A 72,089-nucleotide genomic window follows, 5' to 3' on the forward strand; every position below is an offset into this window, starting at 1 on the left:
GCAGAATGCCAGAATAAGAGGGGGATAGCTAATCCTTTCGAAGACTACGCTTCTGGCAGCCTCTGTCTTGCATCATGTAGAAGAGAGTAGACTGAAGTCCTCCAAGCCGCATCGCATAGCATAATCCTAACCGATGATCCTCCCCTCGTCGCCCTGTGAGAGAGCGACCACCGGTTGTATCTGGCACTTGGAAGGGTGTGTTTTATTAAGTATCCGGTTCTAGTTGTCATAAGGTCAAGATACAACTCCAAGTCGTCCTGTTACCGAAGATCACGGCTATTCGAATAGATTAACTTCCCTGCAGGGGTGCACCACATACCCCAACACGCTTGATCCCATTTGGCCGGACACACTTTCCTGTGTTATGCCCGGCCTCGGAAGATCAACACGTCGCAGCCCCACCTAGACCAACAGAGAGGTCAGCACGCCGGTCTAAACCTAAGCGCCCAGGGGTCTGGGCCCATCGCCCTTAGCACACCTGCATGTTGCGTACGCGGCCGGAAGCAGAACTAGCCCCCTTAATACAAGAGCAGGCTTACGTTCCAATCCGGCGCGCGCCACTCAGTCGCTGACGTCACGAAGGCTTCGGCTGATACCACGACGCCGGGATACCCATAACTACTCCCGCGTAGATGGTTAGTGCGTATAGACCAAATGGCCAAACTCAGATCAAATACCCAGATCTCGTTAAGCGTGTTAAGTATCCGCAAACGCCGACCAGGGCCAGGCCCACCTCTCTCCTAGGTGGTCGGAACCTGCCCTGTTGCTCCGCCTCAAAGATCCACTCGCGGGTGCTCCTCAAGCCGACCCGTCTTTAGTCACCACATGTATCATGTATAAAGTATATAGTATATACCCGTGATCAACTCCCGAGTGATCACGGCCCGATAGTATAGCATGGCAGACGGACAAGGATGTAGGGCCACCGATGATAAACTAGCATCCTATACTAAGCATTAGGATTGCAGGTAAAGGTAACAACAGTAGTAGCAAGGACAGGCTATGCATCAGTATAGGATTAACGGGAAGCAGTAACATGCTACACTACTCTAATTCAAGCAGTATAGTGAAGAGTAGGCGATATCTGGTGATCAAAAGGGGGGGCTTGCCTGGTTGCTCTGGCAAGAGAGAGGGGTCGTCAACTCCGTAGTCGTACTGGGTAGCAGCGGCGTCGGTCTCGGTGTCTAGCGAGAGAAGAGGGGGAAGAAACAATAAATATAATGCAAGCATATGCATAGTGATGCATGACATGACAAGTAACGGCGTTAGAGGTGCCCTAACGCGGTAGTAGGTGATACCGGTGAAGGGGGATGACATCCGGGAAAGTATCCCCGGTGTTTCGTGTTTTCGGACAGATGAAACGGAGGGGGAAAGTTGCGTGTTCGCTATGCTACGGATGCGTGGCGGATGAACGGGCTGCGTATTCGAATTCGTCTCGTCGTTCTGAGCAACTTTCATGTACAAAGTATTTTCATCCGAGTTACGGATTAAAAGATATGATTTTCTAAAGATTTTATTAATTTCTGAAATTTAATTAATTATTTAATTAATTCAAAAATAGATTTATGACATCAGCATGATGTCATGCTGACATCAGCAGTCAACAGGGGTTGACTGGGTCCAACTGACGCGTGGGTCCAGTGGGACCCACCTGTCATACTCTGTTAGGTTAAGTAGGGTTTAGTTAAACTAATTAATGTTTAATTAAGCTAACAGGTTAATTAGTTTAATTAATTAAGGTTAATTAACTTAATTAATTTAGTTAATTAATTAATTAATTAATTTTGTTTTTATTTAATTATTGTTTTATTTATTTTTATATATTATTTTTAATTCTTTTTTTTAACAAAACGTTTTGGGGCTGGGGCCCCCATGTCAGTGGCCCCAGGGGGCCTTAACGGGCGCCGGGTTTGCGGGCGTCCGACCCAGGAGAGGGTCCAGTGGCACAGACGGGCGCCGGCGCCGGGCGACGACCGGGACCGCGGCGAGGGTGGCCGGAATGGGGCGGCGCCGACGATGCTGGGCAGCGGGGGGGTGCGGCAGAGGTAGCAGCTGCCGCAGCAGTGGCGGGCGATGCGAAGGCAGGCGGGCACGACGGCCGCTGCGGTCGTGCGCGCACGGGGAGGAGGAAAGTGGGGGCGCGTGTGGGCTTGAGGGCACGCCGGCGCGGCAACGCAGCGGGGGGGAGAGGCGGGAGGCGGGGCACGGTGTGCTGCGGTGGTCGAAGCTGACGGGCACGGCGGAGCGTGCGTGCAAAGGCCGCAGCCAGGGGGTGCGCCCCGGCGCGGGCGAGCGAGAGGGGAGGCACGGGGCTGTGCGGGGGCGCGTGCGGGAGCAGAGCTCCAGGCGGGGGGGGGGGGGGCGGAGCCATGGGGCTCGTCCGACCTGAGACGAGGCGGGCGCGAGCGTGCGGTGGAGAGGGGAGAGGAGGCCGAGGGCCTCACCGGGGTGCTTAGGGTCTGGGGAGCGGGGGTTGAGGAGGAAGACGGCGACGACGCCGTAGAGGAGCAGTCCGGTGATGGGGGGGGTCCGGCGACGGGGAGGTCGAGGCGGAGGCGCGGTCCAGGCGGCGACGGGTGCGCGAGGGAGAAGGGCGAGGGGATCGGGCTCCTCCCGATCCAGATCCAGCGCGAGGGGGGGGTGGGGGAGAGCGAGTGGGGAGTGGGGGTGAGTGGGGCGACGGGGTGGGGTTAGGGTTTCGGGGGTGTGGGTTATGGGGGGGGTGGCCGGCTGGGCCTTTGCCCAGTTGGGCCGGTGGTGGCCTGGCCGGCTGGGCCGTCTGGCCCAGTGGGGGGGGTCCTTTTATATATTTTTTTTGTTTGTTTTCTGTTTTTTTGTATTATCTTTTCTTTATTTTTTTTTCTGTTTTGATTCATTTTAAGTATTTAGGTCTTTTATAAAGGCATGGATCCCACACCATAAATTCCTAGGCATTTATTTGCACACCCCGAACATTTTTGTTTTAAATTTTGAAAAGTTTTTATCCCCTGGTTGATTTTGAATTTGAATTTGAATCAGTTTCGAACTAACACGAGATTAGGAACAGTAACCGAGGTGACGTGGCATCATTAGCAGAGGTTCACTGTAGCTTAATTATCCGGGCGTTACAAATCTCCTCCACTACAAGAAATCTCGTCCCGAGATTTTAGGAGATAGAAGGAAACAGTGCGGGGTATTCGTCACGCAGGCGGTCCTCGCGTTCCCAAGTGGCTTCGTCTTCAGAGTGATTCGACCACTGGACTTTGAGGAATTTGATCGCCTTCTGACGTGTGCGGTGTTCAGCTTGGTCAAGAATGCGGACCGGATGCTCTTTATAAGAGAGGTCCTGTTGCAATTCGAGCACTTCATGATCCACTGCTCGGATTGGATCCTTGAAGCAACGGCGGAGTTGTGACACATGGAACACATCGTGAACCTGAGAAAGGTTCGGCGGGAGCTCCAGTTGATATGCCACCTTTCCACGCCTTTCGAGAATACTGAAGGGACCGATATAGCGAGGAGCTAGCTTGCCTTTGATCCCGAAGCGGTGAGCACCCTTCATTGGTGTAACTCGAAGATAAGCCTTTTCGCCAGGTTGATAGACCATGTCTTGGTGATGACGGTCATACTGACTTTTCTGACGTGACTGAGCAGTCTTGAGATTCTCGCGAATAATGCGAACTTGTTCTTCGGCCTGTTGGATAATATCCGGATCGAAGAGTGGACGTTCCCCAGTTTCTGACCAGTTCAGAGGGGTTCGACACTTTCGTCCATATAGCACTTCGAAGGGGGACATCTTCAGACTAGCTTGATAGCTATTATTATAAGAGAACTCGGCATATGGAAGAGATTCCTCCCATTTCTTGCCGAATGAGATTACACAAGCTCGAAGCATGTCTTCGAGAACTTGGTTGACACGTTCAACTTGCCCTTGTGACTGCGGATGAAACGCAGTACTGAACGACAGATGAGTTCCCATAGCTTCTTGGAAACTTGCCCAAAACCTTGAAGTGAATAAGCTGCCACGGTCTGAACTGATAACCAGTGGGATACCGTGAAGTGAAACAATTCTGGCCATGTAGAGAGTAGCAAGCTGACTAGCCGTGATTGTCTCTTTGACTGCCAGAAAGTGGGCAACTTTGGAAAGCCGGTCAATGACGACAAGAATAGCATCATTACCTTTCTGCGATTTGGGAAATCCAGTGACGAAGTCCATTTCAACATGGTCCCATTTCCATTCAGGAATAGAGATAGGTTGCAGAGTTCCAGCAGGCCTTTGATGCTCTGCTTTGATTCAGCGACAAACATCACACTCAGCAACATAACGAGCAATGTCCTGTTTCATATTAGACCACCAGAATCTTTGACGAATATCCTGGTACATCTTTGTACTACCAGGATGGATGGACAGAGGCGTATCATGAGCTTCTTGCATAACCCTCTTAGTCTTATCCAGGTTTTTCTTCGAACATGGTACCACTAGGCGGCCTTTGAAATACAAGGCGCCATCGTCGGCGATCGTGAAGAATGAGGGCTTTCTTTTTTTTAGGTCGCGCTTAATCTTGAGGACTTCATCGTCACATTTCTGTATCCATTTAATGGTGTCCACGAGATCTGGTTTCGCAACCAGGGTATTGAGAGAACCCTTGGAAACAACATGGAGGTTCTGTTTGGGGAAACCTTCGGGAGGGGGAGCGAGTGATCCCGGGGGAACAATATGGAGGTTCAGCCTTCTAAATTCTTCGGTAAGCGAGGGCTGAACTTTGTGGACCTGGAGGTGGTTGCAGTAAGACTTGCGGCTCAGGGCATCAGCCATTACATTAGCCTTGCCGGGGATATATGATATATCCACGTCAAAGTCTGCAACAGTCTCCATCCATCTTTGCTGACGTAGATTCAAATCTGGCTGAGTAAACAGATACTTCAGACTTTGATGGTCGGTGAAGATCTCGCAACGATTACCGAGAAGGTAATGTCGCCACTGCTTCGGTGCATGAATGACAGCAGCAAGCTCGAGGTCGTGAACCGGGTAGTTTTCTTCGTGAGGGCGCAGTTGACGAGAGGCATAAGCAATCACTCTGCGCTCTTGCATTAGGACACAGCCTAATCCTTGACGGGAAGCGTCGCAGTAAATGACGAAGTCCTTCTTGGTATCAGGTGGAGCAAGTACGGGGGCAGAAGTCAACTTGTCTTTGAGCGCCTGGAAACTTTCCTGACACTTGTCTGTCCAGTCAAACTTGACACCCTTATGCAACAAATTAGTCAGAGGCCTGGCAATCTTGGAGAAGTTCTCGACGAATCGACGGCAATAGCTGGCGAGACCGAGAAAACTTCAGACTTGCTTCACATTCTTCGGAGGAGTCCAATCGAGAATAGCCTGAACTCGTTCAGGGTTGACGGCAATACAATCTTTGGAGATGACATGCCCAAGATAGGTTACTTCGGGAAGCCAGAATTCACACTTGGAATACTTAGCATACAGCTGATGTTCTCGAAGCTTCTCTAGCACAAGACGCAGATGTCCAGCATGTTCTTCCTCGTTCTTGGAAAATACAAGGATATCGTCCAGATAAACCACGACGAACTTGTCGAGGTAATCCATGAATATATAATTCATCAGACGAGAGAAGGTGGCTGGAGCATTCGTTAAGCCGAATGACATGACGGTGTACTCGTATGATCCATACCGAGTCACGAAGGCAGTTTTTGGGATGTCCTCTTCACGAACACGGATCTGGTGGTAACCCAACCTCAAGTCGAGTTTGGAGAACACTGATGAACCAGCCAGTTGATCATAAAGATCATTGATCCGAGGAAGAGGGTATTTATTCTGAATGGTAGCTTGGTTTATAGGACGGTAGTCTTGGACCAATCGGTTTGTCCCATCCTTCTTCCTAACAAAGAGAGAAGGTGCTCCCCAAGGAGAGCAACTTGGGCGAATGAAACCTTTGGCAAGAGATTTGTCGATTTCCTCCTTAAGCTCAAGGAGTTCATGCGGCGGCATCTTGTAGGGTCGTTTAGCTATAGGGGTAGTGCCGGGTTTCAAGTCGATGATGAATTCGACAGCTCTAGCAGGGGGAATCCCTGGAAGTTCTTCTGGCAATACATCTTGGAATTCACGAACGACGGGAACGTTTTCAATGCCCTCGAGTGGTGCAGCGTTCAACGCATTCAAGGCATAAAGTCGTGCCTCGGCGTTCTGAACTAGATGAGCTTGGCAAGCTATTATTTCGTCAGAAGGGTGTAGCAGATGGACGACCTTAGTGGCGCAAACTATAGAAGCAGTATGCGCTTTCAACCAATCCATTCCCAGAATGAGGTCGATGTTAGACGACATCAGGATAATGGGAGAGGCATAGAATTCCAGCCCTTCGATTTCCACGGGGACATCGATGCCAACCAGTGAGGTTTGACATTGTCCCACAGGGGTTTTTACCAATACCGAAGTATTCATCTCCTCACATTTAACGTCATGCTTGTATGCAAAATCTTCTGACATGAATGAATGCGATGCCCCTGAATCGAATAAAACAGATGCAGGTACTGAGTTTACGAGGAGTGTACCCATCACGGTAGCAGGCTGGTCTAGAACTTCATTGAGATCAACATGGTTGGCATGAACACGACCATAAGACTTGGCACTGTTGTTTCGAGGCTGGTTGCTTCCATGGCCAGTTGCTGGGAGGGCCAGTTGATTCTGGTTTTGATTGCAATCCCTAGCACGGTGATCTGGCTGACCACACTTGTAACAGAGGCCATTATTGGGAGTGGGAACAGGAGCTTGTGGTGGTGGAGCTGGAAGTCTTGTCTGCCTAGTTGGAGGAGCAGGCAGACGAGGTGCAGCATAGGACTGCCTTGGGGCAGGTGCATCCGGCTGGTACATGCTGTTGGGGATCCATATCTTGCGCTTCTGCGAGGACGGGCCCGAAGATGAGCCCGTGTCACGGCTGCGCTTGTGAGAGCTCTCGTATTCCTGCAGACCAGTTTCGACGTTGATGGCTTTGTTCACCAGAGTGGCGAAATCAACAAAATCATGCACTAGAAGTGCGAGCTTGATGTCAGCATGAAGGCCATCACGGAACTTCTCCTGTCTGCGTGCATCAGTTGCAATGTCCTCTTCAGCATAGCGGGACAAGTCCAGAAACTCCCGCTGATAAGCTTCCACAGTTTTGTTGCCTTGGGTGAGGTTGCGGAACTCACGCTTCTTCCGGTCCATAACTCCCTGAGGGATGAAGCGAGCACGGAAGGCAGCTTGGAAGTCTGGCCAGGTGATGATTGTTCCAGCTGGCAGAGTACGCCTGTGGCTGTCCCACCATTGAGCTGCGGGTCCTTTCAGGAAGAAGGAAGCAAAGGTGACATAGCTGGCAGGGGCTACATCAGCAGCCTCCATCTCATAGGTGATGTCACGGAGCCAGTCATCAGCATCTAGAGGCTGAGTTGAGCTGCGGTACACAGTTGGGTTCAGGCGCATGAAATCCTGCAGAGTCACTTGGGTTGGCTGCTGGTTCACATTGGGGCGAGGAAACTGAGCCATAATATTCTCCATGAACTGACGATTCAGCTCAAACTGTTGCATCATCCCAGCCATGTACTCAGGCGGTGGTGGGGCGTTGCCACCACGACCACGACCACGACCACCTGGTCTAACCATCCTGATAATATATAACAGGGGTAGTTCAGTATTGAGAAATGTGCAAAGACGAGAATCATTCATGATGAAACATGCAAAACGAAAGCAGCACGATAGATACTACATAGTAGTTGGCATATCTTACAAAAGAGATCATGCATGGAGTTCGTTACACAGAGTCTGGTACATAGACTAAGACATCATAGGCGGCACGCAGGCTCGCGGCGAATGCATCTAACACTAACAAGCAAGTCTACATCAGTCCCACGCGGTACTGCGGAGGTAGCTGTAGCCTGAAAGCTGGTAGTGTGGCATCGGGTACACCACGTCGGCAACCTGGGGTCCGCGGGTACTCTGGTGCAGAACCTGACGCTCAAGTGGCAGAAGAGGACCAAGTGCGGGAGAGTAGCCTCCCACCTCTGGCCAACCGACACCCTGGGGCATCACGGTCCTGGCTGGGTAGATAGCAGAACGCGACAGCTCCCCAGATCCGACGAAGGGGTGCAACATCGTCAGAGCACGGTAGAGGTGCTGACGAGTGGTGTACAACTCGTGGCGAAGAGCTCGGTTAGCTCGATCCAGCCCATCAGCATGCAGAACCAGGTTCTGATGGTAGAAGGGCTCTCGGGTGACAGTGGAGTAGGCAGCAGTGTAGTAACCCTCCGCACCAACATCGGATGCGATAGCAATGTGCCTGAAGGGGGAGGTATCCAACTCCTGATACTCTCCACGAAGACGTGTCAGAGCAGCATAAGCAGCATCGTGGACCGCCATATCGATAGTCACTCCAACACCATGAGCAGTGTGCAGCACGGTAGTGGAGTCATACTCCCGAGGGTAGAGGTGGACGATGGCACGGTACTGCTCCTGGTTGAAGTCCTGATACTCCTCATAGACGGTGTACTCAGGGTGCCAGCAATAACCCAGATAGGTCATCATCTCAACCAACACAGCAGGTGATCCTGAGGCACCAATGGCCGTCGTGTGGCGCACGACCTGCCTCGTGGGTTCCATCTGAAAACACAGAAGTTTTCACAGGAGTCAAATGACAATGTGGATAATGTTCAAATACAATTCTAAGGAATAACTAGGGCTTATCCATCTTTGGGGTGAACGTCGTAACGGGATCCTAGTGTCAGAGTTAGTAAATTCGTTTAACCCGAGTAGAAGAGAGTTCAGAGTCCCAGAGTAAAGGTCGAGGAGTAAAAGATCCTAGTACCACCCGATGGCGACGTGGGTCCGTAAGGCACACAGCCAAGTTAGTAAAAGGGTTTTGTAATGTCTAGACTTGACTTCGGCCAAGCAGTGTGGAAGGGGGATTCCTACAGGCAGTCGGCTCTGATACCAACTTTTGACACCCCCGATTTGACCGTACACTAATCATACACGCAAACGTGTACGATCAAGATCAGGGACTCACGGGAAGATATCACAACACAACTCTACAAATAAAATAAGTCATACAAGCATCATATTACAAGCCAGGGGCCTCGAGGGCTCGAATACAAGAGCTCGATCATAGACGAGTCAGCGGAAGCAACAATATCTGAGTACAGACATAAGTTAAACAAGTTTGCCTTAAGAAGGCTAGCACAAACTGGGATACAGATCGAAAGAGGCGCAGACCTCCTGCCTGGGATCCTCCTAACTACTCCTGGTCGTCGTCAGCGGGCATCACGTAGTAGTAGGCACCTTCGGTGTAGTAGGGGTCGTCGTCGACGGTGGCGTCTGGCTCCTGGGCTCCAACATCTGGTTGCGACAACCAGGTAGAAGGGATAGAGGGAAAGAAGGAGAAAGCAACCGTGAGTACTCATCCAAAGTACTCGCAAGCAAGAAGCTACACTACATATGCATGGTAAATGTGTAAAGGGCCATATCGGTGGATTGAACTGCAGAAAGCCAGAATAAGAGGGGGATAGCTAATCCTTTCGAAGACTACGCTTCTGGCAGCCTCCGTCTTGCATCATGTAGAAGAGAGTAGACTGAAGTCCTCCAAGCCGCATCGCATAGCATAATCCTAACCGATGATCCTCCCCTCGTCGCCCTGTGAGAGAGCGACCACCGGTTGTATCTGGCACTTGGAAGGGTGTGTTTTATTAAGTATCCGGTTCTAGTTGTCATAAGGTCAAGATACAACTCCAAGTCGTCCTGTTACCGAAGATCACGGCTATTCGAATAGATTAACTTCCCTGCAGGGGTGCACCACATACCCCAACACGCTTGATCCCATTTGGCCGGACACACTTTCCTGGGTTATGCCCGGCCTCGGAAGATCAACACGTCGCAGCCCCACCTAGACCAACAGAGAGGTCAGCACGCCGGTCTAAACCTAAGCGCCCAGGGGTCTGGGCCCATCGCCCTTAGCACACCTGCATGTTGCGTACGCGGCCGGAAGTAGAACTAGCCCCCTTAATACAAGAGCAGGCTTACGTTCCAATCCGGCGCGCGCCACTCAGTCGCTGACGTCACGAAGGCTTCGGCTGATACCACGACGCCGGGATACCCATAACTACTCCCGCGTAGATGGTTAGTGCGTATAGACCAAATGGCCAAACTCAGATCAAATACCCAGATCTCGTTAAGCGTGTTAAGTATCTGCGAACGCCGACCAGGGCCAGGCCCACCTCTCTCCTAGGTGGTCGGAACCTGCCCTGTCGCTCCGCCTCAAAGATCCACTCGCGGGTGCTCCTCAAGCCGACCCGTCTTTAGTCACCACATGTATCATGTATAAAGTATATAGTATATACCCGTGATCAACTCCCGAGTGATCACGGCCCGATAGTATAGCATGGCAGACGGACAAGGATGTAGGGCCACTGATGATAAACTAGCATCCTATACTAAGCATTAGGATTGCAGGTAAAGGTAACAACAGTAGTAGCAAGGACAGGCTATGCATCAGTATAGGATTAACGGGAAGCAGTAACATGCTACACTACTCTAATGCAAGCAGTATAGTGAAGAGTCGGCGATATCTGGTGATCAAAAGGGGGGGCTTGCCTGGTTGCTCTGGCAAGAGAGAGGGGTCGTCAACTCCGTAGTCGTACTGGGTAGCAGCGGCGTCGGTCTCGGTGTCTAGCGAGAGAAGAGGGGGAAGAAACAATAAATATAATGCAAGCATATGCATAGTGATGCATGACATGACAAGTAACGGCGTTAGAGGTGCCCTAACGCGGTAGTAGGTGATACCGGTGAAGGGGGATGACATCCGGGAAAGTATCCCCGGTGTTTCGTGTTTTCGGACAGATGAAACGGAGGGGGAAAGTTGTGTGTTCGCTATGCTACGGATGCGTGGCGGATGAACGGGCTGCGTATTCGAATTCGTCTCGTCGTTCTGAGCAACTTTCATGTACAAAGTATTTTCATCCGAGTTACGGATTAAAAGATATGATTTTCTAAAGATTTTATTAATTTCTGAAATTTAATTAATTATTTAATTAATTCAAAAATAGATTTATGACATCAGCATGATGTCATGCTGACATCAGCAGTCAACAGTGGTTGACTGGGTCCAACTGACGCGTGGGTCCAGTGGGACCCACCTGTCATACTCTGTTAGGTTAAGTAGGGTTTAGTTAAACTAATTAATGTTTAATTAAGCTAACAGGTTAATTAGTTTAATTAGTTAAGGTTAATTAACTTAATTAATTTAGTTAATTAATTAATTAATTAATTTTGTTTTTATTTAATTATTGTTTTATTTATTTTTATATATTATTTTTAATTCTTTTTTTTAACAAAACGTTCTGGGGCTGGGGCCCCCATGTCAGTGGCCCCAGGGGGCCTTAACGGGCGCCGGGTTTGCGGGCGTCCGACCCAGGAGAGGGTCTAGTGGCACAGACGGGCGCCGGTGCCGGGCGACGACCGGGACCGCGGCGAGGGTGGCCGGAATGGGGCGGCGCCGGCGATGTTGGGCAGCGGGGGGGTGCGGCAGAGGTAGCAGCTGCCGCAGCAGTGGCGGGCGATGCGAAGGCAGGCAGGCACGACGGCCGCTGCGGTCGTGCGCGCACGGGGAGGAGGAAAGTGGGGGCGCGTGCGGGCTTGAGGGCACGCCGGCGCGGCAACGCAGCGGGGGGAGAGGCGGGAGGCGGGGCACGTTGTGCTGCGGTGGTCGAAGCTGACGGGCACGGCGGAGCGTGCGTGCAAAGGCCGCAGCCAGGGGGTGCGCCCCGGCGCGGGCGAGCGAGAGGGGAGGCACGGGGCTGTGCGGGGGCGCGTGCGGGAGCACAGCTCCAGGCGGGGGGGGGGGGGGGCGGAGCCATGGGGCTCGTCCGACCTGAGACGAGGCGGGCGCGAGCGTGCGGCGGAGAGGGGAGAGGAGGCCGAGGGCCTCACCGGGGTGCGTAGGGTCTGGGGAGCGGGGGTTGAGGAGGAAGACGGCGACGACGCCGTAGAGGAGCAGTCCGGTGATGGGGGGGGTCCGGCGACGGGGAGGTCGAGGCGGAGGCGCGGTCCAGGCGGCGACGGGTGTGCGAGGGAGAAGGGCGAGGGGATCGGGCTCCTCCCGATCCAGATCCAGCACGAGGGGGGGTGGGGGAGAGCGAGTGGGGAGTGGGGGGTGAGTGGGGCGACGGGGTGGGGTTAGGGTTTCGGGGGTGTGGGTTATGGGGGGGGTGGCCGGCGGGGCCTTTGCCCAGTTGGGCCGGTGGTGGCCTGGCCGGCTGGGCCGTCTGGCCCAGTGGGGGGGGTCCTTTTATATTTTTTTTTTGTTTTCTGTTTTTTTGTATTATCTTTTCTTTATTTTTTTTTCTGTTTTGATTCATTTTAAGTATTTAGGTCTTTTATAAAGGCATGGATCCCACACCATAAATTCCTAGGCATTTATTTGCACACCCCGAACATTTTTGTTTTAAATTTTGAAAAGTTTTTATCACCTGGTTGATTTTGAATTTGAATTTGAATCAGTTTCGAACTAACACGAGATTAGGAACAGTAACCGAGGTGACGTGGCATCATTAGCAGAGGTTCACTATAGCTTAATTATCCGGGCGTTACATATCCTCTGACATGCCTTGCTCACATGATCGTGCAGGATGTCAACGCCCTTCCTAGTTTTAACCCACATGGTGGGCCCATAACCCACAGTTCCCAGGATCGAAACCTGACTCTCCTATACACCCTGTTTCCAAGGTTGTTCCTCGCGCTTGACTTCGTATGTAATTCACGGACCACCTGTCTAGTGATCTATTCTGGTATGAGGCGCAATACCTATTCTCGTTGCCCTGAAACCCTTTCACCTTCTAGTTAGGCATCGAACGATTGCCTATCCGTTTGAAGCTTCGCATGGTACCTTCTTACTTCACTCTCGATATCTTCTTAAGTTTCAAATCGAGAGATACTTATGCTTCTTCCCTGAGTTAACCGTCTGATGCTCGATCTTGTTAGAATCCATCCATATCGAGTTTTCCCTTCTTGCCCTTTCGTATGTACGGTGAAGATACTGAAGGAAGGACGACAACTTCATTAAGATGACTTGAAGCAGAGAAATGAAGACATCAGCGCTATGGATTGACCACTTCGAGAAGGGCAACCAAGACCGAGAACACTCGTTAGAATTTCGTAACCAAACCCCTTTCCCTTACTCCCGCTCCTAAATCTCGGGACGAGATTTCTTGTAGTGGAGGAGAATTGTGACGCCCGGATAATTAGGCTACAGTAATCCCACGTTAACGATGCCACGTCACTTTGATTACTGTTAGTAATCTCGCGTTAGTTCGAAACCGATTCAAATTCAAAATCAAAATCAAGAAAACAATAAAAGTTTTTCAAATATTAGAACTAAAATGTTCAATAAATAGTAGATAAATCAGAGGCTATGATAAAATTGTAAGCAACATTATTGAAATTTGATAAGTGACTTAAACAACCTCAAACAGTGGCTGAAAACAATATTTACTAACCTTTTTATTAATAAAAAATAAATATGAAATGATAGTTACACCAAACTAGTTTTTGGTGGTAGGATATATTGTGTTGTGAATTTTGGGCCAACTCTCATGTTTTACAAAACTCATTTAGTGCCCAAACAATTAGCCAAAACAGAAAAGGAAATAAATAAAAGAAAGAAAATACATAAAAAAAAGAAAGAGAAAACCCCCTGCCCCCTGGGCTTCGGCCCAGCAAGACAAGGCCCAACCGGCCAGCCCACCTCACTCCCCTTATCCACTTCCCTCACCCCCCGCAACCCTAGCCGCCACCCACTCGTCCCCCCACGTCGTTCCCACCCCCTCCCGATCCAGATTGGATCGGGGAAGAAACCCCCACGCCCCCCCTCATCTCCTCCCTCTCACCCGATCCAGACCGGATCGGGCCGACCCCATCGCCGCCACCCGAAGACGCCACCCCGTCGCTGCCCCGGCGCACGTCCCCATCGCCAACCCCTGCCGCCTCGCCTCCTCCCCGATGTGCTCCACCGACCCCGACGCCACCCCGAACCGCCGGCGCCGAGCGCCATCCACCCGGAGCTCCCCCGTCGCCGCCTGTAGTCTTCGTCCTCCTCCGCGACCCCCCCACTGCCACTCCCCTACACTACTTGGTGAGGGTCATGCCCTCTTCTCTCTCCCCTGTCCCGCGCACTCTACGGCGTCGTCGCCCCCTGCAGCTCTCGACCACGCCCCGCGTCTTCCCGTAGCCGCCATCGCGCCCTGACCGCGGGGTGGCCACACCCATCGTGCGCGCCCGGCCCGCGCCTGCCACCTACTGATCTCACCAGCCCCGCCCCTCTCGTGCTCACCCCCGCGTGCTCGTCGGTGCCCTGCTCCTCTGCTCACGCGCCACCACGCTCGCCAGCTTCCGCGCGCGCCGCACTGCCGCGCCTCGCCGTGTCCTCCCTGCAGCCGCTGCTGCTCGCCTTAGCCTCGCCCCTCCGCCCCTGACCACTGCTCCATCGCGCGACCCCGCCACCACCTCCACCGTTGTAGCTTGCGCGCGCCGCCGCATGCCTCACCTCCGACGCCTCACCTGGCCGGCGTCTTGCCGCTGTCCCCCAGCCGCCCCGTTGGCCACGCCTGGGCCAGCGCCCGCACACTCACGGGGCTCCGCCCGGAACGCCCCAACGCCCGTGCGCCCATTATGCCCCCCTAGGGCCAATGACACATGGGGCCCAGCCCCAGCCCCAGAACGTTTTGTTTAAAAAAAAGAATTAAAAATAATATGTAAAATAAATAAAATAAATAAATAGATAATAATAATTTAATTAATTAATTAATTAAGGAATTAATTAAGTTAATTAATCATAATTAGATTAACCTAACTAACTAATTAGTTTAATTAAAACAGTAGTTAGTTTAGTTAAACACTTATTAGGCTAAACAGTCAATGACCAGTGGGTCCCACACGTCAGTTGACCAGTCAACACCTCTGTTGATTGCTGACGTCATGCTGACGTCATGATGACGTCAGCAAGCACTGTTCTGGATAATGTTGTATTAAAATAATTAAATAAATCCTGAAAATGATTTAAATCCTTTAAAATTAATAGAAAATAAACCGTAGCTCAGATGGAAATACTTTCTACATGAAAGTTGCTCAGAACGACGAGACGATTACGGATACACAACCCGTTCGTCTGCCACACCCCCCTAACCTATCGAACACGTAACTTTCCCCCTCCGGCTCCTCTGCCCGAAAACGCGAAACACCGGGGATACTTTCCCGGATGTTATCCCCCTTCACCGGTATCACCTACTACCGCGTTAGGGCACCTCTAACGCCGTTACTTGTCATGTCATGCATCGCTATGCATATGTTTGCTTAAATATTTATTGTTTCTCCCCCTCTTCTCTCGCTAGACACCGAGACCGACGCCGCTGCTACCCAGTACGACTACGGAGTTGACGACCACTCTCTCTTGCCAGAGCAACCAGGCAAGCCCCCCCTTTGATCACCAGATATCGCCTACTCTTCTCTATACTGCTTGCATTAGAGTAGCGTAGCATGTTACTGCTTCCCGTTAATCCTATACTGATGCATAGCCTGTCCTTGCTACTACTGTTGTTACCTTTATCTGCAATCCTATTGCTTAGTATAGGATGCTAGTATTTCCATCTGTGGCCCTACATTCTTGTCCGTCTGCTGTGCAATACTATCGGGCCGTGATCACTCGGGAGGTGATCACGGGTATATACTATTTACTTTATACATGATACATGTGGTGATTAAAGACGGGTCGGCTTGAGGAGCACCCGCGAGTGGAGTTTTGAGGCGGAGCGGCAGGGCAGGTTCCGACCACCTAGGAGAGAGGTGGGCCTGGCCCTGGTCGGCGTTCGCGGATACTTAACATGCTTAACAAGATCTGGGTATTTGATCTGAGTCTGGCCATTTGGTCTATACGCACTAACCATCTACGCGGGAGTAGTTATGGGTATCCCGGCGTCGTGGTATCAACCGAAGCCTTCGTGACGTCAGCGACTGAGTGGCGCGCGCCGGATTGGACTGGAAGGCCCCTAGGCTAGGTCTGCTTCCGGCCGCGTTCACAACGTGCAGGTGTGCTAAGGGCGATGGGCCCAGACCCCTGTGCGCTTAGGTTTAGACCGGCGTGCTGACCTCTCTGTTGTGCCTAGGTGGGGCTGCGACGTGTTGATCTTCCGAGGCCGGGCATGACCCAGGAAAGTGTGTCCGGCCAAATGGGATCGAGCGTGTTGGGGTATGTGGTGCACCCCTGCAGGGAAGTTAATCTATTCGAATAGCCGTGATCTTCGGTAACAGGACGACTTGGAGTTGTATCTTGACCTTATGACAACTAGAACTGGATACTTAATAAAACACACCCTTCCAAGTGCCAGATACAACCGGTGGTCGCTCTCTCACAGGGCAACGAGGGGAGGATCATCGGTTAGGGTTATGCTATGCGATGCTACTTGGAGGACTTCAGTCTACTCTCTTCTACATGCTGCAAGACGGAGGCTGCCAGAAGCGTAGTCATCGAAAGGACTAGCTATCCCCCTCTTATTCCGGCATTCTGCAGTTCAGTCCACCTATGATAGCCTTATTCCAGTTGATACCAATGCATACATATGTAGTATAGCTCCTTGCTTGCGAGTACTTTGGATGAGTACTCACGGTTGCATTTCTCCCTCTTTTCCCCCCTTCCCTTCTACCTGGTTGTCGCAACCAGATGTTGGAGCCCAGGAGCCAGACGCCACCTTCGACGACGACTCCTACTACACCGGAGGTGCCTACTACTACGTGATGCCCGCTGACGACGACCAGGAGTAGTTAGGAGGATCCCAGGCAGGAGGCCTACGCCTCTTTCGATCTGTATCCCAGTTTGTGCTAGCCATCTTATGGCAACTTGTTTAACTTATGTCTGTACTCAGATATTGTTGCTTCCGCTGACTCGTCTATGATCGAGCTCTTGTATTCAAGCCTTCGAGGCCCCTGGCTTGTAATATGATGCTTGTATGATGTATTTTATTTTTTTAGAGTTGTGTTGTGATATCTTCCCGTGAGTCCCTGATCTTGATCGTACACGTTTGCGTGTATGATTAGTGTACGATTAAATCGGGGGCGTCACAGTCGCCCATGGCGCCGGCTTCGAGGTAGCCGCGCCATGGGGGTGCGGGACAGAGCACCGTCGGTGCCGGGAGGTCGAGTTAAGGAGATGGTGTGACGCGATGAGTGTACAACCTCTTTGGTGGCGCCGAGTAGGTCTCTGCTTTGTCCGAGGAGTCGGTGAGGATGTTGCAGCTCCGGTGGAGCAGGTTAAGGCGGCGCTGTTGGGATGGAGCAGGCGCGATAGACAAGGCAATCATCGGAGCAGCTCCTTGGAGGTGGAGGACGAGGCGGCTGAACTAGCGGGACGATGAGATGGACGACGGACCCTCATCCGGGGAGGTGGATGAGGGGCGTCAAGCTGTTGCGGTGGACGACGTCGTTGGGGAAGAAGCTCCAGCTGGGCAGCGGTGAGGTGGTAGACAGAGGAGGGTGGGGTTTTGCGGCTCGAGTGAAGAGGTTATGGCGGCCTGGGATTTCGAATGGTGAAAAGGAGGCGATGGGAGGGGGGACCATGACTTAGGGACGTGCTTGTCCAAAATGTAGGTTGTGTTACAAAAGTATCCCCACCGATTTGAACTAGCATCCCTTTCGGCTCAGGGTTAGAAGTGGGATTTCGCGTGTCGGGATTTGGCAGCTGGAGGGAGTTTTCGCGCGCGTTGTAATTCCGGGATAGCAAGGCGCGGGTTGTGAAGGCGCGAGTTTTGGGAGCACGATATCTGAATTTTGGGATATAACAAGGCGTGGTTTGTATTTTGGGGACAAACCTAACGTGTAATATTGTAGTTGTATGTACCAAATCAATTTGCACTTCCCTCAACGAAAAAACAAAAAAAATAAAACTATTCACACCACACAAAGAGAGAGTCTTGTCCTGTTTTACTATACAAATGCTATTCAAAGCTATGAATCCATATTATGTCCAATTAATTTTTTTCGCTGGCTACATAATGCATGTAACCTACTCATACCAACATTTTAGTGCATTCCAAATATCTATACTACCGATGCAATTTGAACTAAATTTGAATTCGTTTCTCTATTTGAATAAGAATCTACAATCATGATTGTTGCCAACTTCAACCATCATTCGTGTATTACCTTAACAACACACCACATGATTACTATAGAGATAGATATGAACTATGTGTACTATATGAACTCGAATTTAATTTTTTGAATACACTTGATGTTCATTCCAAATAATAGTACATTTGATGTACTAACTAGATATTCATAATCTAAACTATGTTCCATACGTACACCGTGTTTATCACACAAAGTATAGTGCCCCCCTACATTATGACAAGTATTTAGCCCTGAGCTGCAAAACCACACATTAGCCCAAATTATAATCAATGTTCTACATTATGATATCTTCTTCAAGTATTTGTATCCACTTTTTTATAATGAATTATGATCTCTATTCGTCTTTTACACCTTCACGATCCTCTTCTCTTTGTACCTAGCTAGCGCTAACTTTCTATCATGCATGCACACGCCCGCCCCACTCTCACCCTTTCTCAGCGTCCCCTCCATTGCGCACGTTTGTTATTTCTCTTTAGGTCGTTCACCCGCGGTGTGTGTAGGCCCCCCGGCTCCTTCTTTCCGGCACACACCGGTCGATATACCTCTCTAGCCAAGTGTGCCTACCACAAACACATACTTCCCCTCTTCTCTTCTCACCGTCCATGCCCCCTATGTCCAATACGGTTCCATGCAGGTGCACACTCCCGCCCCTCTTTTCATCGATCTCATACTCGCACACTCCCCCCTCGACATAGTAGGCCTCTCGCACCACCTCCTAGCCGCACCCCTCTCCCCCTGTCTGTCTCTCCGGACCTTATTTGCTTCTAACACATGCATGCATGTATATGTACTGATCTCCCTACATATAGCTAGGTCGACTATAATTCTTTTTCCCCACGCATTGATAGACTTACCTCACTAGTTATGTCTCTCCCTTTCTCGGGACACAATGGTTGATCTTCCTATGTAGTTACGTATGCTTACTACAACCATATCGTGTCCCCTCATCATCCTTGCATACCTCCCGACCCGTCTCTCACACGCACGTGCATAGACAGACAGACATCCCCGGCCCTCTCTTATTGATATTGCACTCGTACCCTTCGTTTGTCCAGCAGGCCTCTCCCACCATTTGTGAGAAGCCACTCCACCACCAACCCTCCGACACTCTACCTTTGTCTCTCTCCCAACCTTATTCCTCTACTACACATATGGATGGATGCCGATTGATCTCCCTCAATACATAGCTAGGTCTCTCTCCTTCTCCACACATATACTAGTCGATCTAACTCTCTATAGTTAGGTCTCTGCCCCCTCCCCCCCCCACACACACACCGATAGTCGAACATTGTAGGTAGGTATCCATGCGATAGAGAAAAACTACACCTCTGCCCTCTCAAATTCCAGTAGGCCAGCCGCCTTGTATCTTTGACGTGGGCAAACACAAATTCCATGGCACTCTTTGTCGATCGCACAACCACACACTTCATCCCTATTTTCGATTCTATCGATATCTCACCCCGATGATCCCTCTACTCTCTTCTCGTGGATCGCTGCCTCTATATATGATATATCAACAAACCATCTCTCTCACACCCACCCACGTACGTACCTGCACCTAAAGAAGAGGTGCACGCAGGACGCACATACTCACGTCTCGTTCCCGGCTACACCTGCGCGGGTACACGGTGGAGTTTGTTTCTGTATGAAAAGGCAGCCCACGTGATAATTTGACGCGTGTAGCGGTTGTTTACTCGAAGGAGGGTCGTGTACCATGCGTAGATAGAACAAAGTTTGACTTGACGCATCAGTATTAAATAAAGTTATATTCCTCAATGGCACGTATGGAATATAAAACGATTATCGTGGGGAAAATTGAAAAATCCGCTCCACTATATACAACGGAGCCTGCCTGCTGGGGTTTGTCTCTCGTCACACCATCTCAGACAAGGCGTCGGTGGCCTCTCTCTCACCATTGGTCAGTGATCTGGCCGCATCCCGTTTGCCGGCGGAAAGGGAGGATGTGCATCGTTTGTCCGTTCGACAGCGTTGAGGCAGCACATCCCATTCTGCGGTACCCGCCATTCTCTCTGACCAAGCCCGACGCGTAGGGCCTTCGCCACTTGCTCGCTGCCGCAGTATGGTAAGATCCCGGCCACCGGCGCCCTCCTAGTAACATCTTGATGACCCTAAGGTATAGCTTCCTCCAGCCTTGCTCCACTGCCCATCTTCCCATGTTGCTGCATGTGGAAAATCCTGCATGTGGATCTTCTTTAGTTGTTTGCTTAAAACGTATCTCGGCCGGCGTACTTTCCATCTTGCAATCTCGTCCTCAAACCATTTCTGATAAACCACCATGCTGCTATCTTCCCCTTATTACATGGAATATGCTTATTTTTTGTCGGCTTATGTGTCTTCAACTCGTGTTATTGGGCAGTAATTGTTTCCTTTCTACCTTCGTTTGCAAATAGGGATATCCATTTCACCTTGTTGCTATTGCGACCTTTTGGTGAACTGCACAAATCATTTTTTCTTAAGAGTGTTTTGTGCAGTTCTGCCAAAATGTCACACGGGCAACGTTTTTACATTTCTGTGGGACTGCAGAAAGGGAGATTGGTTTTTCTGTCCTCCTCATCCAACTTCATGCCTAATCTTCTCCAACAAGTATTTAGTCCTAAAGAGAGATCGCAGAGGTGATCGGCTTCTATTTTTGTGTGTTATATTTCATCATCTAGTTCCACTATTATTGTCATCACACTGACTGGATATCTTTGCAAACAGGGATGGTCAGCTCGATTTTAGTGGAGCTGCACAAAATGATCGGATTGTGATGTCCTCCATACACCTCTTTTTTAGCTACAGAGCTGGGTGAAACTAGCTGCAAAGCAATGAACACTGTGCCTAGGAAATGGAGCCATGCCTACGAACAACATCGATCAATTATATTTTTTTTCTTTATTTGTACACCTTCTCACAACTTTGTCTTTGGTTGTGATGTGAATATTGACGCTGATCTGCGAACCATTGAGATGCATTAGTAGCGATGGTAGTTTCATTTGTATTTGATGGAATGTTGTAACAACATAATCTTGAGGCAAGAGGACACATGAATCCTAAGTTGAAACCTTTTTTTCCTGCGGGAACCAAAGTTGAAACCTTCATAGCATCACAGTACAATTTCATTAAAATTATGCGTACATATAAACAAATCTTGAAGGATTTATAGCAATGCCATAAACAATTCAACTTCGTTTCGCCGACATGTGGGACATCCTTCATCCGGCTCCACCTACCATGCAGCAATATTGAGTGCACAACTGCAGGGAGAGATTCACCCCGGTCGTTGCGTCGCAGTAGTAATGACTAGTTAGCAGTCAAATCACATAGCCCCACCTTCGCCACAGTAATTTGATTGGACGAAGGAACCATCATTTCTCTATTCATTGAATCCACTGGTACTCCCATATTTCCAGAGTAGTAAGTTGCTCGGGCGAAGCAACCATCACTTCACCTTTCCCACAGTAAGTACTACTCCCTCCGTCTAGGTGTGTAAGTCACCTTACGAAAATCAGATATTCCCAAAACACTTAGGCACAATGCATTAAATTCCTTCCTCGTTCGCCTCACTTCCTCGTTCCTCAGCGAGAAATTTTTTTGGCTGAACCACGCGGGGGAGGAAGTTAATGAGGGAGAGAATGAGCGACCTATGCATGAAGAGAAGGAACCCGATGATTAGGGGAGGTATTGACCCTAATTAGGGATTCATTGCTAATCTCCGTTTGGTTTAGGAGGAAAAAGTGGCGCGGTGATTGGAAGAATTTTCGGTCTGATTATTTGGCCTCTTCCAATCCGCAGCCACCTAGGTTGCGCTACTCCACCTTAGGTGACCTACACACCTAGAAGGAGGGAGTACCTCCTTTTTTATTCTAGAAACAACCACACGCGAATATTGGACGGTAGTAGCACAACAACTGAATCAAAAATCGAAACCAACCAATGAACTACTACTAATGGTGAGCGTTTGCTAGTATCATGTACTCCGTCTATCCATGTATATAGGGATTAATGCATTTTCAGAGACTAACTTTGGCCCTGTTTGGATCCATGGTTTGGAGTTAGTTTGAGCTAGTTGGGGCTCAAATAGCCCTAAAGTATCCAAACATGAGGGTTAAATTGGAGCAAATTGCACTGAACCCACCAAAAAAAACTATCCCACCCAAGAGGTGCTAATTGGAGATAGTTCTCATTGGGCCCACTAAAATATCACTTTTCTCTCTCCATCAAGCACATTTATTGTCAATCTAACCTTGTCATCCGAACACCTCTTTGGCTACAGTTAGTTCAGGGTTAGTCATGAGTTAGTCTAACCTCTAGCTAAGTTAGAGTATCCAAACAGGAGCAGTATCGGACATGCAAGTTGCTAAAAGCATACAGTCAAATTCATATGTGAAAGGATCTTTTTTTGAAAACTGAACGTGAAAGGATCTTCGAATGATATAATTTTCAAATTATATAAAATCTTATCAATAGTCAAAGGAATCCTCGAAGAATACATTCGGCCCTATATAAAATCTTATCAATAGTCAGAACCAAGTGTTACTACTACACCAAACAAGTTCAAAACGAGAAACTGGACCCACTCACGGCATGGCACGCCCGTCTCGTTTGGTCCGTCGGTCAAATTAACCTCGAGGTACTTGTTCTCAAATTAACCTCTAGGCCTTGCCGGAGTGCTCCAATGTAGCCGGCTGTTGGCTATAAGGAGATGCCACCTCACCTAGAGTCATCATAAAAAATACTCATATAATAGGTTGGCTCTTAGAATGGCTATTAGGTTGGCTCTAAGCATTTAATATATGCATGAGCAAGGTATAATATAAAATATTATGAGTGCAGACGCTCTACCGCGAGGTTCCTTTCTCCTTCTCAGTCATCGGGAATCTATGAGGATGTTTGGTTCATGGCCACACCATGTAGAATCTATGAGGTGAGTGTTTGGTTCAAGCCACACCTTAGTCAAGCCACACTTGGACCCCACATGGCATACACACAAAAAATAAGGCAAGATTCCCTTAGGCTTGCCAACTTGTGGCTCTCATTTTGATGAACTAACCTTAGGCAAGCTTGGCAAAAATGTGTGGCAAAGTGTGGCAATGCTAGGCCTAGAACCAAACAGCCCCTTTGCCACAACTAACCTTAGGCAAAGTGTGGCTGCCACAAAAAGTGTGGCTATGGCCACCACAAGTGTGGCAAGATTTGGAAAAAAATTGAGCCTATGACACGTGGACCATATAACCAGAGAAGTGTGGCAATGAACCAAACACATGTCTAAGATGTTGTGGCATGACTAAGGTTAGACGTGGCAACCTTAGGCTGGGAACCAAACAGGCCCTATGTTCTTCCACTCTTTTTTTAACATGAGCTTTGTTCATCCTTTTGCCAACATGTGGGACATCTAGCATCAAGGTGCACTGTCATGCAAGAAAATGGAGATAAGCAGTGCGTAAGTGAGTCGTGCACTTCGATGGAACCTAGTACTATGCAATATTTTTTCTCCTCGATGGCACGTGAATAGTGCACGTACTCAATGACGGAGCACGGGATGGTAGCCATGGACATGGTCAGACCTTTTTGGAGAGAGTACTAAATAACTTTGATGTGTCCTGTAAACTCGCAGAACGACGAGCTCCCTCGCCAACACGTGCGCGGTGGCTCGCAGCACGAGGAGAAACTTTTGCTTACAAGCGGTGGACGTGCAACAGTTCATTTGGTGTCAGATTGCCAGAAGTACTAGTACCATCATTATTGTTCGACTTTCGGAAGAGGAGAAGAGCCAAGCGCAAGGTCACCTACTAACCTAGTACTACTAGTATAGCCAAAGCTGGTCCACCTTTTTAGAGCATCGTTAATTAATATAAGCGGCTCTTCCAGCGGCACATCATTAACACAGTGCTCTTGCAGCAGCAAGTACTCTCTTCGTAAAGAAAAATAAAGGATTGGAGTGGCACGTCCACTTGAATCCATAGCATGAACATAGTGTTCCCCTAAAAAATCAGAGTATTTGACATAGGAAAAACAAAGGAAGTGAAAAAAAGTTGAGTGGATGCAATATTGCCAATTAACACATGATTACATGGAAAAAATCTTATAACATTCTATCCTATGAATCAAACGACCAATGTAGGTAGCACGGTGCTGCCTCTCATCGACCTCCTTGATGTCTACTACACAACCTTCTTCTTGTAGACGTTGTTGGTCCTCCAAGTGCAGAGGTTTGTAGGACAGTAGCAAATTTCCCTCAAGTGGATGACCTAAGGTTTATCAATCATAGGAGGCGTAGGATGAAGATGGTCTATCTCAAGCAACCCTGCAACCAAATAACAAAGAGTCTCTTGTGTCCCCAACACACCCAATACAATGGTAAATTGTATAGGTGCACTAGTTCAGCGAAGAGATGGTGATACAAGTGCAATATGGATGATAGATAAAGGTTTTTGTAATCTGAAAATATAAAAACAGCAAGGTAACTAATGATAAAAGTGAGCACAAACGGTATTGCAATGCTAGGAAACAAGGCCTTGGGTTCATACTTTCACTAGTGCAAGTCTTCTCAACAATAATAACATAACTGGATCACATAACTATCCCTCAACATGCAACAAAGAGTCACTCCAAAGTCACTAATAGCGGAGAACGAACGAAGAGATTATGGTAGGGTATGAAACCACCTCAAAGTTATTCTTTCCAATCAATCTGTTGGGCTATTCCTATAAGTGTCACAAATAGCCCTAGAGTTCGTACTAGAATAACACCTTAAGACACAAATCAACAAAAACCCTAATGTCACCTAGATACTCCAATGTCACCTCGAGTATCCGTAGGTATGATTATACGATATGCATCACACAATCTCAGATTCATCTATTCAACCAACACATGGAACCTCAAAGAGTGCCCCAAAGTTTCTACCAGAGAATCACGACGAAAACATGTGCCAACCCATATGCATAGGTTCATGGGCGGAACCCGCAAGTTGATCAACAAAACATACATCAAGTGAATCATGTGGTATCCCATTGTCACCACAGATATGCACGGCAAGACATACATCAAGTTTTCTCAAATCTTTAAAGACTCAATCCGATAAGATAACTTCAAAGGGGAAACTCAATCCATTACAAGAGAGTAGAGGGGGGAGAAAACATCATAAGATCCAACTATAATAGCAAAGCTCGCGATACATCAAGATCGTACCACCTCAAGAACACGAGAGAGAGAGAGAGATCAAACACATAGCTACTGGTACGTACCCTCAGCCCCGAGGGAGAACTACTCCCTCCTCGTCATGGAGAGCACCGGGATGATGAAGATGGCCACCGGAGAAGGATTCCCCCTCCGGCAGGCTGCCGGAACGGGTCTAGATTGGTTTTCGGTGGCAATGGAGGCTTCTGGCGGTGGAACTCCCGATCTATTGTGTTCCCCGATAGTTTTAGGGTATATGGAGATATATAGGCAGAAGAAGTACGTCAAGGCGGCACGAGGGGCCCACGAGGATGGAGGGCGCGCCCCCCTGCCTTGTGGCTTCCTCGTTTATCCCCTGACGTGCACTCCAAGTCTTCTGGGCTTCTTTCGATCCAAAAATAAGTTCCGTGAAGTTTCAGGTCAATTGGACTCCATTTGATTTTCCTTTTCTGCGATATTCTAAAACAAGGAAAAAACAGAAACTGGCACTGGGTTAATAGGTTAGTCCCAAAAATCATATAAAATAGCATATAAATGCATATAAAACATCCAAGGTTGATAATATAATAGCATGGAACAATCAAGAATTATAGATACATTGGAGATGTATCAGCATCCCCAAGCTTAATTCCTGCTCGTCCTCGAGTAGGTAAATGATAAAAACATATTTTTTGATGTGGAATGCTACCTAACATATTTATCCATGTAATTCTCTTTGTTGTGGCAAGAATATTCAGATCCATAAGATTCAAGACAAAAGTTTAATATTTATATGAAAATAATAATACTTCAAGCATACTAACCAAGCAATTATGTCTCTTCAAATAACATGGCCAAAGAAAGTTATCCCTACAAAATCATATAGTCTAGCTATGCTCCATATTCACCACACAAAATATTTAAATCATGCACAACCGGATGACAAGCCAAGCAATTGTTTCATACTTTTGATGTTCTCAAACTTTTTCAATCTTCACACAATACATGAGCGTGAGCCATGGACATAGCACTATAGGTGGAATAGAATGGTGGTTTTGGAGAAGACAAAAAGGGAGAAGATAGTCTCACATCAACTAGGCGTATCAACGGGCCATGGAGATGCCCATCAATAGATATCAATGTGAGTTAGTAGGGATTGCCATGCAACGGATGCACTAGAGCTATAAGTATATGAAAGCTCAACAAAAGAAACTAAGTGGGTGTGCATCCAACTTGCTTGCTCATGAAGACCTAGGGCATTTTGAGGAAGCCCATCATTGGAATATGCAAGCCAAGTTCTATAATGAAAAATTCCCACTAGTATATGAAAGTGACAACATAGGAGATTCTCTATCATGAAGATCATGGTGCTACTTTGAAGCACAAGTGTGGTCAAAGGATAGTAGCATTATCCCTTCTCTCATTTCCTCTCTTTTTTTGTTTTTTTATTTGGGCCTTTTCTCCTTTTTTATGGCCTCTTTTTTCTCTTTTTTTGTTTGGGCTTCTTTGGCCTCTTTTATTTATTTATTTTCCTTTGGAGTCTCATCCCGACTTGTGGGGGAATCATAGTCTCCATCATCCTTTCCTCACTTGGGACAATGCTCTAATAATGATGATTATCACACTTTTATTTACTTACAACTCAAGAATTACAACTCGATACTAGAACAAAGTATGACTCTTTATGAATGCCTCCGGCGGTGTACCAGGATGTGCAATGACTCATGAGTGACATGTATGAAATAATTATGAACGGTGGCTTTGCCACAAATACGATGTCAACTACATGATCATGCAAAGCAATATGACAATGATGGAGCGTGTCATAATAAACGGAATGGTGGAAAGTTGCATGGCAATATATCTCGGAATGGCTATGGAAATGCCATAATAGGTAGGTATGGTGGCTGTTTTGAGGAAGATATATGGTGGGTTTATGGTACCGGCGAAAGTTGCGCAGTACTAGAGAGGCTAGCAATGGTGGAAGGGTGAGAGTGTGTGTAATCCATGGACTCAACATTAGTCATAAAGAACTCACATAAGTATTGCAAAATTCTATTAGTTATTGAAACAAAGTACTACGCACATGCTCCTAGGGGGATAGATTGGTAGGAAAAGACCATCGCTCGTCCCCGACAGCCACTCATAAGGAAGGCAGTCAATAAATAAATCATGCTCCGACTTCATCAAATAACGGTTCACCATACGTGCATGCTACGGGAATCACAAACTTCAACACAAGTATTTCTCAAATTCACAACCACTCAACTAGCATGACTCTAATATCATGTAACACCCCGGATGTAACTTTCCCTATTTGTACTCCAACTCTTGCCGTTTCCGGCGTTAACATATATTTATTTCCTCGGGTTCGGGTTTTTGTCTCCGTGTGTTGTTGTCGTTGTCATGCATCTCATATCATGTCATCATGTGCATTGCATTTGCATACGTGTTCGTCTCATGCATTCGAGCATTTTCCCCGTTGTCCGTTTTGCATTCTGGTGCTTCGTTCTCCTCCGGTGGTCATTTCTAGTTTTCTTTCGTGTGTGGGGATTAAACATTTCCGGATTGGACCGAGACTTGCCATGCGGCCTTGGTTTACTACCGGTAGACCGCCTGTCAAGTTTCGTACCATTTGGACTTCGTTTGGTACCCCAACGGTTAACCGAGGGACCAAAAAGGCCTCGTGTGTGTTGCAGCCCAACACCCCTCCAATTTGGCCCAAAACCCACCAAACTCTGCTCCATGTCCTAGAGCGTTCGGTCACGATCGCGTGGCCGAAAACCGCACCTCATTTGGACTCTCCTAGCTCCACTTATGCCTATAAATAGACCCCCTCGTTTTCGGATCTCCTCCTCTCCCCAAAACCCTAATTTCATCTCCGCACGCCGGACACGTCCGCCCGGTGCCGGACACGTCCGCCGCCGCCCCCTCGCCCTATCCCGTCGCGCCATGTGGCACTCGCCACCTCGCCGCCGCCGCGGCCCGGGAGGCCCAGATCGGGCCCCCGCGAGCCCGAGCCGCCCCCGCGCCTCCCCGCCTAGATCGCCGCCGCCTCCCTCGGCTCTGGTGGGCGCCGCCGCCGCGGGCCACCGCCGCCGCCCGCGCCTCCTCTCGCCGCCCGAGGACGCCGCTGCCCCGCCAACCACCGCGGCACCATCGCCGCCCGAGCCGGCCTCCCTCTCTCCGGCCGCCTCGCCGTCCAACTCCGGCCGACGCCATCTCCGGCGATGAACAGTGCTCCCTCCGGCGAACTCCGATAACCGTGCAGATCCAGATCTGGAAAATTCAACGGTTGACTTTTATCCCCGGAACCCTAATTTTTATGCAAACTTTGACCTGTGATATCTCCGCATCCGTAGCTCCGTTTTGGACATATAGTATATCAAAATGTTTGCCTCGATGAGTACATCATTTCATTTCATTGCATCATTTTCATTTGGGTGCATCTTGATGCCCGAAATTCTGTTAGAAGGAGGCTTCGTGAGTTAATTGTCAGATCTGCTAGTTCATCTTAGACTTTTGTCATTTTTGCCATGATTATTGTGTGCATGATATGCCTGTGTGTCCTACATATGTTTTGTTAAGGACTTTGTTATCTTTCCAGAGGTGCAACCCATGCATTTTTGTGATGTGTGTGGTGACTTGTGCAAGCTTGCAAAGTGAGGCACCCGGTAAATCTGTTTTCAGGGACTTAGTAGTTTTCACTAAGTCTGGGATTGTTTAGTTCATGATGCCATATGTTCATGTTGTTTCCTAGTGATCCGTGCCTCTTTTGAGGATGATCAGTAAGGGCGTTTTGTTAATCTTGTAGTGATCTATCCATCCAAGTCTTTGTTTTCAATTATGGAGCACCCTAGCTTGAGTCAATCGAGCTCTACTTTTGCTTCGTTGCGAATCTGGGCAGATCGTCAACTTGTTTGCGATTTTGCCGATGTTATTGTAGTTGATCCGTGCATGCTATGCCATTGTTCTTGCCATGTATAGCTTGTATTTTTTGCCTTCTTTATGGGTGTATGATTGTCTTGCCATGAATTGCACCGTGGTGAGTGCATCGAGCTCGTAAACATGCCTTCGTGAGTTATGTTTCAGCATGTCCCAGTTTTCACTAAGTCTGAAAACTGATTATGTTTTTGCTATGTTCGTGTGCTTGTTAGTATATTTTGTGATCCCTTTTGGCTCAAGGTCACTAAGGGACTTTTGTTAAGCTTGTTGAGTACCTCCATGCCATGTCTTTCTTTGTCATGTTCAGGTCCTGTAGCATGTTGTTTTGTTGCTCCGAAGAGGGCTATATGATCTGAAATTCCAGACAAGTGTTAATTTCACTAAGTCTGAGATCTGTTTTACCATTTGCGTTTTTGCCATGCTTGTTTGAACCTCCTAATGGATGAATTGGCCGTAGCTAAGTGCTAGACTTTTGTTAAGCATCTTGTGTGCATCCCTGCCATGTATTTTGTTGTCATGTTTGGATGCTGTAGCATGTTCATTTCGTTGCATTTAAATGCCTACCTGCTGTAAATCGCAGACCGGTGTCAATTTTGAATCGCTTGCCATTTCCAAACCGTAACTCCGATTCCGGCGTTCTTTATATCGTTTTCAAGCGATTTTATCCCATCTTTCCAGTGGCACACTTGGATTTCCAAGTTGAGGCCAGGTTCATGCATTTCCTGTCATATCTTGCATTTTGCATCCCGCATCGCATCCCGCATAGCACATCATCATTGCATCATATCGCTTGATCCTTGCACGTGGTTGATTGTGTCCTTTTTGCTTGTTTGTCTTGTTTGGGTAGAGCCGGGAGACGATTTCGCTACCGAGGAGCCCGTTGAGTTTGCTTGTGAGGATCCAGTCAACACTGACAACTGTGCAGGCAAGATGATCATACCCTCGAAATCACTACTATCTTTGCTATGCTAGTTTTGCTCGCTCTTTTGCTATGCCATTGCTACGATGCCTACCACTTTCTTGAAAGCCTCCCAAATTGCCATGTCAAACCTCTAACCCACCATTGTCCTAGCAAACCGTTGATTGGCTTTGTTACCGCTTTGCTCAGCCCCTCTTATAGCGTTGCTAGTTGCAGGTGAAGATTGGAGGCCGTTCCTTGTTGGAACATCTTTTATTTACTTGTTGGGATATCATTATATTGCCGTGTTATCTTAATGCATCTATATACTTGGTAAAGGGTGGAAGGCTCGGCCTCTCGCCTAGTGTTTTGTTCCACTCTTGCCGCCCTAGTTTCCGTCATATTGGTGTTATGTTCCCGGACTTTGCGTTCCTTACGCGGTTGGGTTATAATGGGAACCCCTTGATAGTTCGCCTTGATTAAAGCTTTTCCAGCAATGCCCAACCTTGGTTTTACCATTTGCCACCTAGCCTTTTCCTTCCCTTGGGTTCTGCAGACTCAAGGGTCATCTTATTTTAACCCCCCCCCCCCCCCCCGGGCCAGTGCTCCTCTGAGTGTTGGTCCAAACCGTCAGCCGCCGGTGGCTACCAGGGGCAACTCTGGGCTGGCCTACCGGAAGTTTGGACAATCTGAATGAGCCCTGAGAAAGAGATATGTGCAGCTCCTATCGGGATTTGTCGGCACATTCGGGCGGTGTTGCTGGACTTGTTTTAACGTGTCGAAATGTCTTGTTGTACCGGGATACCGAGTCTGATCGGTGTGTCTCGGGTGGAGGTCTATTCCTTTGTTGACCGTGAGAGCTTGTCATGGGCTAAGTTGGGAATCCCCTGCAGGGATTGAACTTTCGAAAGCCGTGCCCGCGGTTATGGGCAGATGGGAATTTGTTAATGTCTGGTTGTAGATAACTTGAACCTTAACTTAACTAAAATGAATCAACTGAGTGTGTTACCGTGATGGCCCCTTCTCGACGGAGTCCGGGAAGTGGACACGGTGTTGGAGTAATGTTTGCGCAGGTTGCTCTCTAGTTTCTCGCTCGTGCTTTGCCTCCTCTTCTCGCTCTCCTTTGCGAATAAGTTAGCCACCATACTTGCTAGTCGCTTGCTGCAGCTCCACTCACATTTTACCTTGCCTTACCTATAAGCTCAAATAGTCTTGATCGCGAGGGTGCGAGATTGCTGAGTCCCTATGGCTCATAGATTACTATTACACCAGATGCAGGGCCTGATGATTCCGCTCCAGGTGACGCGTATGAGCTCAAGTGGGAGTTCGACGAAGACTCTCAACGATACTACGTTTCCTTTCCCGATGATCAGTAGTGGTGCCCAGTTGGAGGTGATTGGGACCGTGTCGCATGTTGGGTTCTCTTTTATTTTGGCGCCGTAGTCGGGCCATGAGTGTTTGGATGATGTAATGTTATTTATGTTCTTGATTGACGTGGCGAGTGTAAGCCGACTATGTTCTCCCCTTTATTATTCATATTACATGGGATGTTGTGAAGATTGCCTAACTTGCGACATATGCCTTCAATGCGATTATGTCTCTAAGTCGTGCCTCGACACGTGGGAGCTATAGTCGCATTGAGGGTGTTACAAGTTGGTATCAGAGCCTTCCCCGACCTTAGGAGCCCCATTGCTTGATCGTTTTTAGCGGCCGAGTTGTGTCTAGAAAAATGTTTTGAGTCTTTAGGAATTATATATCGGAGAGTTTAGGAATTCTTTTTACTTCCCAGTCTCCTCATCGCTCTGGTAAGGCATCCTGACGTAGAGTTTTGACTCTTCTCTTCTCAAATTTCACTAAAAAAAATTTAGGATCACGCGGGTATCTTGGAATCGTTCCGATGGTTTTATGATGAGAACATTGTCTTGGTGCCTCCTGTCAGGGGTTTAGTGGAAGTGTCCCGGGGAGTTGAGCTCTGAGGTGTTGTCATCATAATTTTATCGTTGCAGTTCTGGAATACCTGAGTTTAGTACGCCGACATCGAAAATCTCTTTTATGCAGTTTGTTGGTGAGATAACCTCGACGCCACCTAGTACTGGGGCGGGAATTCGGGAGTATCGCCATAACTTGTATAACGGATGCTTTTCGAAGGTTGAGGTAGATGGTTTCCGAAGTTTTCTTGGTTATGTGTTGAAGGATGGATACAGCTGGATGTAGGATTTGCTAGTTTGGGTGAGATATTATGCTTCCCCTGTATCCCCAACACCTGATTGCATAACCGGAAAGGTTCGGGAGTTTCATAGGTGGGTATTCTAGTAGCTCTAGTTCTTCTTCCACGGATATTGGTTTGAGATTGGGATTTCTTACCGATTATTCGTTCTTGATCCGTACCTTGTTGATTTATTTCTCTACCTTAACTCTACGTGGCTTCTCAATTTATGGATATGTGACCATTTCAAGAGGAATGCATTCGTTCATTTTGTTCGGATGTGAAGACTATATGTTGCAATTTTCATTCCGTTGGATTCAGCTACAATATTTATCTATCAATGTGCTAATGGTGGTCAACCTCTTCAGGATGGCTCCTCCAACACGCACGACTCTGAATCCTGATCCGCCACCACCTCCACCTCCTCCAGAGGCATGGCAAGCTGTGATGGCCGCAACCAATGCAAACACACAGCTGATCATGCAAATTCTTCAAGAGCGCAATCAAGGCAGTCATGGGAATCAAGGCAACAACCAGAGTCACTTTGCTACACTCAACCAGTTCCTTGCTAACGGGCCAAAGACTTTCAGCAATTGTGTTGAGGCAACCGATGCTGACGATTGGCTTGTGGATCTGTGTAAGCATTTTGAGTGCAGTAACGTCAGGCCTGAGGACTTTGTTAAGTTCGCTTCCTTCCAACTCAAAGATCAAGCTGCAGAATGGTTCCAGCAGTACAAGGATTCCAGAGGTGGACGTGTTATCACTTGGGATGATTTCCGTCGAGATTTCCGAGCTCATCATATTCCGCAGAGCGTGGTTGAAAGCAAGCATGAGGAATTCCGCAATCTGAAGCAAGGCTCTTTGTCTGTCTATGACTACAAAAAGTTGTTCCAGAAGCTCGCCCGCTTTGCCAAGCAGGACGTCCCTGATGAGAAGAGCATGATATATCAGTTCAGGGGTGGTCTTAGAGAAGATATTCAGCTCGCTCTTGTTCTCTTTGAGCCCTTGAGGTACGATGAGTTCTACAACATGGCACTGAAGCAAGAGGCTGCTCAGTTGAGGTGTGATGCTTCCAGGAAGCGAGTCAGAGATGTTACTCCTTCCTCTACTCAAGTGGCCAAGCAGCAGAAGTTTTGGCTTCCTTCTCCTCCGTTCCGTCAGCCGTATCAGCAGAAGAGCAAAGGTGGCAGTGGTTCTTCCCACCCACCCAACCCTGGCTTTCAGAACAAAACTTCGTCTCAACCTCCAAGATCGAGTGCTCCATATCACCGTCCGCTTTCAGAGGTCACGTGCAACAAGTGCCAACAGAAGGGTCACTATGCCAACAAGTGTCTCAACTAGAGGCGTCTTCCTCCTCCTCCTGTCAGATCGGCAAGTACAGCTGTGGTCAAGCATAACCCCAAGCATGCCAAGGTCAATTTGATGAATGCAGCTCAAGCAGAGGACTCGTCAGATGTGATCATGGGTAACCTTCCTGTTAATGATATACCTGCAAAAGTTCTTTTTGACACTGGTGCATCGCATTGCTTCATCTCGAAACCTTTTGCATCTAAGCATGAGTTGACTTCCCAAGTTATGCATAAACCGTTAGCAGTTGTCTCTCCGGGTAAATGTTTGCTTGCTAATCACGAGATTCCGGATATTTCTATCATGATGGGTGATTTCAAGTTTCTGGCTTCTCCAATGGTTCTTGGTAACTCAGATATTGATCTTATTCTCGGCATGGATTGGCTTTCTAAGCACATGGCTCAGCTTGATTGTGCAGCCAGGCAGATTCAATTAACTCATTCATCTGAGGATGTAATTTTCTTTGCCGCTCGGGATAATACCATCCGTCTGTTTTCTTTCAATGAGAAGGGTGAATTGGATGCCATCTCTCAAATTCCAGTCGTTTGCGAATATCAAGACGTCTTTCCAGAAGAGCTCCCAGGAATGCCTTCGCACCGGCCAGTTGAATTCGTTATTGAACTTGAGCCTGGCACGGAACCTATGTGCAAACGTCCTTACAAGCTCGGACCTGAAGAGTTGAAAGAGCTGAAGAAGCAACTCGATATGCAAGAGAAAATGGGTCTTATCCGGCCTAGTTCTTCTCCGTGGGGTTGTGGTGTTCTTTTTGTGAAGAAGGATGGAACGGACCGACTTTGTGTTGATTACCGTCCAGTGAAAAAGAAGACCATCAAGAACAAATACCCACTTCCCAACATCAATGAGCTGTTCGAACAACTCAAAGGTGCCCAAGTATTCTCCAAGCTTGATCTCCGTATGGGTTATCACCAGATTCGCATTCGTGAAGAAGATATTCCCAAGACAGCATTCAGAACAAGCTTTGGTTCATATGAATACACTATCATGTCTTTTGGCCTTGCCAACGCTCCTCCGACGTTCTCTCGCATGATGAACTTCATCTTCAACGCTTACACCAATGACTTCGTTTTGGTCTATCTCGACGACATTCTGGTTTTCTCCAAGAACAAGGAAGATCATGCCAAGCACTTGCGTTTGGTTCTTGATAAGCTCAAAGAACATCAGTTCTACGCCAAGTTCTCCAAGTGTGAATTTTGGCTCGATGAGGTTCTTTATCTTGGTCATATCATCTCTGCCAAGGGCATTGCCGTGAATCCTGAGAAGGTGTCTGCAATTGTGAATTGGGAACCTCCTCAGAACGTGAAGCAACTCCGCAGTTTTCTCGGTCTCGCAAGCTATTGCCGAAGATTCGTTGAAAACTTTTCCAAGATTGCGAAGCCTCTCTCTAATCTTCTCTAGAAGCACGTCAAGTACGTTTGGTCTCCGGAGTGTGACATTGCTTTCAACACTTTGAAAGAGAAATTGATCACTGCTCCAGTTCTGACTCCGCCTGATGAATCCAAGCCGTACGAGGTCTTTTTTGATGCCTCTCTCCAAGGTCTTGGCGCAGTATTGATGCAAGAGAAGAAAGTTGTTGCTTATACATCTCGCCAGTTGAAGCCTAATGAGAAGAACTACCCCACTCATGATCTCGAGTTGGCGGCAGTGGTGCATGCTCTTTTGACTTGGAGACATCTTCTATTGGGAAGAAAAGTGGACATTTTCACTGATCACAAGAGTCTCAAGTACATCTTCACTCAGCCTAATCTCAACCTCAGGCAAACTCGATGGGTCGAAATGATTCAAGAGTATAATCCGAGCATCGAGTATACTCCAGGCAAGGCCAATGTGATTGCTGACGCTTTGAGCAGGAAGGCTTACTGCAACAGTCTTATTCTTAAGCCTTATCAACCCGAGCTTTGTGAAGCTTTCCACAAACTTAATCTACAAGTTGTTCCTCAAGGATTCCTCGCCAACCTTCAAGTCTCTCCTACCTTAGAAGACCAGATTCGCCAAGCCCAGCTTCTTGATGCTATGGTGAAAAAGGTGAAGATTGGGATTGCCAGGAGTCAGTCCAAGTACAAGTGCTACCGCCTTGATGACAAGGACACTCTCTTCTTCGAGGATCGAATTGTGGTACCCAAAGGTGAACTTCGTAAAGTGATCATGAACGAGGCTCACAATTCTCTCCTCTCCATCCACCCTGGGAGCACGAAGATGTATCAGGACCTTAAGCAAGCTTATTGGTGGACTCGAATGAAGCGCAAGATCGCTCAATTCGTGAATGAATGTGATGTCTGCAGAAGAGTGAAGGCAGAACACCAAAGGCCAGCAGGTCTCCTCCAACCTCTCGCCATTCCAGAATGGAAGTTTGACCACATTGAAATGGACTTCGTGACGGGGTTTCCAAAGTCCAAGCGTGGCAATGATGCTATATTCGTTGTCATCGACAAACTCACCAAAGTGGCTCACTTTCTGCCTATCAAAGAGTCGATCTCTGCAGCTCAATTGGCGGAACTCTATACCTCTCGTATTGTCTCTCCGCACGGTATTCCTCAAGTGATCTCTTCAGACCGTGGTAGCATCTTTACCTCGAAGTTTTGGGATTCTTTTCAGAAGGCCATGGGCACGAACATCCGCTTCAGCACAACTTTCCATCCTCAAACAAGCGGTCAAGTCGAGCATGTCAACTAGATTCTTGAAGATATGCTCAGGGCTTGTGTGATCTCCTTCGGCATGAAGTGGGAGGATTGTCTTCCTTATGCTGAATTCTCCTACAACAACAGTTTTCAAGCAAGTTCGGGCAAGGCCCCATTTGAAATTCTATATGGCAGGAAGTGCCGTACCCCTCTCAACTGGTCTGAAACCGGTGAACGTCAGCTTTTGGGTAATGACTTAATCACAGAAGCAGAAGAAATGTGCAAAGTCATTCGTGATAACCTCAAAGCAGCCCAATCCCGTCAGAAGAGCTACTATGATAGTAAGCACCGTGATTTGGCTTTTGAGATCGGAGATCATGTTTATCTCCGTGTCTCTCCTATGAAAGGTACTCGTCGCTTCGGTATCAAAGGGAAGCTTGCCCCTAGATACGTGGGACCTTTCAAGATTGTCAGCAAGAGAGGCGACCTCGCCTATCAACTCGAGCTTCCTTCAAACTTTGCAAATGTGAATGACGTGTTCCATGTCTCTCAGCTTCGAAAGTGCTTCAAGACTCCTGACCGCACCGTTAACTTCGAGGACATTGAGCTCCAAGAAGATCTCTCTTATCGTGAGCACCCAGTTGCTATTCTTGAAGGGACGGAACGCAAGACTCGCAACAAGTCAATCAAATTTCTCAAAGTCAAGTGGTCACACGATTCCGACCGTGAAGCTACCTGGGAACACGAGGATCACCTCCGTTCTGAGTACCCGGCGTTCTTTCAGTCCTAGATCTCGGGACGAGATCCTTTCGTAGTGGTGGAGTGTTGTAACACCCCGGATGTAACTTTCCCTATTTGTACTCCAACTCTTGCCGTTTCTGGCGTTAAGATATATTTATTTCCTCGGGTTCGGGTTTTTGTCTCCGTGTGTTGTTGTCGTTGTCATGCATCTCATATCATGTCATCATGTGCATTGCATTTTCATACGTGTTCGTCTCATGCATTCGAGCATTTCCCCCGTTGTCCGTTTTGCATTTCGGTGCTTCGTTCTCCTCCGGTGGTCATTTCTAGCTTTCTTTCGTGTGTGGGGATTAAACATTTCCGGATTGGACCGAGACTTGCCATGCGGCCTTGGTTTACTACCGGTAGACCGCCTGTCAAGTTTCGTACCATTTGGACTTCGTTTGGTACCCCAACAGTTAACCGAGGGACCGAAAAGGCCTCGTGTGTGTTGCAGCCCAACACCCCTTCAATTTGGCCCAAAACCCACCAAACTCTGCTCCATGTCCTAGAGCGTTCGATCACGATCGCGTGGCCGAAAACCGCACCTCATTTGGACTCTCCTAGCTCCACTTATGCCTATAAATAGACCCCCTCGTTTTCGGATCTCCTCCTCTCCCCGAAACCCTAATTTCATCTCCGCGTGCCGGACACGTCCGCCCGGCGCCGGACACGTCCGCCGCCGCCCCCTCGCCCTATCCCGTCGCGCCACGTGGCACTCGCCACCTCGCCGCCGCCGCGGCCCGGGAGGCCCAGATTGGGCCCCCGCGAGCCCGAGCCGCCCCCGCGCCTCCCCGCCTCGATCGCCGCCGCCTCCCTCGGTTCTGGTGGGCGCCGCCGCCGCGGGCCACCGCCGCCGCCCGCGCCTCCTCTCGCCGCCCGAGGACGCCGCCGCCCCGCCGACCACTGCGGCACCCTCGCCACCCGAGCCGGCCTCCCTCTCTCCGGCCGCCTCGCCGTCCAACTCCGGCCGACGCCATCTCCGGCGGTGAAAAGTGCTCCCTCCGGCGAACTCCGATAACCGTGCAGATCCATATCTGGAAAATTCGACGGTTGACTTTTATCCCCGAAACCCTAATTTTTATGCAAACTTTGACCTGTGATATCTCCGCATCCGTAGCTCCGTTTTGGACATATAGTATATCAAAATGTTCGTCTTGATGAGTACATCGTTTCATTACATTGCATCATTTTCATTTGAGTGCATCTTGAAGCCCGAAATTCTGTTAGAAGGAGGCTTCGTGAGTTAATTGTCAGATCTGCTAGTTCATCTTAGACTTTTGTCATTTTTGCCATGATTATTGTGTGCATGATATGCCTGTGTGTCCTACATATGTTTTGTTAAGGATTTTTTTATCTTTCCAGAGGTGCAACCCATGCATTTTTGTGATGTGTGTGGTGACTTGTGCAAGCTTGCAAAGTGAGGCACCCGGTAAATCTGTTTTTAGGGACTTAGTAGTTTTCACTAAGTCTGGGATTGTTTAGTTCATGATGCCATATGTTCATGTTGTTTCCTAGTGATCCATGCCTCTTTTGAGGATGATCAGTAAGGGAGTTTTGTTAATCTTGTAGTGCTCTATCCATCCATGTCTTTGTTTGAAATTATGGAGCACCCTAGATTGAGTCAATCGAGCTCTACTTTTGCTTCGTTGCGAATCTGGGCAGATCGTCAACTTGTTTGCGATTTTGCCGATGTTATTGTAGTTGATCCGTGCATGCTATGCCATTATTCTTGCCATGTCTAGCTTTTATTTTGTGCCTTATTTATGGGTGTATGATTGTCTTGCCACGACTTGCACCGTGGTGAGTGCATCGAGCTCGTAAACATGCCTTCGTGAGTTATGTTTCAGCATGTCCCAGTTTTCACTAAGTCTGAAAACTGATTATGTTTTTGCTATGTTCGTGTGCTTGTTAGTATATTTTGTGATCCTTTTGGCTCAAGGTCACTAAGGGACTTTTGTTAAGATTGTTGGGTATCTCCATGCCATGTCTTTCTTTGTCATGTTCAGGTCCTGCAGCATGTTGTTTTGTTGCTCCGAAGAGGGCTATATGATCTGAAATTCCAGACAAGTGTTAATTTCACTAAGTCTGAGATCTGTTTTACCATTTGCGTTTTTTCCATTCTTGTTTGAACCTCCTAATGGATGAATTGGCGATAGCTCATTGCTAGACTTTTGTTAAGAATCTTGTGTGCATCCCTGCCATGTATTTTGTTGTCATGTTTGGATGCTGTAGCATGTTCATTTCATTGCATTTAGATGCCTACTTGCTGTAAATCGCAGACCGGTGTCAATTTTGAATCGCTTGCCATTTCCAAACCGTAACTCCGATTCCGGCGTTCTTTATATCGTTTTCAAGCGATTTTATCCCATATTTCCAGTGGCACACTTGGATTTCCAAGTTGAGGCCAGGTTCATGCATTTCCTGTCATATCTTGCATTTTGCATCCCGCATCGCATCCCGCATAGCACATCATCATTGCATCATATCGCTTGATCCTTGCACGTGGTTGATTGTGTCCTTGTTGCTTGTTTGTCTTGTTTGGGTAGAGCCGGGAGACGAGTTCGCTACCGAGGAGCCCGTTGAGTTTGCTTGTGAGGATCCAGTCAACTCTGACAACTGTGTAGGCAAGATGATCATACCCTCGAAATCACTACTATCTTTGCTATGCTAGTTTTGCTCGCTCTTTTGCTATGCCATTGCTACGATGCCTACCACTTGCTTGAAAGCCTCCCAAATTGCCATGTCAAACCTCTAACCCACCATTGTCCTAGCAAACCATTGATTGGCTTTGTTACCGCTTTGCTCAGCCCCTCTTATAGCGTTGCTAGTTGCAGGTGAAGATTGGAGGCCGTTCCTTGTTGGAACATCTTTTATTTACTTGTTGGGATATCATTATATTGCCGTGTTATCTTAATGCATCTATATACTTGGTAAAGGGTGGAATGCTCGGCCTCTCGCCTAGTGTTTTGTTCCACTCTTGCCGCCCTAGTTTCCGTCATATCGGTGTTATGTTCCCGGATTTTGCGTTCCTTACGCGGTTGGGTTATAATGGGAACCCCTTGATAGTTTGCCTTGATTAAAGCTTTTCCAGCAATGCCCAACCTTGGTTTTACCATTTTCCACCTATCCTTTTCCTTCCCTTGGGTTCTGCAGACTCAAGGGTCATCTTATTTTAACCCCCCCCGGGCCAGTGCTCCTCTGAGTGTTGGTCCAAACCGTCAGCCGCCGGTGGCTACCAGGGGCAACTCTGGGCTGGCCTACCGGAAGTTTGGACAATCTGAGTGTGCCCTGAGAAAGAGATATGTGCAGCTCCTATCGGGATTTGTCGGCACATCCGGGCGGTGTTGCTGGACTTGTTTTAACCTGTCGAAATGTCTTGTTGTACCGGGATACCGAGTCTAATCGGTGTGTCTCGGGTGGAGGTCTATTCCTTCGTTGACCGTGAGAGCTTGTCATAAGTTGGGACTCCCCTGCAGGGATTGAACTTTCGAAAGCCGTGCCCGCGGTTATGGGCAGATGGGAATTTGTTAATGTCCGGTTGTAGATAACTTGAACCTTAACTTAACTAAAATGAATGAACTGAGTGTGTTACCGTGATGGCCCCTTCTCGACGGAGTCCGGGAAGTGGACACGGTGTTGGAGTAATGTTTGCGCAGGTTGCTCTCTAGTTTCTCGCTCGTGCTTTGCCTCCTCTTCTCGCTCTCCTTTGCGAATAAGTTAGCCACCATACTTGCTAGTCGCTTGCTGCAGCTCCACTCACATTTTACCTTGCCTTACCTATAAGCTCAAATAGTCTTGATCGCGAGGGTGCGAGATTGCTGAGTCCCTATGGCTCATAGATTACTATTACACCAGATGCAGGGCCTGATGATTCCGCTCCAGGTGACGCGTATGAGCTCAAGTGGGAGTTCGACGAAGACTCTCAACGATACTACGTTTCCTTTCCCGATGATCAGTAGTGGTGCCCAGTTGGGGGTGATTGGGACCGTGTCGCATGTTGGGTTCTCTTTTATTTTGGCGCCGTAGTCGGGCCATGAGTGTTTGGATGATGTAATGTTATTTATGTTCTTGATTGACATGGCGAGTGTAAGCCAACTATGTTCTCCCCTTTATTATTCATATTACATGGGATGTTGTGAAGATTGCCTAACTTGCGACATATGCCTTCAATGCGATTATGTCTCTAAGTCGTGCCTCAACACGTGGGAGCTATAGTCGCATCGAGGGTGTTACATATCACCATCTCCATATCTCAAAACTATTATCAAGTATCAAACTTCTCTTAGTATTCAATGCACTTTATATGAAAGTTTTTATTATATCCCTCTTGGATGCCCATCATACTAGGACTGGTTTCATAACCAAAGCAAACTACCATGCTGTTGTAAATACTCTCAAAATGATATAAGTGAATCATGAGAGTTCATCTATTTCTACAAAATAAAACCACCACCGTGCTCTAAAAAGATATAAGTGAAGCGCTAGAGCAACAACAAACTACTCCGAAAGATATAAGTGAAGATCAATGAGTAGTTAAATAATTATTTAGCTATGTGAAGACTCTCTAACATTTAATAATTTAAGATCTTGGTATTTTATTCAAACAGCAAGCAAAGCAAAAGAAAATGACATTCTAAGAATGGCAGACATCATGTGAAGAAGCAAAAACTTAGGATCAACTGAAACTAACCGATAGTTGTTCAAAAATAAAGGTGGGGTGCCAACCGGGGCATCCCCAAGCTTAGACGCTTGAGACTTCTTTAAATATTATATTGGTATGCCTTGGGCATCCCCAAGCTTGATCTTTTGTGTCTCCTTAATTCCTCTCATATCACGGTCTCCCTAAATCTCAAAAGCTTCATCCACACAAAACTCAACAAGGACTCGTGAGATAAGTTAGTATAAACCATTGCAAAAACCTTATCATACTATACTGTAGCAAATCACTAAAATTATTATTCAACATTTCATACTAAATGCCTCTGCATATTTAATATTCCCATCCTCAAATAGAATCATTAAAGAAGAAAACATATGCAAACAATGCAAACATAATAGTAAGCTGCCTAAACAGGACAGTCTGTAAAGAATGCAGCAACATCCATACTTCCCTAGCTCCAAAAATTACGAAAGAAAATTCCCACTGTAGTAAATTTATCATATCTTAATATGCAAAAGGTTTCAACATTTTATCACATTCTGACTTTTCTAGGGAATTATTGCAACAGCGGTAAACTTTCTGTTTTCAAACAGCAACATGTGGACATGTAAAATAGGCATAGTAAAGGCTATCAATGCAACTTTTATTGAAATAAAAGATGCAAAACATTGTTCTAAATGACATCAAGAAAATTCTAACAAAATAAATTGACGCTCCAAGCAAAACACATATCATGTGGTAAATAAAAATATAGCTCCAAGTAAAGTTACCGATGAATGAAGACGAAAGAGGGGATGCCTTCCGGGGCATCCCCAAGCTTAGGCTTTTGGTTGTCCTTGAATATTACCTTGGAGTGCCTTGGGCATCCCCAAGCTTAGGATCTTGCCACTCCTTATTCCATAGTCCATTTAATCTTTACCCAAAACTTGAAAACTTCACAACACAAAACTTAAAGTAGAGAATCTCGTGAGCTCCATTAGCAAAAGAAAACAAAACACCACTTCAAGGTACTGTAATTAACTCATTATTTATTTATATTGGTGTTAAACCTACTGTATTACAACTTCTCTATGGTTTATAAACTATTTTACTACCCATAGATTCATCAAAATAAGCAAACAACACACGAAAAACAGAATCTGTCAAAAACAGAACAGTCTGTAGTAATCTGTGGCTAACACAAGATCTGGGAGACCAAAAATTCTAAAATAAATTTCTGGACGTGAGTAATTTATCTATTAATCATCTTAAAAAATAATTAACTAAATATCACTCTTCAATAAAAAAATGGCAGCAATTCTCGTGAGCACTAAAGTTTCTGTTTTTTTACAGCATGGTCATAAAGACTTCACCCAAGTCTTCCCAAAGGTTCTACTTGGCACAAACATTAATTAAAAACAAAAAACACAACCATAAAAGAGGCTAGATGAAATATTTATTACTAAACAGGAAAAAAAGCAAGGAACTAAAATAAAATTGGGTTGCCTCCCAACAAGCGCTATCTTTTAACGCCCCTAGCTAGGCATGATGATTTCAACAATGCTCACATAAAAGATAAGAATTGTAACATAAAGAGAGCATCATGAAGAATATGACTAGAACATTTAAGTCTAACCCACTTCCTATGCATAGGGATTTTGTGAGCAAACAACTTGTGGGAACAAGAATCAACTTGCATAGGAAGGTAAAACAAGCATAACTTCATAACTTTAAGCACATAGAGAGAAAACTTGATATTATTGTAATTCCTACAAGCATATGTTCCTCCCTCATAATAATTTTCAGTAGCATCATGAATGAATTCAACAATATAACTAGCATCTAAAGCATTCTTTTCATGATCTACAAGCATAGAAATTTTATTACTCTCTACATAAACAAAATTCTTCTCATTCGGAATAGTGGGAGTATCATAAGAAACTTGAATACTATAAATTGTTTCCACATTAAAAGTGTAATGTTCAGAAAAATGGTAATCATATCATGACAAGTTTTATAAATATAATCATCACTACTTTGTATAGCATAAGTGTCATCGCAATAGTCATCATAAATAGGAGGCATGCTATCATCATTATAAATTTGCATATCAAAACTTGGGAGACTAAAAATATCATCTTCATTAAACATAGCATCCCCAAGCTTGGGACAAACATTAATTGCAGCAAATATATTCTCAAAAACATCATCTTCATCAAACATAGCATCCCCAAGCTTGGGCCTTTTCATATTATAAGCATAATCACTCTCATCATTAATAGTATGGATAGCACCAATAGTATAGCAATTATCATATTCTTCCAAGCAAGTGCCAAAAAGATTTTCAAGATCATAAGAAGTATCATTATGTTCCACAATTATATTTTCATGAGGCACAATAGTAATAGGAGAAGCATTATTTGGGAGAGATATCTTTTTACCTCTCTTCCTTTTTCTTTTCTTCTTCTTCACCACATCATGTGTGGGTTCAATCCCCTTTTTGGAGCTCCTTATTAATGAGATTGGTTGAATAGGAGGCTCCTCCTCGTTACCTGATTCATCATAAGAAATAATAGGAGGGTATTGGGAAGTCTCTTCCCTTTCATTAGTATTCTCTTCATCTTCTATTTGTTTTCTTTTATTTATGTAATGGGCAATATAAGGATTTTCAATGCAATTCACCACACAATACATATAAATTTCCTCTAGATAAAAACCAAGAAGTTTATAACGGGCAAATTCTGGAAGATGCCCAGTTATATGTTTCATTTCTTCGCAACCCATAAGAAAGCTAAGTTCATTATAATGTGCAAGGGAAATCAACTCATCACAATTTTTGGACATGATTAGATCATGAAACAATTTGCATCGGATAGCTAAATGACCACTTTCATTGCAAAGTCCACAAGTACGGCAAAGAAAATTTAAATTTTCAGCACAATCATCTAGCCTTTCTTGCAACAATATAGTTTCTAAGTGCTTATGCCTCTTGCAATATCTATCTTCCCTATTTGGTGTGTACTTGCAAATTCAATGCACTCGACAAAAATTGACATGTTTATAGGAGACATTTTCATCATAACTAGTGCAATCATCATTAGTACCATGGATATTCAAGGAGTTCATGCTAACAACATTGCAATCATGCTCATCATTCAAATATTTAGTGCCAAATATTTTAATGCATTCTTCTTCTAACACTTTGGCACAATTTTCCTTTCCATCATACTCACGAAAGATATTAAAAAGATGAAGCGTATGAGGTAAACTCAATTCCATTTTTTTAATAGTTTTCTTTTATAAACTAAAGTAGTGATAAAACAAGAAACTAAAAGACTCGATTGCAAGATCTAAAGATGTACCTTCAAGCACTCACCTCCCTGGCGACGGCGCCAGAAAAGATCTTGATGTCTACTACACAACCTTCTTCTAGTAGACGTTGTTGGGCCTCCAAGTGCAGAGGTTTGTAGGAAAGTAGCAAATTTCCCTCAAGTGGATGACCTAAGGTTTATCAATCCATAGGAGGCGTAGGATGAATATGGTCTCTCTCAAGCAACCCTGCAACCAAATAACAAAGAGCCTCTTGTGTCCCCAACACACCCAATACAATGGTAAATTGTATAGGTGCACTAGTTCGGCGAAGAGATGGTGATACAAGTGCAATATGGAAGATAGATAAAGGTTTTTGTAATCTGAAAATATGAAAACAGCAAGGTAACTAATGATAAAAGTGAGCACAAACGGTATTGCAATGCTAGGAAACAAGGCCTAGGGTGCATACTTTCACTAGTGCAAGTCCTCTCAACAATAATAACATAATTGGATCACATAGCTATCCCTCAACATGCAATAAAGAGTCACTCCAAAGTCACTAATAGAGGAGAAAGAACGAAGATATTATGGTAGGGTATGAAACCACCTCAAAGTTATTCTTTCCAATCAATCTGTTGGGCTATTCCTATAAGTGTCACAAACAGCCCTAGAGTCCGTACTAGAATAACACCTTAAGACACAAATCAACCAAAACCCTAATGTCACCTAGATACTCCAATGTCACCTCAAGTATCCGTGGGTATGATTATACGATATGCATCACACAATCTCAGATTCATCTATTCAACCAACACATAGAACCTCAAAGAGTGCCCCAAAGTTTCTACCGAAGAATCACGACGAAAACATGTGCTAACCCCTATGCATAGGTTCATGGGCGGAACCCGCAAGTTGATCAACAAAACATACATCAAGTGAATCACGTGGTATCCCATTGTCACCACAGATACGCACGGTAAGACATACATCAAGTGTTCTGAAATCTTTAAAGACTCAATCCGATAAGATAACTTCAAAGGGGAAACTCAATCCATTACAAGAGAGTAGAGGGGGGAGAAAACATCATAAGATCCAACTATAATAGCAAAGCTCGCGATACATCAAGATCGTACCACCTCAAGAACACGAGAGAGAGAGAGAGAGATCAAACACATAGCTACTAGTACATACCCTCAGCCCCGAGGGAGAACTACTCCCTCCTCATCATGGAGAGCACCGGGATGATGAAGATGGCCACCAGAGAAGGATTCCCCCTCCGGCAAGGTGCCGGAACGGGTCTAGATTGGCTTTCGGTGGCTATGGAGGCTTCTGGCGGCGGAACTCCCGATCTATTGTGTTCCCCGACAGTTTTAGGGTATATGGAGATATATAGGCAGAAGAAGTACGTCAGGGGGGGCATGAGGGGCCTTCGAGGGTGGAGGGCGCTCCCAGGGGGGTGGGCGAGCCCCCTGCCTCGTGGCTTCCTCGTTGATCCCCTGACGTGCACTCCAACTCTTCTGGGCTTCTTTTGATCTGAAAATAGGTTCCGTGAAGTTTCAGGTCAATTGGACTCCATTTGATTTTCCTTTTCTGCGATATTCTAAAACAAGGAAAAAACAGAAACTGGCACTGGGCTCTGGGTTAATAGTTTAGTCCCAAAACTCATATAAAATAACATATAAATGCATATAAAACATCCAAGGTTGATAATATAATAGCATGGAACAATCAGGAATTATAGATACGTTGGAGACGTATCACTCCTCTGCAGGAGTTTTCTTCTAGTAGTGGCATAGCTTAGGCCAAGGACACAATTGATTTTCAAGTAGGGCTCGATTAAATCAACTATGTCTCCTAGCTAGCAGCGCCCACCTGCAAATGAGCGCCACCATGAGCTGCGCGACAATGATAGAGGCTCTGGGAGGACCAGAGATTGGTGGGCGACGAGCCGACGAGGTAGCCCAACAACCCCTTGAGCTTGAAAGGCACCAGCATGATCTCCTCTCCTCATAGGGAAGGTTGGGGTCCATTGGGTACATCTTTCACGACATCCGCAGCTTCCGACGGCGTCGTTGTCATTTCATTAGTGTAAATAATTAGTCAATTCCTAGTCAACAATCAAAACCGCCTAAACTCTAACATGTGAACACTAAAACCGCTCAAGGGGGTGATATACCCAGTTTTAGAGATTTGAGGGTAAAAATCGTACAAAAATTGACTTTGGGGGGTTATTTATCCATCAACTTACATTTGAGGGTGAAAAATATACTTCTTTCAATGGTCTGCTCGTCAGAGTATTCTTTTTAGATTTATAACATGTGGGACCGAGTGTGAGCGAACCAACCTCAATCGACGGCAAAATCGCCTGCCGGACGCACTTTGAGAGAGACGAGGAGCAAGAAGCGATACGGGCTGGTCGTGTCATACAAGAAAATGGCTGGTCTCATGTTTAAAACTTGATGTACTATAGTAGAGGTAGATGTAGATGTAGTGTAGACGTAGATGCAGATGTAGATGTACATGTTGAGATGTAGAGATAAGTGAGACTCACCAATGGTCACCAACGTAGGCCGAGTACGTGCACGAATCACCCACAAAAAAGGTGTACGTGCACGAAGAGAAAAATTGCACGCATGGACGCACGTACTCTGTGCCTCATTCCCTAACACACGCGCGTGGGTACACGGTGGAGCTCATTTCTAGATGAAGAGGTAGCTCACGTGATAATTTGACGTGTTTGTTCATTGTTCACATAGTGGAGGGTCGGTAACCACGCGTGGACGAATCAAAGTTCGACCATGACGCGGTGGCGTGTTTGTTTTTAATTTTTTTTCTTCAATGGAACATACGCAGTTTTTTCTTGAATGGCACGTGAATCGTGCACATACTCAACGACGGAACACGGGATGGGATGGTAGCCATGGACATGGACCGCCCTTTTGGAGACTACTACACTGGTACTTTGATGTACATTTTGAAAAAAAAACTACTACTTTGATGTGTCATGTCAACTCGCAGAACGATGAGAGGCTTGCTTACTACGCCCTCTACATAGCCCACACTTTGTACGGCTAGTTATAGTGGGAGTAACTTAGCGCACTCCAAGAAAATTTTGCTTATGTGGCAAGTAGTTAATGAGAAGTGGTAACAATACATGTTACTGTAACACAACGTTTCCCAAGACAAGACGAGTCCACAACCTAATAAATGAAGCCATCTATAACATTACTACCATGTTACTTTGCACTATGAAGGTAGTAACATAGACTAGTATCATATGCATGAAACTAGTGAGTATGGGAGCACATGATATTTCCCCGTCCGGACTGATCCCAAGTTGGCTTCTCACCTTCTTGGCTCACCAAAAACCCCTCCCCCCTCCCGCGCGCGCTTCCCGATCGGCGCCAGCTGAGCCCGTCGCTCACATTGATGGCAAGTCAGGGCGACGCGACCTCTCACTACTTCCACCATTGAAGTGGTGCTTTGACCGAGGGCACCGCCCGCTGCACGCCCGGCATTTCAGACTACACAGTGGAGAGTAACTTTAGAGCAAGTACTACAATTAGGTGACATAAGCGGGCTATAATGATTTAAATATAGTATCTGTGCTTAGTTGAAGGAGAGAGAAGAGAAGCGGGCTATAAACTTGTAGCCGGTTGTAGCACGAGCTCCAACATACTTTGTGAGACAAAATGTGGGGCCATTATTAATGATATAGTATTATACTAAAGGGACTAACTATTGTACTAGAAGGCTATTAGGTTGGCTCTAGATGATGTGTCAACTTCATATAGCCGGATGTTGGCTATACTATTAACCATGCTCTAAGTGTGGTGTGAGTGGGACTAAAGTTTAGTCCCATACTACTAGGTGAGTGGGAGTTGCACCACTTTATAATGTGATCTATTCTAGTATTTGCATGAGCATGATAATAGGAAACCTACACGCACACTCTTCGGAAATGAGTCTGTCCAAGGACAAAAGCTATGCACGTGGTCTATATTTTTGTTCGTCAGAAAATTTATTAAGTCATTAATTAATAATTAATGAATGCCTTAATTACTCAGCCGTTTCTGATTCTTTTGGATAGTGGGGCTATTATTGACTCGGACGTGGGGTTTGGGCCAAAGGCCTAAAATTATACTTGGTCTTACTCGCACGACCGACCTAACATGCTCTACCCTAGCGGTCGCTATATCATATGGTTTCGCACCGTTCCAGATCATAGCGCCGCCATGCAATTCTTCTCCATTCCTCCTTCTGGCGTGCACCGCGAGAAGGGACAGCAGTCCTTCAAACCCCGCCTTTCATGATCCTGTATGGGAGAGGGGCGATCAGGTTTTTGGGGAGCACACTCCTGCGACTGCTACCAGCGACGACTAAAGGAAATATGCCCTAGAGGCAATAATAAAGTTGTTATTTATATTTCCTTATATCATGATATATGTTTATTATTCATGCTAGAATTGTATTAACCGGAAACTTAGTACATGTGTGAATACATAGACAAATAGAGTGTCACTAGTTTGCCTCTACTTGACTAGCTCGTTGAATCAATGATGGTTATGTTTCCTAACCATAGACATGAGTTGTCATTTGATTAACGGGATCACATCATTAGAGAATGATGTGATTGACTTGATCCATCCGTTAGCTTAGCACGATGATCGTTTAGTTTGTTGCTATTGCTTTCTCCATAACTTATACATGTTCCTATGACTATGAGATCATGCAACTCCCGAATACCGGAGGAACACTTTGTGTGCTACCAAACGTCACAATGTAACTGAGTGATTATAAAGGTGCTCTACAGGTGTCTCCGATGTTGTTTGTTGAGTTGGCATAGATCGAGATTAGGATTTGTCACTCCGATTGTCGGAGAGGTATCTCTAGGCCCTCTCAGTAATGTAGATCACTATAAGCCTTGCAAGCAATGCAGCTAATGAGTTAGTTATGAGATGTAGCATTACGAAACGAGTAAAGAGACTTGCCGGTAACGAGATTGAACTAGGTATTGGGATAACGATGATCAAACCTCGGGCAAGTAACATACCGATGACAAAAGGAACAACATATATCGTTATGCGGTTTGACCAATAAGGATCTTCATAGAATATGTAGGAACCAATATGAGCATCCAGGTTCCGCTATTGGTTATTGACCGGAGACGTTTCTCGGTCATGTCTACATAGTTCTCGAACCCGTAGGGTCCGCATGCTTAACATTCGGTGATGATCGGTATTATGAGTTTATGTGTTTTGATGTACCGAAGATAGTTTGGAGTCCCGAATGTGATCATAGATATGACGAGGAGTCTCGAAATGGTCGAGACATAAATATTGATATATTCGATGACTATATTCGGACACCGGATGAGTGCCGGGGGTTATCGGGACCCCCAGGGGAACTAATGGGCCTACATGGGCCTTGTGAGAGAGAGAGAGGAGGGGGCCTAGGGTTGGCCGCGCCCCCCTTGGGAGTCCGAATTGGACAAGGAGGGGGGCGGCGCCCCCTCTTTCCTCCCTCTCTCCTCTCCTTCCTTTCCCCTTCCCCCTTCCTAGTTGGATTAGGAAAAGGGGAGTCCTACTCCTACTAGGAGGAGGACTCCCCCACTCCTTGGCGCGCCCCTAGGCCGGCCTCCCCCCTTCCTCCTTTATATACGGGGGTAGGGGGCACCCTAGGACACACAAGTTGATTGTTTCCAGCAGTGTGCGGTGCCCCCCTCCACCATAATCCACCTTGGTTATATCGTAGCGGTGCTCAGTCGAAGCCCTGTTCCAGTAGCATCATCATAACCGTCATCATGTTGTCGTGCTGACGAAGCTCTCCCTCGACACTCTACTGGATCGTGAGTTCATGGGACGTCACCGAGCCGAACGTGTGCAGATCGTGGAGGTGCCGTACCTTCTATGCTAGGATCGGTCGATCGTGAAGACATACGACTACATCCACCGTGTTGTCATAATGCTTCTACTTACGGTCTTTGAGGGTACGTAGACAACACTCTTCCCTCTCGTTGCTATGCATCACCATGATCTTGCATGTGTGCAGGATTTTTTTTGAAATTACTACGTTCCCAAACAGTGGTATCAGAGCTAAGTTTATGTGTAGATGTTATATGCACGAGTAGAACACAAAGGAGTTGTGGGAGTGGGTATATACATATTGCTTGCCGTCACTAGTTGATTCTTGATTCGGCGGTATTGTTGGATGAAGCGGCCCAGACCGACATTACGCGTACGCTTATGCGAGACTGGTTCTACCGACGTGCTTCGCACATAGGTGGCTGGTGGGTGTTAGTTTCTCCAACTTTAGTTGAATCAGATTCAATGAACAGGGTTCTTTCTGAAGATCAAAAAGCAATCACTATACCGCGTTGTGGTTTTTGATGCATAGGTAAGAACGGTTCTTGCTCAGCCCGTACTAGCCACATAAAACTTGCAACAACAAAGTAGAGGACATCTAACTTGTTTTTGCAGGGCATGTTGTGATGTGATATGGTCAAGACATGATGCCAAATTTTATTGTATGAGATGATCATGTTTTGTAACACAGTTCTCGGCAACTGGCAGGAGCCATATGGTTGTCGCTTTATTGTATGAAATGCAATCGCCATGTAATTGCTTTACTTTATCACTAAGCAGTAGCGATAGTCGTAGAAGCAATAGTTGGTGAGACGACAATGATGCTTCTATGGAGATCAAGGTGTCAAGCCGGTGACGATGGTGATCATGACGGTGCTTTGGAGATGGAGATCAAAAGGCACAAGATGATGATGGCCATATCATATCACTTATATTGATTGCATGTGATGTTTATCCTTTATGCATCTTATTTTGCTTAGTTCGACGGTAGCATTGTAAGATGATCTTTCACTAAATTTCAAGGTATAAGTGTTCTCCCTGAGTATGCACCGTTGCTATAGTTCGTCGTGCCGATACACCACGTGATGATGGGTGTGATAAGCTCTACGTTCAGATACAATGGGTGCAAGCCAGTTTTGCACACGCAGAATACTCGGGTTAAACATGACGAGCCTAGAATATGCAGATATGGCCTTGGAACACTGAGACCGAAAGGTCGAGCGTGAATCATATAGTAGATATATATGATCAACATAGTGATGTTCACCATAGAAAACTACTCCATCTCACGTGATGATCGGACATGGTTTAGTTGATATGGATCATGTGATCACTTACATGATTAGAGAGATGTCTATCTAAGTGGGAGTTCTTAAGTAATTTGATTAATTGAACTTTAATTTATCATGAACTTAGTACCTGATAGTATTTTGCATGTCTATGTTGTTGTACATAGATGGCCCGTGTTAGTGTTCCTTTGAATTTTAATGCGTTCCTAGAGAAAGCTAAGTTGAAAGATGATGGTAGCAACTACACGGACTGGGTCCGTAACTTGAGGATTATCCTCATTGCTGCATAGAAGAATTGCGTCTTGGAAGCACCGCTAGGTGACAAACCCACTGCAGGAGCAATGCCAGACGTTATGAACACCTGGCAGAGCAAAGCTGATGACTACTCGATAGTTCAGTGTGCCATGCTTTACGGCTTAGAACCGGGACTTCAACGACGTTTTGAATGTCATGGAGCATATGAGATGTTCCAGGAGTTGAGGTTAATATTTCAAGAAAATGCCCAGATTGAGAGATATGAAGTCTCCAATAAGTTCTACAGCTACAATATGGAGGAGAATAGTTCTGTCAGTGAACATATACTCAAAATGTCTGGGTACCACAACCACTTGACTCAACTGGGAGTTAATCTTCCTGATGATAGGGTCATTGACAGAGTTCTTCAATCACTACCACCAAGCTACAAGAGCTTCGTGATGAAATATAATATGCAAGGGATAGATAAGACGATTCCTGAGTTCTTCGTAATGCTAAAGGCTGCGGAGGTAGAAATCAAGAAGGAGCATCAAGTGTTGATGGTCAACAAGACCACCAGTTTCAAGAAAAAGGGTAAAGGGAAGAAGGGGAACTTCAAGAAGAACAGCAAGCCAGTTGCTGCTCAAGTGAAGAAACCCAAGTCTGGACCTAAGCCTGAGACTGAGTGCTTTTACTGCAAAGGAACTGGTCACTGGAAGTGGAACTACCCCAAGTATATGGTGGAGAAGAAGGATGGCAAAGTGAAAGGTGTATTTTATATACATGTTATTGATGTGTACCTTACTAATGCTCGAAGTAGTGCCTGGGTATTTGATACTGGTTTAGTTGCTAACATTTGCAACTCGAAACAAGGGCTACGAATTAAGCGAAGATTGGGTAAGGATGAGGTGACGATGTGCGTGGGAAATGGTTCGAAAGTCGATGTGATTGCCGTCGGCACGCTACCTCTACATCTACCTTCAGGATTAGTTTTAGACCTAAATAATTGTTATTTGGTGCCAGCGTTGAGCATGAACATTATATCTGGTTCTTGTTTGATGCGAGATGGTTAAATCGGAGAATAATGGTTGTTCTATTTATATGAGTAATATATTTTATGGTCATGCACCCTTGATGAGTGGTCTACTTTTATTAAATCTCGGTAGTAGTGATACACATGTTCATAGTATTGAAGCCAAAAGATGCAGAGTTGATAATGATAGTGCAACTTATTTGTGGCACTGTCGTTTAGGTCATATTGGTGTAAAGCGCATGAAGAAACTCCACTATGATGGACTTCTGAAATCACTTGATTATGAATCACTTAGTACTTGCGAACCATGCCTCATGGGCAAGATGACTAAAACTCCATTCTCCGGAAAAATGGAGCGAGCAACAGAGTTATTGGAAATCATACATACTGATGTATGTGGTCCAATGAACATTGAAGCTCGTGGCAGATATCATTATTTTCTCACCTTCACAGATGATTTGAGCAGATATGGGTATATCTACTTAATGAAACATAAGTCTGAAACATTTGAAAAGTTCAAAGAATTTCAGAGTGAAGTGGAAAATCATCGTAACAAGAAAATCAAGTTTCTGCGATCTGATCGTGGAGGAAAATATTTGAGTTATGAGTTTGGACTTCATTTGAAACAATGCGGAATAGTTTCGCAACTCACGCCACCTGGAACACCACAATGTAATGGTGTGTCTGAACGTCGTAACCGCACTTTATTAGATATGGTGCGATCTATGATGTCTCTCACTGATTTACCGCTATCGTTTTGCTGTTATGCTTTAGAGACGGTTGCATTCACGTTAAATAGGGCACCATCTAAATCCGTTGAGACGACACCTTATGAATGGTGGTTTGGCAAGAAACCCAAGTTGTCAATTCTTAAAGTTTGGGGATGTGATGCTTATGTGAAAAAGCTTCAACCTGATAAGCTCGAACCCATATCGAAGAAATGTGTCTTCATAGGATACCCAAAGGAGACTGTAAGGGTACACCTTCTATCGCAGATCCGAAGGCAAGATATTCGTTGCTAAGAATGGATCCTTTCTAGAGAAGGAATTTCTCTCGAAAGAAGTGAGTGGGAGGAAAGTAGAACTTGATGAGGTAATTGTACCTCCTCCCTTATTAGAAAATAGTTCATCACTGAAATCAGTTCCAGTGATTCCTACACTAGTAAGTGAGGAAGCTAATGATGATGATCATGAAACTTCTGATCAAGTTACTACCGAACCTCATAGGTCAACCAGAGTAAGATCCACACCAGAGTGGTACGGTAATCCTATTATGGAAGTCATGTTACTTGACCATGACAAACCTACGAACTATGAGGAAGCGATGATGAGCCCAGATTCCGCAAAATGGCTTGAGGCCATGAAATCTGAGATGAGATCCATCTATGAGAACAAAGTGTGGACTTTGGTTGTCTTGCCCGATGATCGGCAGGCCATAGAGAATAAATGGATCTTCAAGAAGAAGACTGACGCTGATGGTAATGTTACTGTCTAAAAAGGTCGACTTGTTGCAAAAGGTTTTTGACAAGTTCAAGGAGTTGACTATGATTAGACCTTCTCACCCGTAGCGATGCTTAAGTCCGTCCAAATCATGTTAGAAATTGCCGCATTTTATGATTATGAAATTTCGCAAATGGATGTCATAACTGCATGCCTTAATGGATATCTTAAAGAAGAGTTGTATATGATACAACCAGAAGGTTTTGTCGATCCAAAAGGTGCTAACAAAGTGTGCAAGCTCCAGCAATCCATCTATGGACTGGTGCAAGCCTCTCGGAGTTGGAATATACGCTTTGATAGTGTGATCAAAGCATATGGTTTCATACAGCCTTTTGGAGAAGCCTGTATTTACAAGAAAGTGAGTGGGAGATCTGTAGTATTTCTAATATTATATGTGGATGACGTATTGTTGCTCGGAAATGATACTAAATTTCTGAATAGCATAAAAGGATACTTGAATAAGAATTCTTCAATGAAAGACCTCGATGAAGATGCTTATATATTGGGCATCAAGATCTATAGAGATAGATCAAGACGCTTAATTGGACTTTCACAAAGCACATACCTTGATAAAGTTTTGAAGAAGTTCAAAATGGATCAGGCAAAGAAAGGGTTATTGCCTGTGTTACAAGGTGTGAAGTTGAGTCAGACTCAATGCCCGACCACGGCAGAAGATAGAGAGAAAATGAAAGGTGTTCCCTATGCTTCAGCCATAGGCTCTATCATCTATGCAATGCTGTGTACCAAACCTCATGTGTGCCTTGCTATCAGTCTAGCGGGGAGGTACCAAAGTAATTGATACGTCTCTGTCGTATCTACTTTTCCAAACACTTTTGCCCTTGTTTTTGACTCTAACTTGTATGATTTGAATGGAACTAACCCGGACTGATGCTGTTTTCAGCAGAATTGCCATGATGTTGTTTTATGTGCAGAAAACAAAAGTTTTCGGAATGACCTGAAACTCCACGGAATATCTTACAATAAATAATAAAAAATCCTCGCCAAAGATGAAGACCAGGGGGCCCACACCCTTGCCACGAGGGTGGGGGCGCGCCCTCGTGGGCCCCCTGGAGACCTCCCGACTCCAAGTCCAACTCTATATAACTGCTTTTGGGGAGAAAAAAATAGGAGGGAAGAAATCATCGCGTTTTACGATACGGAGCCGCCGCCAAGCCCTAAAGCCTCTCGGGAGGGCTGATCTGGAGTCCATTCGGGGCTTCGAAGAGGGGGATTCGTCGCCGTCGTCGTCATCAACCATCCTCCATCACCAATTTCATGATGCTCACCGCCGTGCGTGAGTAATTCCATCATAGGCTTGCTGGACGGTGATGGGTTGGATGAGATTTATCATGTAATCAAGTAGTTTTGTTAGGGTTTGATCCCTAGTATCCACTATGTTCTGAGATTGATGTTGCTATGACTTTGCTATGCTTAATGCTTGTCACTAGGGCCCGAGTGCCATGATTTCAGATCTGAACCTATTATGTTTTCATCAATATATGAGAGTTCTTGATCCTATCTTGCAAGTCTATAGTCACCTATTATGTGCTATGGTCCGTTAACCCTGAAGTGACAATAATCGGGATACTTATCGGTGATGACCGTAGTTTGAGGAGTTCATGTATTCACTATGTGCTAATGCTTTGTTCTGGTTCTCTATTAAAAGGAGGCCTTAATATCCCTTAGTTTCCATTAGGACCCCGCTGCCACGGGAGGGTAGGACAAAAGATGTCATGCAAGTTCTTTTCCATAAGCATGTATGACTATATTCGGAATACATGCCTACATTACATTGACGAATTGGAGCTAGTTCTGTGTCACCCTATGTTATGACTGTTATATGATGAACCGCATCTGGCATAATTATCCATCATTGATCCAATGCCTACGAGCTTTCCATATACTGGTTTACGCTTATTTACTTTCCCGTTGCTATTGTTACAATCACTACAAAATACCAAAAACATTACTTTGCTTTCATTACTCTTTTGTTACCGTTACCATCACTATCATATTATTTTGCTACTAAACACTTTGCTCCAGATACTAAGTTTCCAGGTGTGGTTGAATTGACAACTCAGCTGCTAATACTTGAGAATATTCTTTGGCTCCCCTTGTGTTGAATCAATAAATTTGCGTTGAATACTCTACCATCGAAAGCTGTTGCGATCCCCTATACTTGTGGGTTATCAAGACCAATTTCTGGCGCCATTGCCAGGGAGCATAGCTCTATTCTTTGAGTCACTTGGGATTTATATCTGCTGGACACTATGAAGAATTTGAAATACGCTACGACAACAATTTATCCCTCAACTACGAGGGGAGGTAAGTAACTGCCATCTAGCTCTGCACTTGATTCACCTTCTGTTATGAGTAAGCTTGCAACACCTAAACCTGTTTCTGCTATTCATTCTGATATGTCGCATGTTATTGATGATGCTACTTCTGCTATACATGATACCTGACCCTGCTTTTGCTAAATGGAACAAGCAATCTCTAAATGCTAGGATGAGACCTGACCCTGCTTTTGCTACTTCACCTATCTTTGTTACTGATAAGGATTATGAATTCTCTATTGATCCTGATATAATTACTTTAGTTGAATCTGATCCTTTTCATGGCTATGAAACTGAAACTGTTGTGGCACATCTTACTAAATTAAATGATATAGCCACCCTGTTCACTAATGATGAGAGATCTCGCTACTTTTATATCCTTAAAATATTTCCGTTCTCATTAAAGGGTGATGCTAAGATATGGTTTAATTCTCTTGATCCTGGTTGTGTGCGTAGTCCCCAGGATATGATCTATTATTTCTCTACTAAATATTTCCCTGCTCATAAGAAACAAGCTGCTTTAAAGGAAATATACAACTTTGTGCAAATAAAGAAGAAAGTCTCCCACAAGCTTGGGGGAGGCTTCTCAAGTTACTTAATGGTTTGTCTGATCATCCTCTTAAGAAAAATGAAATACTAGATATCTTTTATAATGGACTAACCGATGCTTCCAGAGATTACCTGGATAGTTGTGCTGGTTCTCTTTTTAGGGAAAGAACACCGGATGAAGCTGAAATCTTATTGAATAATATGTTGACAAATGAAAATAATTGGGCACCTCCTGAGCCAGCTCCTGCTCCAATTAATGATCCTATTCCTAAACCAACTCCGAAGAAGAGAGGTATTCTATTTCTCAGTCCCGAAGATATGCAAGAGGCAAATAAATCTATGAAAGAAATACATGGTCTTAATTTACCGCCTATTGAAGAAACATATGATCTTGACCCTTTACTTATTGAAGAACCTCCAGACCTCGATAACCCGACACAGGTAGTAAAGGTAAATTCTCTCTATAGATATGATAAAGCTGAAATCCCCCCTGTTAAAATTGCTAGTTAATGCTTGGATGAGTTTGATAATTTTATGTTTAAGCAATAAGACTTCAATGCTTATTTTGGTAGACAATTAAAACAAGATGATGATATGATTAAATACTTGGGTGATTATATGGCTAATATTAGAGGTGAACTTAAACTTGTTAGCAAACATGCTTCTATGGTTACCACTCAAGTAGAACAAGTACTTAAAGCTCAAAAGGAATTGCTCAATGAGATGAATAGTAAGAAAAATAATTATGTTGTTAAAGTGGCTACTAGAACTGGTAGAATGACTCAGGAACCTTTGTATCCTAAAGGCCACCCTAAGAGAATTGAGCAAGATTCTCAGAGAAATAATATTGATGCACCTAGTACTTCTAAAAGGAAGAAAAAGAAAAATGATAGAACTGTGCAAACTTCTAGTGAACCTATTGCTGAACCACCTGATAATCCAAATGATATCTCTATGTCTGATGCTGAAACTCAATCTGGCAATGAACATGAACCTAATGAAAATGTTAATGATGATGTTCATAATGATGCTCAACCTAGTAATGATAATGATGTAGAAATTGAACCTGTTGTTGATCTTGATAACCCACAATCAAAGAATCGACGTTATGATAAGAAAGACTTTGTTGCTAGGAAACATGGTAAAGAAAGAGAACCTTGGGTTCAAAAACCCATGCCTTTTCCTCCCAAACCATCCAAGAAAAAGGATGATGAGGATTTTGAGTGCTTTGCTGAAATGATTAGACCTATCTTTTTGCGTATGCGATTAACTGATATACTCAAAACCAATCCTTATGCTAAGTACATGAAAGATATAATTACAAATAAAAGAACGATATCGGAAGCTGAAATTTCCACCATGCTTGCTAATTATACTTTTAAGGGTGGAATACCAAAGAAACTTGGAGATCTAGGAGTACCCACTATACCATGCTCCATTAAAAGAAACCATGTTAAAACTGCTTTATGTGATCTTGGAGTCGGTGTTAGTGTTATGCCTCTCTCTTTATATCGTAGACTTGATTTGAATAAGTTGACACCTACTAAAATATCTTTGCAAATGGCTGATAAATCAACTGCTATACCTGTCGGTATTTGTGAGGATGTGCCTGTTGTAGTTGCAAACGTTACTATTTTAACGGACTTTGTTATTCTTGATATTCCCGAGGACGATAGTATGTCTATTATTCTTGGAAGACCCTTTTTGAATACTGCAGGGGCTGTTATTGATTGCACTAAAGGCAATTTCACTTTCATGTTAATGGTAATGAGCATACGGTACACTTTCCGAGGAAACAACCTCAAGTTGATAGTATCAACTCTATTGGAAAGATTCCATCAATTATATTTGGAGGTTTTGAATTTCCTCTTCCTACTATCAAAAAGAAATATGATATACTTATTATTGGGGATGTGCATATCCCCGTTGAGGTAACTTAGTGTTATTCGGAATTTCTTTGGTTTCATGTTAATCGGAATGAGTTTGTTAACAAGACTTGATCAACCTTGTTAGTGGATTCTTTTTGACGAGCATGAGATGGATGAAACTAGAAGAACAACCTTCTATACCCCACTTTTACTTTCTGTTATTTATATTAAATAAAGTTGAAATAAATAATTTTCTGTCTGTTATCTGATTATCCGTGCAATATAAAAATACTTCAAAAATAAAAGTTCTCCGAATGCCCTGAATATTAAATATGATTTTTTCTAGAATATTTGAGGATTTATGGAACAAAGAACACACCAGGGGGCCAACCACCTTGCCACGAGGGTGGAGGGCGCGCCCACCCCTCTAGGGCGCGCCCCCTACCTCGTGGGCCCACGGTGGCCCTCCTCCACTTATTCTTTAACCCACACACTCCTTCTTCCTCCCCCAAACATGAAAAACCAGCTCAAACCCGAGTTCAAGCTCGTTTTGCTGCCATTTTCGATCTCCTTGCTCAAAGCACCTCTCACAAAACTGCTTGGGGAGATTGTTCCTTGGTATGTGGCTCCTCCATTGGTCCAATTAGTTTTTGTTCTAGTGCTTTATTCATTGCAAATTTTTGCTCCTTAGGTGACCCTGTTCTTGAGCTTGCATGTCAAATTTATATGGTCAAAAGTAGTTTTGATGCATGATATAGGCCCTAGGCACTTGTAGGAGTGGTTGCTACCAATATTATTGAGTTTGGTTTACTTTTATTTTGAAGTTACTAAAAAATTTCAGAATTTTTCAGAGGAAGAAATATGCTTAGGAAAATGTTCCAAGGTGGTTCTTCAAGGAATCAAGGACCCAGGCTTGCAATGCATGATGCCGACGAAGAGCCACCAAGAGACGCTCCAGTGCGTCCTTGTGAGTGGCCTTCTGAAAATTTTATGGATCGAGCGGGAATTAAAGAAGAATTTAATGCATATGTGCGTAATGCTGGTCTTGAGGACTTTGAGGCAGATAAATGCCCCCAGTATCATGATCTCACAAGCTCTTTTGTGAGGAGGTTTGAGTATTCATCCTTGCGTAATTCTCCTTCAGTCATGTTTGATCTTTATAACAAATCTTATACCATGGACTTAGAGGATTTCACTTTTGCTTGCAAACTTCCACAATGGGGTAGTGTTAGGGATCCCCCTAAATCTGAATTTAGAAAGTTTCTTGCTAGTATAACTATAGGGGAACCTAGAGATATAGCGCAAGCTACCATAGGGAGCATTCACTTTCCTGCTATACATTATTTTGCTCTCTTCATAGGTAGGTGCATAAATGCTAAGGATGAAGCATGTCACATGTGTGTCCCTGACCTTAGCATTCTCAGGAGTGTTGTGTCAGGAGACCAATCTTATCATATGGGAGCCATTGTAGCTCGTAGGTTGCATCATAATAGACATAATGGAGATTTCTTTGGAGGAATTTATGCAACCCGCTTAGCTAAATTTCTTGAGATAGACGTTCGTGAAGGAGACATGGAGTTGCCTCCTGCTTATTTAGATTTTGATTCTACGGTTTCCCACCATTTTGTCGAGAGGAACGAATCACCTCTCCAGTACCGACTAATCTTTGACAGACGCCGTGTTGTCCATATTACTCTCCCTGCTCCTGCTTTCTTTGATTATCAGGCAAGAGGAGGATATACTATTGCCAGAGAGGAGGCAGATGAGTACGAGAGGAGAGCGGAGGCCGCTCGTCGCCACACTGCAGATCAGGAGGCGATAGCTGCTGCATCACAGTACGACCCCAACAACTATTATTATGGATATCAGCCAGGCCAGCCGTGGCCATAGACCAACTTAGGCCAAAAGCCTAAGCTTGGGGGAGTATGTATTTCTCACCGACATTACATTTATGTTCACACACTCATTGCTAGATGTCAGTGCTCATACTTTTTCATTGTATCATCCATGCTAGTTTATTTCCTTTTATGCTTTCTTCTTGTGTGTTTAATAAACCTTAAGAAAAAAACCAAAAAATTAGTTGTAGCTTTTAATTAATTTACTTTCCATGCATGTAGTAGTAATTAAAAAGAAAACCCAAAAATATTTCCTGTTCTTCTTTTGCTTGTTGGGAGCTTTCCCGTGTAAATAGTTTTATTTCTTTTCTTTTCTTCGGGGGTCAGTAGGAGAAGACCATGATTAAATTGTTGAAGTGGCTCTTATATGCTTTATTGTTGATTTAACCAAGAGCCCATATTGCTTTGTCTTCTCCTATTATTGAATGCTCGCAGATTCCAGCTTAGTCTAATGCACGTGCACTCTTATTATTATTCACATCGTTCGGTCGTGCAAGTGAAAGGCAATTATGATGATATATGATGGACTGACTGAGATGAGAAAAGCTGGTATGAACTCGACCTCTTTTGTTTTTGTTAATATGATGAGTTCATCGTTCTTGATTCAGCTTGTTATGAATAAACATGTTTGCAATGACAATTGGAGATCATAGTTGCTTGTGTCATGCTTGATTAGCTATGAGTTATAATGGTTTACCTTGCATGCCAACATGCTATTAAAATGGTTATGATGTGGTATGATAGGGTGGTATCCTCCTCTGAATGATTTAAGTGACTTGACTTGGCACATGTTCACCCATGTAGTTGAAACAAATCAACATAGCCTTCACGATATTTATGTTCATGGTGGATTATATCCTACTCATGCTTGCATCCAATGTTTATTAATTCTAATGCATCTACATGGCTGTTGTCGCTCTCTAGTTGGTCGCTTCCCAGTCTTTTGCTAGCCTTCACTTGTACTAAGCGGGAATACTACTTGTGCATCCAAACTCCTTAAACACCAAAGTCATTCCAGATGAGTCCACTATACCTTCCTATATGCGGTATCTACCTGCCATTCCAAGTAAATTTGTATGTGCCAAACTCTAAACCTTCAAATAATCATCATGTTTTGTATGCTCGAATAGCTCATGTATCAACTAGGGTTGCATGTATCTTCCATGTTAGGCGGGTTATTCTCAAGAGGAGTGGACTCCGCTCCTTACTCACGAGATAAATGGTTGGTCACCGGGATGCCCAGTCCCATGCTTTATGCAAACTAAATCAAAATAATTGCAAACAAAACTCCCCCTGGGACCTGATGTATGTTGGAGGCATTCGTTGTTTTGAGCAAGCCATGGATTGATGTTTGTTGGTGGAGGGGGAGTATAAACTTTAACATTCTGTTTGGGAACCGCCTATAATGTGTGTAGCATGGAAGATATCACCATCTCTTGGTTGTTATGTTGACAGTATACCGCTCAAAATATTATTCACCTCTATTTCAAAACCGAGCTCTGGCACCTCTACAAATACCTGCTTCCCTCTGCGAAGGGCCTATCACTACAAAAAAATACACTTCTGTGACGATACATGTTTGTCACAGTAGGTCACGTTTTTTGTCATGCATGTACATCCATGACAAATTTATGACAGAATCAAGATAGTCATACATGTGTTGTCGTAGAAGTGTTCCATGACATTACCAAAATTATCATCACGGAAGTGTCCACTTCCATGATGATAAATCGCGCGTCACAGAAGTGCTTTCGTCAAGGGTGACCGACACGTGGCATCCACCGTAATGGAACACTGTTAAGCTATCGAGTCGGGTTTTGGATCCGATAACCCGTTAATAGCCCCGACCAATGGGGATTTTCCACGTGTAAAATTCTTATTGGCCGGACGAAACACGTGTCAGCTCGTCAGTGGGTCAGATAGGCGCCTATGATACGTCGACACGTGGCACGGCCCAACAGAGGCCCATTCCTGTGAAAGGGCCGGCCCGTTTGACTTGGTCAAAAGGTGGCGGGGCGGCCCATGGAAAGCCTGTTAACGGCCTGTTCGCATATAGCCCATTTACAGCCCGCTAACCCAAGGCCCGTTACGCCCTATCCGAATTAGGCCCAGTAGCGTCATCTGGGCCATCCAATATGATTCCATCCCATTTTCACTTCTGGCCCATGTATGGCCCATGACGTCTTTCGGCCCATATGAGGCCTTATGTAACTCTTGGCCTATTATCGTCCCGTGGTGAAACTGGCCCGTAATGAACAATGTATCACTTTACACCCATTAACGGCCTGTGGTGAAACTGGCCCGTAATGAACAGTGTATCACTTTATACCCATTAACGGCACGTTATTCCGTTGGGCCGTTTCCAGCCCATGTTATCTTTCGGCCTTCTCAGAGCCGATTTATTCTTGGGCTCATTTCCAGCATTCATTTACTTACGGTCCATTACTGTCATTTTTCGCTTGTGGGCCAAATTTAGCCCGTGGTTACAGTCGGCCCATTTGTGATTCGTTAATACATTGGGCCGTTTTCATAGCGTCATCAAATACGGCCTATTAACGATGGCCCGTTACGGTCGGCCCATGAACGGACGATTCCAACTCTAGCCTGTTTACGGCCATAATGCGGCATGTTATTGGCCCATGTTTGGCCAATCGATCATACGGCCCGTATAAGGCCCATTGATGATACAGCCCGTAGAAGGCCCATTGTTTCTACGGCCCATAGAAGGCCTACTGTTTCTACGGCCCGTAGAAGGCCCACTGTTTCTACGGCCCATAGGAGGCCTAGTGTCACTATAGTAAATATTAGCCCATGGTTATTGTGGCCTAGTTTTAAAAAATAGGTATTGCAGCCACTAGTTAACCGCGGAAAAAGAACTGCAATGACTACAAGCAAACAAATAAACAAGACAACAATGAAATAAATAAGCAAGAAACTAACGCTAGGCTATCACAGCTATTACACATATTACATCCACTGGGCATCAAAGTTCGCCACCAGTGCAAATATAGGGAACAAAGCAGCATATCATATACACTGGCCGTCAAAATTGGCCACGAATGCAAATAAACACGGCAGCAAAACAAGAGCATAACTGAAACAACTTCAGAAGAGCTCAAGAAACGTTATCCTGGGTATCCACCATGCTGGCAATAAGCTTAGCAAGCTGATTAGCTTAGTCCTGTTTGGCGCTAAAATCCTCCAACGCTTGCTGTTGCACCAGAAAGTATGCATCTGAATGCTCCAGGGACTTCCGCAGTCCTTCCGCTTCTTGTCGCAGCACAGCTGATCGATGTATTTCAGCTTGTAGTTGAGACTCAAGAAACCAAACTGATTCAGACAGTGAGTTTGAATAGCTTGTGCAAGCGGTAGTGGCCAGTAACTCCAACACTAAACCAAGACAGGATGTGTCACTATCTTGAACCTTATCTGCATTACTTCCTTTACCATTGCTTAATTAGGCACTCTTCCCCAATATTTTGTCAGCATTCTAAAAGAAGAAACAAGCAGACACATAACAAGTTTAGCATGTACTAGTATATGAAACTTATTTCGGTGAACCAGTTCATTAGTAAGGTGGACAGGATTAAACTACCAAGTCTTCTATTGCCAAGTACTAGTACATAATAAAAGCATCAAACAAACATATATCTATGTCCTATGGTAGCAATGGAATCTTAAATTAGAACAGTTGTTCTTCAGGTTTAGGCACTTGTTCTACATGAACAGAGTACAGTAAGACGCAAGAATATAATACTTAAAAATAGAAAATGAGCTCATAGACCTTACCTCATTCTTGGTTCGGGACCAGTACAGAACAAGGCGTTCCCAGTCATCGTCCAGTAAATGTGTCTCAGGAGAATGTAAAGGAATTTGATGAGTTTCTTTGCTGGTGAAGTACGTTTTCTTCAGGTAATTCCAATACTGCCACCAAGCATTCTTGAAGATAATAGAGGTATTAGCACAGGTTACCTCATCCTGAGTTTCCAAATCGGTCCTTCTCTATAGAGAAAAATGGGAAAATTTGCTATATTATAACCATCATGGAGGTAGGATGTATGGGACGAAGCAAAGTAATCGCCATGAATAGCATTACTTACACATAACTCCTGGACAAACACCTGCAACTGGCATTTTCCTTCATCTTCAGTATAATATTTCCAAGATGGGAAGATACACACATACGATTTAACAACATCAAATGCGATAGATGCTAAACTACGACTAGCTGGTTGTGCTTCCTCCACAGGAATAGGCGTACTAACTGGTGGAGTTGGGGTTCGCCATGATAGTACTGGCCCTTTGGGCACTGGAGCTGCCTTACTATCTGCTCTTGTTTGGGAGCTCTGTGGTGGAGATGGTGCTGTGTCAACAGGAACTGGGTGAAGCTGGTTCTCTGTCCATCGTAGTAGGGGTACAATCTGCGAGAGTTTGGGTTATGTGTGGTAGGGCTGGTTCTTGTGCATGTACAACCGGGGTGCTATCTCCACCAAGAGGTAGCACTGTTTTATTTGAAGACCGTGTTTTTAGTCCGCTAGATACTGGCATCACCTGCTCCAATTCAAATGGCTAATAAACAGGAAACATAATTGAATGTACAAACATTGTATGAGAGACAAAAAAGAGGGCATGAAATAGTTGATATGTATATTGTTTAACTAAAACAGATAGCATGACACAATTTCACATATATGATGTCTATCTAAACTGGATAGCATAGCATAACATAATTCAAAGATATGATGAATAACTAAACAGGATCGCATGACATAATTCACCTACATGTTATCTATGTAATCAAGATCGCATCATTTAATTCACATATGTGATTTATATGCTAAAGAGAGGGCATTCGATATGATGTTTGAACTAAGAACATGGTGTTGAATATTGTGTATATGATGTCTAAACTATGCAATGCAAGACACCGTATGCATGATATGAGCAGTATAACCATGCCAAGTTAGAGCATACACCTCAGTGGGGGAATAGGACTGGTCATCTGTCTCTGAATCCATCTCTGAGGAGCTATCGGGACCCAACAAGAGATCTGCTTCGACAGGTAGCACTGTCTGCTCTGAAGGCCTTGTTTTCACTCCAGATTTTTTCATCTCCCACCCAAATGGCTGATTCACAGGAAGAGTAGTTTAATGTACAAACATTGTCGACAAATGGAAATGTAATGAAGAAAGGGATGGGCATGATATCATTCAAATATATGATGCCTGGTTAAACAGGAGGGCATTGCACATTTCACATATATTATGGCTGGCTAAAAGACATGAGACTGCATAATTCCCATATATGATATAGAAACTAAACAGGTGGCATTACAGAACATGTCTAAACTAAGAAGATGACATATATGATGTCAAAAGTAGGCACTGCAAGGCAACATATACATGATATGACTAACATCATCATGCCAAGGTAGAGCAAACACCTTGGGGGTAAATAGGAGTGGTTAGCGGCGTCCGAATCCGCCTCAGAACAGATATCTTCCTCTGGATTACAATGTGGAGAGGGGTGGGGAGAGTTTGCCATTGAACCCACCATGGAGCGATGTCTGCATGACATTGTATTGCCGCGCAAAACTCTTCTCTTTTTCTCTACATGTTCAGCATGACTGTGTACAATATCTGACATGCATACGAAAAAAATATGGTGAGATTATGTAAGGAGAGCATGCAGAAATTTAGAGTGATGGTAACAACCAGTGGATCGATGTTTTTCCGTTGAACCAAAATAGCCCTAATGGATCGACGTGAATGTATAGTAATAAGTGATGCAACAAGTGTACAACCTCTTTGCGTAGTCGTGTCAACCTCAGCATCATTGGGTTGGTCGCTGAAGCAGCTGAGGCAGAGGTGGCTGTCGGAGGTGTGGAGGAAGATCTGAGGAATCTATAGACGGTGTCCAGGGCACTGCTCTGTTGTGATGGATCGTTCTGTCGTTGGAGCAGCTCCAGTTAGCCGTAAGACGTCAAGGCTGAAGCAGCACAAGACAGACATCGTCAATCTCAAGTGGGATTCTAATAGCATCTCCAATAGATGATGTAAAATGGATGTAAAATTAACATCACCAAAAACCACCTGACTACAACAGATGAGGTAAAAACTGTTGACTCTGAACTTAACTGTCGAAACTGAAATTTACTCTGGAATCTGAATGCTACTGTTGAAACTGAACGCAATGGTAGCAGAGAGGCACTTGACATGTAGTTTAGGGAGGGCCTGTAGTTCATCTTCAACCTGCACCCCCCTGAGCCGCCAGCCACCACCAGCCGAACCGCCGGCCCCAGCGCCGCCTCGCCGCCCCGAAACAACTCGCCACCGCCGGCTCGGCCAGCCCTCTAGGCCCCCCCACCCTGAACCCTAAGATAGATAATGGGGTACCTCTCCGGCGAGCCCCCGTCCCCGCTGCGGGTGGTTCTTCCTTAACTCCGGCGAGCCCCCCCCCCCCAACCCCTGAAAATCGAATGACCCAAAAGTCAATTCAGTTGATTGAAGTGTGGCTTAATCGGAGCAGAGCAGCAGCACGAGCGAGGGGGAGAGCAGCAGCAGCAGCTGGGCGAGCGAGCGATCGAGCGAGAGCCGGAGCAGCAGCAGTAGATCTGGCTGGTATGGCCGCCGCCGCCGAAGGAGCCTCGCACTAGGGGAGAGCCGCCGTGGAGATGTCGCCCGCGGCGCCGGCTTCAAGGTAGCCGCTCCATGGGGGTGCGGGATGGCGCACCGTTGGCGCCGGGAGGTCGAGTTAAGGAGAAGGTGCGATGCGATGAGTCTACAACCTCTTTGGTGGCGCCGAGTAGGCCTCGGCTTCATCCGACGAGTCGGTGAGGATGCTGCGGTTCCGGTGGAGCAGGTTAAGGCGGCGTTGTGGGGATGGAGCAGCCGCGATAGATGAGGCGATCATCGAAGCAGCTCCTTGGAGGTGGAGGACGGGGCGGCTGAACCGGCAGGACGGCGAGATGGACGACGGACCCTCATCCGGGGAGGTGGACGGGGGACGTCGAGCTGTTGCGGTGGACGACGTCGTCGGGGAAGAGGCTCCGGCTGGGCAGCGGTGACTTGGCGGACGGAGGAGGGTGGGGTTTCGCCGCAGGAGCGGAGAGTTTATGGCGGCCTAGGATTTCGAATGGCAAAAAGGGGGCGTTGGAAGGGGTTGAAGCATGACTTAGGAACGCGCTTGTCCAAAATGTAGGGTGTGTTACAAAAGTACCCCCCACCGATTTGAACTAGCGGCCCTTTCGGCTCAGGGTTAGAAGGGGGATTTTGCGTGTCGGGATTTGGCAGCTGGAGGGAGTTTTCACGCGTGTTGTAATTTCGGGATAGCAAGGCGCGGGTTGTGAAGGCGCCAGTTTTGGGAGCACGATATCTGAATTTTCAGGATATAACAAGACGTGGGTTGAATTTTAGGGACAAGCCTAACGTGTAGTAATATTGTACTTGTATGTACCAAATCAATTCGCACTTCCCTCAACCAAAAAGAAAACGAAAAAAAATAAAACTATTCACACCACACAAAGAGAGAGTCTTGCCCCATTTTACTATACAAATGTTATTCAAAGCTACTCCCTCCTTCCATCTATATAGGGCCTAATGCGTTTTTAGATGCTAACTTTGACCAAATATTAGAGCAATGATATATGACATGCAACTTACACAAAGCACACCGTTAAATTCGTATGTGAAAGGTTCTTTCAATGATATAATTTTCACATTGTGCATGTCATGTACTATTAATCTTGTCAATAGTCAAAGGCGGTCTTAAAAATCTCATTACGCCCTATATAGATGGAAGGAGGGAGTATGAATCCATGTTATGTCCGATTAAATTTTTTCGCTTGCTGTATAATGCATGTAACCTACTCATACCAACATTTTAGTGCATTCCAAATGTCTATACTACCACTGCAATTCGAACTAAATTTGAATTCATTTCTCTATTTCAATAAGAATCTACAATCATGATTGTTGCCAACTTCAACCATCATAGTTTCCTTGCTATCCGCCAGATATAAATCAGATGGCCTATAATGCAGGATGGCAGGCACACCATCATCAACAACTCCGTTTTTTATAAGAGTAGAGATAAAATATATTAAATGTAGTATACCATGTTCATAACCACACCATGTGTATCACCGTTGTATATATTCACACATCCGTCGGTTTGAAACACTATGATAAATTCTTCAAATATCCGAATTCGCTTTTTACAATGAAGTATATATGATCTCTATTCGTCTTTTACACCCACACAACCCTCTTATCTTTGTAGCTAGCGCTAACTTTCTCTTGTGCATGCACACGCCCGCATCCCTCTCACCCTCCCTCAGCATTCTCTAGCTCCATCGCGCAAATTCGTCTTTTCACTTTAGGTCGTTCACCCACGGTGTGTGTAGGCCCCCAGCTCCTTCTTTATGGCACACATCGATCGATATGCCTCTCTAGCCAGGTGTGCCTAGCACAAACACAAGCTTCCCCTCTTCTCTTGTCACCGTCCATGCCTCACTCCCACTACTCTTTTCATCATTCTCGTACTCGCACACTCCTCCCCCTCGATATAGTATGCCTCTTGTACCACCTCCTACATGCATCCCTCTCTCTCTCTATACTTCTCCTCATGCCTCATTTGCTTCTAAAACACGCATGCATGTATACCGATCGATCTCCTAACATATACCTAGATCGACTTTAACTACCCCCCCCATCGATCGACGTACCTCACAAGTTATGTCTCTCCTTTCTCTTACAAAGGGCGATTGATCTTCCTATGTAGTTACGTCTGCTTACCACAGCCACATCGTCCCCCCTCATCATTCGTGCATGCCTCCTAACCCATCTCTCACACGCACGTGCACAGACAACAAGTAGCCATCTCCTCTCTTATTGATATTGTGGGCGTGCCCTCCATTTGTCTAGCAAGCCTATCCCACCATTTGTTAGAAGCAACTCCACTACCACCCCCTCCAACACTCTAGCTCTGTCTCTCTCCCAACCTTATTCATCTCCTGCACATATGCATGGATGCCGATCAATCTCCCTTAATACATGAGGCAGATCGATCTCCTTAATACATGAGGTAGGTCTCTCTCCTCCTCCACACATATACCAGCCATTATACCTCTATAGTTAATTGGGCCTCCCTCTTCCCCCACCACACACCGATAGTCGAGCGCTGCAGGTAGGTATCCATGCCACAGAGACAAACTGCACATGTCCCATCTCACGTTCCAGTAGGCCAGCCACTCTATATGTTTGACGTGGGCACACACAAATTCGATGGCACTCTTTATCGATCGCGCACGCGCACACACACACATCATCCCTCTCTTTGATTCTATGGACACCTCAAGCCGATGATACCTCCACTCTCTTCTCGTGGATCGCCCCCTCTATATATATGTTATATCCAGGACTCTGTTTCACACACATTGCATATGTTAAATTTTTTGATTGACCCCCCCCCCCCACAAAAAAAACTCTCAAGAACCCACACACTATATCTCTCTAGGTTTGTATCTCTCTCACACAACCCCATGTAGGTGGTGTATGTATACAAGAAGAGAATAGGTGCACCGTGCATGTACTCGGGCTTCGTGCCCAACCACACCCGCGCGGGTACACGGTGGAGCTCATTTCTCCGCAGAAGCTGGATTTGTTTTTGAAACATCAAGTGGCCAGAGACTCAAAAACTTATTTTCCCATTAGTGACTTGTCAGGGCGGTGGATTTTAGTTTGTACGATAATGCTGCATCCACCTAAAGTAACGAAAGTTCTTACGTAAACTTCCTAGTAATTCCCTCTTCGTAGGTGCAGCATTACTCCTAACATTTGTAATATCAGTTTGAAACTTGTAATATTGTCGTGTCCTATTCCTACATTTTCAATATCCTGCGAATCAAATAGGTCCTGAGTTGGTGATGATGTTGTGCCTCCCATCTTTCACCAATAGCCGTCGGATCTAGATCTGACGCATACAAACCAAGCTTCTCCATTTTTGCAAAAAGATGCCCGCACTTGTTCCCTATTTACAAACAACTCCTTGTCTCTCACAATCAGCCTCATCTCCTCCCCACCACATCTAGGAGTAGAAGGCCGTGGAAAAATCTGGCGTGATGGCCGCTCCGGAGCCGTCCACCCCCAATCTTGGTGTTCCATGCAATGCACGGGCATCTACGCATGGGAAATTATGTCGAACAGGGCTAGTTGTAAGCAGGCTAGCTCTACAGCCATGATGATAGTGACTGCAGACGGTGAGGCTGACTATGGTATGCCGAACACGGCGCTTATACTTAGGTGTCATCTCCGGCGCAGGGTCTTGTCACTTCACTATGAGGAGCAGCACGTAATAATTTGACCAACGGGTAGTACAGTGCTAGTAATCCTACTACTACATTGGT

The sequence above is a fragment of the Triticum urartu genome, chromosome 7A (assembly GCF_056163025.1).
Source record: "Triticum urartu cultivar PI428250 chromosome 7A, HENAU_Tu73, whole genome shotgun sequence".
Lineage (NCBI taxonomy): Eukaryota > Viridiplantae > Streptophyta > Magnoliopsida > Poales > Poaceae > Triticum > Triticum urartu.